At 38.8% G+C, this 62,370-nt stretch overlaps 3 protein-coding genes across 3 annotated transcripts; all 3 read left to right on the top strand.

Annotated features, from left to right (window-relative positions):
* Positions 1-432: 432 nt before the first annotated feature.
* On the top strand, positions 433-7,622 carry LOC126589881 (pleiotropic drug resistance protein 2-like). The gene is made up of 20 exons (XM_050255321.1): positions 433-1,022; positions 1,346-1,466; positions 1,563-1,651; positions 1,795-1,879; positions 1,980-2,270; positions 2,353-2,443; positions 2,533-3,433; positions 3,513-3,673; positions 3,807-3,910; positions 4,023-4,182; positions 4,269-4,349; positions 4,440-4,570; positions 4,713-5,045; positions 5,225-5,515; positions 5,605-5,688; positions 5,868-6,001; positions 6,086-6,313; positions 6,444-6,615; positions 6,713-6,967; positions 7,155-7,622. Exons 1-20 carry the CDS (start codon positions 646-648, stop codon positions 7,419-7,421), a joined length of 4,356 nt encoding a protein of 1,451 aa, XP_050111278.1. The 5' UTR covers positions 433-645; the 3' UTR covers positions 7,422-7,622.
* A 1,383-nt stretch (positions 7,623-9,005) lies between these two features.
* Positions 9,006-16,357, top strand: LOC126591438 (pleiotropic drug resistance protein 2-like). The gene is made up of 19 exons (XM_050257114.1): positions 9,006-9,672; positions 10,002-10,122; positions 10,509-10,597; positions 10,787-10,871; positions 10,953-11,243; positions 11,325-11,415; positions 11,517-12,417; positions 12,496-12,656; positions 12,800-12,903; positions 13,018-13,177; positions 13,272-13,462; positions 13,667-13,999; positions 14,084-14,374; positions 14,471-14,554; positions 14,644-14,777; positions 14,862-15,089; positions 15,188-15,359; positions 15,444-15,698; positions 15,842-16,357. Exons 1-19 carry the CDS (start codon positions 9,320-9,322, stop codon positions 16,109-16,111), a joined length of 4,314 nt encoding a protein of 1,437 aa, XP_050113071.1. The 5' UTR covers positions 9,006-9,319; the 3' UTR covers positions 16,112-16,357.
* A 30,078-nt stretch (positions 16,358-46,435) lies between these two features.
* Positions 46,436-60,142, top strand: LOC126589494 (chromatin-remodeling ATPase INO80-like). Its single transcript, XM_050254800.1, has 23 exons — positions 46,436-46,773; positions 46,973-47,060; positions 47,238-47,622; positions 47,740-48,172; positions 48,308-48,508; positions 48,664-48,774; positions 49,101-49,522; positions 49,639-49,747; positions 49,863-49,943; positions 50,016-50,188; positions 51,959-52,084; positions 52,642-52,803; positions 52,885-52,942; positions 53,468-53,698; positions 53,853-53,999; positions 55,488-56,039; positions 56,192-56,449; positions 56,546-56,653; positions 57,424-57,518; positions 57,615-57,771; positions 59,086-59,283; positions 59,397-59,555; positions 59,667-60,142. Exons 1-23 carry the CDS (start codon positions 46,714-46,716, stop codon positions 59,880-59,882), a joined length of 4,530 nt encoding a protein of 1,509 aa, XP_050110757.1. The 5' UTR covers positions 46,436-46,713; the 3' UTR covers positions 59,883-60,142.
* The last annotated feature ends 2,228 nt before the right edge of the window (positions 60,143-62,370 follow it).

The following is a 62,370-nucleotide window of genomic DNA, read 5'->3' as shown; positions in this document are numbered from 1 at the left end:
TTTGTTATCAAAAAACACTTTTAGCATTTTCATAAACAATACCAAATAGTCTCAACAATAATATGAAAAGCCTACGAAGTTTCGAAGATAGGAAAAGGAGAAAATTGAGAATATTGGAATTTTCTCCAGTTCATAAATTTCACGTGTGTTGAATTATTCGCCCACATAAGAATATGACCATCTAGAATAAGGGGCGGTCAACTTCTGCGACAGTTATTAAAAATCCTAGTGCTCACAAAGAAATTCACACCAACAAAAGTACTAAAAGTAGTAAATTGCGTAGGAAAAAAAAAACGCAGGAAAATTCAAAGTAGTCTCAGTTGATTTCTAACTTTTTTTTATTTTTGCTGACACATTCCCGTTTGATTTTTCAACCAGAATTTACTGTGAAGAATTTTTTTTTCCCTATATATCTCTCCCTCTTTTCTCACATGTGTTCATAATTCTTCGGCCAAAAGGTGTTGAAGAATTTTTGAAGGACGAAAGAAAATCACATTCTAGGGTTAGCATTACATAGTTGATCACTATTGTTTCAACTTTAGCGTGCCCCGAATTCCAGGGACATTAATCAAGTCCAATCGCTTCCCAGCAAATTATCAGAAATATTTGAGTTGTGAGTGATTTGATTGCTTTTGGGCCATAAAAATGGCGTCACCACCATTGGGGGTGGATGATTTAGCTAGGCAGAGTAGCAGCCGGAGTAGCAGCCGGAGGAGCTGGCGGTCTACTAGTGTTAGAGAAATGTGGAATGCTCCAGATGTGTTCCAGCGGAGCAGCAGGCAGCAGACGGTGGATGAGGAGGAGGAGCTCAAGTGGGCTGCCATAGAGCGACTGCCAACGTATGATAGGATGAGGAAGGGAATGTTGAGACAGGCCATGAGCAATGGGAGGTATGTGACTGAAGAAGTTGATGTTGCGAAACTTGGGGTACAAGACAAGAAGCAGTTGATGGAGAGCATACTTAAGGTTGTTGAGGATGATAATGAAAGGTTCTTGAAGAGGCTCAGGGCTCGAAACGACAGGTATGTGTTGTCTCTCCTTCTCTTGTGCATAGATTGTTTGGTTGATGAGAAAGCAGGACGAAAAAGAAAAAATTTCGACTTTGAAAATTTAGGGTTCCTTTGGTTGCATGTAAGTTGTGGGACGCAAGTTCCATTAGGAATTTGAGTCTGATTTTATAATAGGCTAGTCACAACTATTGGCTTCAGGGGAGGTGAAGTTTTAAATCTTTGAAATCATAAAACATAAGACTTACTATACAAAGATGGAGTTTTTTCTTTGTTTGCTTGCAAATCATGTATGATTTGGATTAGATTGTAAGTTTTGTTTTTTGATGCGGAAACAGGGTCGGTATCGACATTCCTAAGGTTGAGGTTAGATTTGAGAATTTATCAATAGAGGGAGATGCATATGTTGGCACCAGAGCTCTTCCAACTTTGCTGAATTCTACCTTGAACCAAATTGAGGTATTGTTTCGACATCTCCTAATACCAAATTTTACTTCTTAATCTAGTATTTCCCTAGTGGATCTTAGATTTCTAAATTTTAATACCTGTGAGCAGGGACTAATTGGATTGATTGGACTCTCAAAATCGAACAAAAGAATCGTCAAGATACTCCAAGATGTGAGCGGTATTGTTAAACCATCAAGGTATGCTCATGTATTTACGTATCTAACGTCTTTAAGGGACAATACAAACTTACTTTTCCGATGAAATGAATATCGAAGCCTACTCATGTAAATTAGTTTTGTTTCTGAACTCCGTCCATGCACTTGTTTTGTATGATTTTCAGGATGACATTGCTTCTTGGACCTCCATCATCAGGGAAAACAACGCTACTGAAAGCACTTGCTGGCAAACTTGATAGGGATCTAAGGGTTTGTCATCCTGTCCCCTTTGATAATTTTATGTCAATATTATTAACCTGCATTCATGTTTACTTCTTTCGTATGTGTTGACAAGTTGGGGTTTTAACAGGTAACTGGGAAAGTAACCTACTGTGGCCATGAATTCCATGAATTTGTGCCTCAGAGAACCTCTGCTTATATCAGTCAGCATGATCTCCATTATGGTGAGATGACAGTTCGCGAAACACTGGATTTCTCTGGACGTTGCCTTGGAGTTGGAACAAGGTATGATATGCTAGTAGAGATGTCTAGAAGGGAGAAAGATGCAGGTATCAAACCTGATCCTGAAATCGATGCATTCATGAAAGCCACATCTATGGCAGGCACCGAAACTAGCTTGATCACAGATTATGTTCTCAAGGTTCGTAAGTCCATTCATAACGCTGTATCCTTGATATCTATTTGCATGGTTCTAAATTAGTAATGTTCTATTCTTCTGACAGATACTTGGATTAGATATATGTGCTGATATAATGGTGGGTGATGATATGAGAAGGGGTATCTCTGGTGGGCAAAAGAAGCGTGTAACAACCGGTACATTTCTATATGTCAAATTACATATTAAAACTACCATTAGGGGTTTGAATAATCAAGTACACTTACAATGATAATTGAATGTGCAGGAGAAATGTTGGCTGGACCAGCGAAAGCATTTTTCATGGATGAAATCTCGACGGGGTTGGACAGTTCCACAACCTTTCAGATTACCAAGTTCATGAGGCAGATGGTTCATATTATGGATGTGACAATGGTCATCTCTCTCTTGCAGCCTGCGCCTGAGACATATGATCTTTTTGATGATATTATTCTTATTTCTGAGGGTCAGATTGTGTACCAAGGCCCGCGTGAGAACGTGCTTGAATTCTTCGAATATATGGGATTCAGATGCCCTGACAGAAAAGGTGTTGCAGACTTCTTGCAAGAAGTGACCTCAAAGAAGGACCAAGAACAATACTGGTATCGGAAGAACCAACCTTATAGATATATCTCGGTGCCAGATTTTGTAGACGCTTTCAACTCTTTTCATATTGGTCAACGGCTTGTGGAAGAACTGAGAGTTCCATATGATAAAAGATCAGCCCATCCTGCTGCCTTGGTGAAGGAAAAGTACGGAATATCTAATATGGAGCTCTTCAAGGCATGCTTACAAAGGGAATGGCTGCTGATGCAGCGTAACTCTTTCGTATACATATTCAAAACTACGCAGATAACCATCATGGCAACAATTGCTTTCACGGTATTTTTAAGAACTGAAATGAAACATGGGAAAGAAGAGGATTCGGCAAGGTTTTGGGGAGCGCTGTTTTTCAGTCTCATCAATGTCATGTTTAATGGAGTGGCAGAACTTTCAATGACAGTTTTCAGGCTTCCAGTGTTCTTTAAACAGAGGGATGCCTTGTTCTACCCGGGGTGGGCTTTTGGGTTGCCCATTTGGCTAACCAGAATTCCCATTTCATTTATGGAATCTTTTATATGGATAGCTTTAACATATTACACCATAGGATTTGCACCTGCTGCCAGTAGGTAAGTTTTATTTTATCACTCGTATTGCTCTCAGAAGTTTAAAAAGTTCGTCTGTCTTACCTACATCCAATATGTGCAGGTTCTTCAAACAGTTCTTGGCTTTCTTTGGTATACATCAGATGGCAGTCTCCATGTTCCGTTTCATCGCTGCACTTGGAAGAACAGAAGTTGTTGCAAACACAATTGGTTCATTTACACTGCTATTGGTTTTTATTCTCGGAGGTTATATCGTGGCTAGAGGTTAGAATCCTTCTTTGTTCACTGTCAAAGTATTTACTTTCAAAGTACGCAAGCTGCAGCTTATATCGATTTGACTGCTAGACGATTTCATATATGTCAATATGTTAAATGCACTCTCATTTCTTGTGTGTAGATGATATTAAGCCGTGGATGATATGGGGGTTCTATTCTTCACCTATGATGTATGGACAAAATGCAATTGCTATCAACGAGTATCTTGATAAAAGATGGAGCGCTGTATGTTCTCTTAAATCTCAGTTTTCTTTACATTAATAATTACGGTTGAGGTTTATACTCAGGTTCAACTGCTTAATGTTAACAAAACTCTTTTTTGTTTTCCATGGCACAGCCTCTCCCTAACGGCCGTATGCCCACTGTCGGACAGACCATTCTGAGGGAAAGAGGCCTGTTTACAGAAGAATATTGGTATTGGATTTGTATTGGAGCACTCCTCGCGTTTTCGGTTCTTTTTAATGTTCTTTTCATTGGAGCACTGACCTTCTTAAATCGTAAGTAATCAGTTTCATTTGTCATTCAGCTATTTTCATTCTAAGGATTCAAGTATTGATTATTTGTTTTCTTGACTCCCCTTTAGCTCTTGGCGGTACCAAAACTCTGATCAATGATGATGGCTCTGAAACCGATAAGAAGCCACGATCGACATCCAATTCAGAAGGTTCAAATTGATATTTCTAGTCAATCCTCAATTCAATGTTTTTACTGATTCTGCAACGTTTTTACTGATTCTGCAACATGACAATTGCAGGTATTGATATGCAAGTGCAAAACGCTCAGGGAAGTAGTTCAAATGGTCAAGTGAAACGAGGAATGGTTCTGCCCTTCCAGCCCCTTTCACTAGCTTTCAACCATGTCAACTACTATGTGGATATGCCTCTGGTAAGTCTTTTTTTTTCTTTTTCTTGCACTGACTTTAAATCCGTCCTATATATATCAACAGAGAAGTTAACAGAATTACAAATACATGTCTATCATGTGTCAAGTATGATTCTGGGTAGTAACAATTTTGTGTCGTTATCAGGAAATGAAAACCCAAGGGATTGAAGAGACTCGACTCCAACTACTTCGAGATGTTAGTGGTGCATTCAGGCCAGGTATCCTGACTGCATTAGTTGGTGTTAGTGGTGCTGGAAAAACTACCTTGATGGATGTCTTAGCTGGAAGAAAGACCGGTGGATACATTGAAGGAAGCATTAGCATCTCTGGATACCCAAAGAACCAAGAGACATTTGCTCGGGTCAGCGGTTATTGTGAACAAAACGACATTCATTCACCATATGTGACTGTTTATGAATCTCTCTTATACTCTGCTTGGCTGCGTCTTGCCCAGGACGTTACGAAGTCTACACGAAAGGCATGTTGTTTATTTAATCATGCCTATATACTTTTAATGATTAATTTTAACATTTAATTTTCTGGTTATATGCAACTTAATATCTGTAGATCTTTGTTTTTACTAACCTATAAACAGTTGTTTCATAAACAAAAAACATGATGAGTTTGATGTTAACTCTGATTGATTCCCTTCTGCAGATGTTTGTTGATGAGGTTATGGATTTGGTCGAGCTTAACCCGTTGAGAAATGCTTTAGTTGGACTTCCGGGAGTTGATGGACTTTCAACTGAGCAGAGAAAGAGGCTTACCATTGCTGTAGAATTGGTTGCCAACCCTTCCATCATCTTCATGGATGAGCCGACATCAGGTCTTGATGCTAGAGCAGCTGCTATTGTTATGCGTACTGTAAGAAATACTGTGGATACCGGGCGAACTGTTGTTTGCACTATTCACCAGCCTAGCATTGACATTTTTGAAGCTTTTGATGAGGTATAATTTGATTCCAGATCTATTAAATCTGCAACATTGTTCACTATTTCTTGTGCCAAATTTCATCTCAACTGTGTTTCACGTTGCAGTTGTTCTTAATGAAAAGAGGAGGACAAGTCATTTATGCTGGACCTCTAGGTCCCCAGTCCCACAAGCTTGTTGAATATTTCGAGGTAAGTTTATATTTTACCTAGCTTATTTAGACCTGACTTATTCTATCACCATTCGTCGGACTTGAAGGTTCAATTCTCTATTTCAATAGAACTGTATGATCTATTAGGCAGTAAGAGTTTCTATATATTGATGAGTTTAGAGTTAAAAAGTTTGGATAATATCGAAAACCTTCTTGCAGGCAATTCCTGGAGTTCCCAAGATTAAAGAAGGCTACAATCCTGCTACTTGGATGTTAGAGGTCAGCTCAGCTGCAGTTGAGGCTCAAAACAACGTTGACTTCGCAGAAATTTTTGCAAATTCTGAACTCTATAGGTAGAAAACATGTATAGTATTAATTTTGTTCCCCTTCTGTTTGTTAAAATTAGTTCCTTACATTTATTTTCTTCACCTGATCAGACAAAATCAGGAACTTATCAAGGAACTGAGCACACCACAACCTGGTTCTAGTGACCTTTACTTTCCCACCCAATACTCACAAAGTTTCATAACTCAATGCCATGCTTGCTTTTGGAAACAACACTGGTCGTACTGGAGGAACTCGCGATACAATGCCATTAGGCTTTTCATGACAGCTGGTATTGGCATACTATTTGGTGTTATCTTCTGGGGCAAAGGAGACTCCATGTAATTTTTATAACTTTATAATCAGCTACATATTCTTCCCTCTAAATTTGTGACTCAATTGCTTGTTTTCTCCATTCAAGATGTGTTTTGTCACTTATACAATATTGTATAACTGTTATCTTGTGAACAGACATAAACAACAAGACTTGATAAATCTTTTGGGAGCTACCTATTCCGCTGTTCTTTTCCTTGGAGCAAGCAATGCTAATGCTGTGCAATCTGTGGTTGCGATTGAGAGAACAGTCTTCTACCGTGAAAGAGCTGCAGGGATGTATTCAGAGTTACCTTATGCATTTGCTCAGGTAAGAAATTGGAAGTTTTATAAGATATGTGTTTCCAAGCTTTTTTAATAAACTAAGATGTAGCTGGAATTAATTCCTGTTTTTGGTGCTGGTGCAGGTTGCTATTGAGACAATTTACGTTGCAATCCAAACCTTTATGTATTCATGCATTCTGTATTCTATGATCGGGTACGTTTGGACGGTGGAGAAGTTTTTGTACTTCTACTACTTCATATTCATGTGCTTTACCTACATGTCCATGTACGGAATGATGATGGTTGCACTAACTCCTGGCCATCAAATCGCTGCAATCGTTTCTTCCTTCTTCACGAGCTTCTGGAACTTGTTCTCCGGTTTTCTCATTTCCAGGCCGGTATGTCATTTGAAACTCTCAGTTACTTTTCTTATTGGGACTTTATGACACGAAAGTGATGAAAGAGTAGGGATTCAATTGTTAAAACCCCAATTAGATTACTCGATGAATTTCACCGAACTTAGCTTGTTCAACAAGAAATTTTCTCTATCATTGCGATCGTAACAACTCATGCTTTATCTTGTAGCTAATTCCGGTGTGGTGGAGGTGGTACTACTGGGGGTCTCCAATTGCTTGGTCAATCTATGGCATCTTCGCGTCTCAAGTTGGCGACAACAAGGATCTGATTGTAACTTCTCAGGGAGAAGTGAGAGTGGATGTGTTCATTAAAGATAACTTTGGTTATGACTACGACTTTTTAATCCCCGTGGTGTTTGCTCATATTGGTTGGGTCCTTCTCTTCTTCTTCGTCTTTGCCTACGGCATCAAGTACCTTAACTTCCAGAGGAGATAAGCAACTTCTATGTGCAGCTAGGCTGAGAAACCTTCAAGTTGTGTATTGATATAGTATTGAGTCAGATGCAAGAAATTCTGTTCACTTCTTTCGTATTGTTTGTATTCTTTGATGTTTGATAAAGTAAAAGGCTTGGCATTCTTCTGTTTAACCAAACATGAGAAATCATTTCTTGATATGAAATCAATTAAAACTTGAAAACATGGTATACTGTACTGCTATATTCTTCCCTAATTGGGATATATATATCTTTTTCTTAAAAAAAAAAAAAGAACTTATTTAAACAAACGGCACTTGAGAAGTAAACGATTGATTTATGTTTGTGCGGAAATCATTTCCCTGTCAATCTTTGTACAAGAAATCAAGAGTCATTAGCTACTAAAGATGTACGTATTCCTCATTCAAATTGTGTCAATCTTTTGTACGAGAAATCAAGAGTACTTGGCCACAAAAAAATAAAGATGTACAGATTCATCACCTGATAAAGCGATTAGACACTCTTTTTGGTTTTTCTTGTCTATCAAGATTGTTAATGCCTTGACCTACCGAGCAGATGGATGAATGTTTTTCTTTATGGAATTATCGTTTGTTGAATAAAGTAAAAAGTCTTGCATTGGTCATCTCACAAAACAAATCATAACTTATATCAAATGACTTCAATTTAATTAGCTCAAGGCCTTTTGCATTAAAAAAAGAAAAAAAAAAAAAAAAGCACACCTATTAATTGCATGAGTGGTTATGCGAGGAAGGTACTGATGCGATTAATGGGGGAACTTTTGCTCTTTCTTTTGCATAATAATAATAATAATAATAATAATAGAAAACACCCGAGTAAGAAGTTGAAGTCCCACCATTAAACTAAGAGTAATTTGTAGCATTGGTCCATTAAGTTGAGCACAATTGGAACAGTGGTTTCTCAACTAAAAATTTATTACCATTGATCCCTCAAATCATCAAAATGTGCAGTTGTGGTCCCTCAACTAAAAATCAATTACCATTGGCCTCTCAACTTTAATCCAACTGGAGAAATGGTCCCTTAACTTTAACCCAATTGGAGCAATGATTCCTCAACTTTAACCTAATTGTAGCAATGGTCCTTCCAACATAATTCAATTTGATGAAGTTGACGAAAAGGACCATAGTTACACATTTTGATGAGTTGGGGGACCAATGGTAATTGATTTTTAGTTGAGAGACCATTGCTCCAATTTAATTAAAGTTGAGACAGTATTGCTACAATTTACTCTTAAACTAATTAGCCAATATCAAAAGTTGCCCAAATCGGTATATGCACATACAAAACCCTTAATTACCCGATGCGACACTCAACAACTCTCTCTCTTTTACTGGTAGAGCTGATTAGAATTCTTTGGAGATAGAAAATGATACATAGAAACCGAAAAGAAACCGAATAAAGTAGAAGAATAGATTGCTTTGCTTTATCTTCACGCATATCATCTATGAAGTCCATATAATATTAACTATTCTTTGGAAAAGCAAAAGCACAATATTCCCATTAGGGAAAAAAGTAGCATATGTTATTCCATGGCAACCAGTATCACTTGAAGTACCAAATAGTTAATTAGCACTGTCTTCCAACTCTCTAATTTTGAATAAAACAAATATGCAAAAATGCTCCCATTCTTAATTTATCATCTGTAATGTAAGATCCTTCTTCCATATCCGTACGCCTTCTAGATCTATTATCTGACTATTTCTTATATATATGTAGTCTCAAACATCCTTATATGAGCAGACCTCATCAGACATCATCTCAGTACCTTGTGCAACAAGTAAACAAATTGTCAAATACATGCATTGTGTGTGCATGGTTGGTATTCTTTTCATTTCATAAGTGCTTAGTTATCTTGAATTTCTGGTGACCGGAAAGTTTACAAATGGCGGGAGCATTGGCCGGAGATGGCCTGGTGCGGTCTGCAAGTAGCATGAGTTGGCGGTCAATAAGCATAAAAGATATGTGGAATGAGCAGCCAGACGTGTTCCAGAGGAGCAGGGCCGGCGAAGAGGAGGAGGAGCTTAGGTGGGCGGCAATAGAGCGGCTACCAACGTATGATAGGCTGCGGAAGGGGATGTTGAGGAAGGTGATGAGCAATGGTAGGGTGGAGCATGGTGAGGTTGAAATTACTAAGCTTAAGACTGAAGATAAGAAGCAGTTGATGGACAGCATATTAAAAATTGTTGAGGAAGATAATGAGAAGCTCCTTAAGAGGCTTAGAGACAGAACTGACAGGTTGGTGTCTCTTCTTGTCTGCGATGTTTTGAACCTTGGGTTTTGGATGGTGAGGCAATGAAAGAAAACATAGGGAAGTTCCAACTTTTTTTTATTCGAGCCATGTTCTAATTTAATCTAAACTAAACTTTGGAGAGGGAAGTTCAAACTTGGGTACGTATAGAGGTGGCGAGTACGCTGCTCTACCAACTCGTTTAGGCCTAGGCTTGTTAGGAAGTCCAACTTCAATCTTTAAATATTTTTTACATATATTTTTAATTTGATCTCAGTAAGTGGTTTGATTAGTGACTTGTTTAATTTTGACTAAATTTTACTTTTGGGAAAAATAGGGTGGGAATTGAGGTTCCTAAGATTGAAGTGAGATTTGAGCACCTATCAGTGGAGGGAGATGCATATGTTGGGACCAGGGCACTTCCAACTCTGATCAATTCCACCTTAAATGCAATTGAGGTATCACATTCTTCAGCAATTTTCCTTATTATAAAGGATCAACTTTCCTCTGCATTGTATAAATCAAATAGAATTTCATCAAGGGTCATCTGCAAGATTGAATTTATATGTAAGAGTAAAATAAGAAAATTGTTATTTGTACCCCAAAATCGTCATTCCCCGGAATCTTCACTCCTTTATCCCTTATTCATTTCACTTGGTGGCGAATGCAAGATGACTTTTTTCAGAGTGCCAGTAATTGTATTCTAGTATAACTGGGTCGAAACTTCCAAATGATGGATATGAATTCAAATTGAAGATTAGTAGTTTCATGTTCATCCTTATCGCTTATGTTTCTAGCTGCATAAAAGCTCGTTTCCTTTTCTCGTTAATTTCGATTTGTATAGGGGGTTCTTGGACTGGTTGGGCTCTCTCCTTCAAAGAAAAGGGTAGTCAAGATACTTCAAGATGTTAGTGGAATAGTGAGACCATCAAGGTATATTCACTAAATTCTACATATCTGTTATGCAAGAAAGGAAAAAGATGCAGTATTTATATTCTATATGCCAAGAAAAACTGTATGCTACAATTGGTATGCTTAGACTAGCATTAGCTATAAGAACTTCTTCTTGTTAATTTTGGTTTCTAAGTTCCTTTTTAATTGAATGTGGATTTTTTTTTTCAGAATGTGTCTACTTCTTGGACCGCCTGCCTCCGGAAAAACAACATTCTTGAAGGCACTTACTGGGCAGCTTGATGATGATCTAAGGGTCTGCCTTCCTCTCCCTCTGGTTGTGTGTGTGTGTGTGTTTCTACAACTTCAGTCCCACTAACTGGTATTTTGGGAACAGGTAACTGGGAAAATCACCTATTGTGGCCATGAGTTGTCTGAATTTGTTCCTCAGAGAACTAGTGCTTATATTAGCCAGCATGATCTTCACTACGGTGAGATGACAGTTCGGGAGACTTTGGATTTCTCTGGACGTTGCCTTGGAGTTGGAACCAGGTACGAAATGTTGGTAGAGGCATCAAGGTGCGAGAAAGCACAAGGTATACAACCAGATCCTGAGATTGACGCATTCATGAAAGCCACAGCAGTGGCTGGCCAGAAAACAAGTTTGATCACAGATTATTTTCTCAAGGTTAATTTTTTACCCTCACATGAAACCAAAAACTTTTCAACTGCTGTTCTAAATTCATAATATCTTCTAATTCTTGAACAGATACTTGGATTGGATATTTGTGCGGATATTATGGTGGGCAATGACATGAAACGGGGCATCTCTGGAGGGCAAAAGAAGCGTGTCACTACCGGTATTTGTTAATTGTATACAAAATTACTGTTGGAACTTAGAAGGAATACTTTTGTTGGTTGTAGTGAGGATTAATCGAATCACCATTTACACCGGATGCAGGGGAAATGTTAGTTGGGCCGGCTAGAGCATTTTTCATGGATGAAATATCAACAGGCTTGGACAGTTCCACCACATTTCAGATAATAAAGTACATGAAGCAGATGATTCATATCATGGACCTCACGATGGTCATTTCTCTTCTGCAGCCCGCGCCAGAGACATTTGACCTTTTCGATGACATTATTCTACTTTCAGAGGGTCAAATTGTTTACCAAGGTTCTCGCGAGAATGTTCTTGAATTTTTCGAACATATGGGCTTCAAATGCCCACAAAGGAAAGGTGTTGCCGACTTTCTGCAAGAAGTAACTTCCAAGAAGGACCAAGAACAATACTGGTTTAGAAAGAATCAACCTTACAGATATATCCCCGTAGCTGAGTTTGCTCAGGCCTTCAAATCCTTCCACATTTTCCAAAGGATTTCTGAAGATCTGAGAGTTCCTTATGACAGATCGAATGTACATCCTGCTGCTTTGGTGAGACAAAAGTACGGAATCTCCAACTGGGAACTCTTGAAGGCCTGCTTCTCGAGGGAATGGCTGCTGATGAAGCGCAATTCATTTGTGTATATTTTCAAAACTGTGCAGTTAACAATCATGGCTACGATCGCATTCACTGTGTTCCTAAGAACGCAAATGAAAGCCGGTCATTTAGAAGATGCACCTAAGTTTTGGGGAGCACTGTTTTTCAGTCTCATCAATGTCATGTTCAACGGGATGGCAGAGCTTGCGATGACAGTTATGAGGCTTCCTGTGTTCTTTAAACAGAGGGATGCCTTGTTCTATCCAGGATGGGCTTTTGGCTTGCCCATTTGGCTCCTCAGAATTCCCATATCACTGATGGAATCAGCCATTTGGATCATTCTTACGTATTACACAATTGGTTTTGCACCTGCTGCGAGTAGGTCAGTACGCTAAACTGCTAATTTATCTAGTTTTGGTTCCATTCGTTTATAAAGTTTTCTTATAGGTTGACCATGCAGGTTTTTCAAACAATTCTTGGCCTTGTTCGGAGTGCATCAGATGGCCCTCTCCCTCTTCCGTTTCCTTGCAGCTGTCGGAAGAACAGAAATAGTTGCAAGCACAATTGGCACCTTCACCTTGCTAATGGTCTTTGTGCTTGGAGGTTTCATAGTTTCCAAAAGTAAGTATTAATCCTTCTCTTTTCGGGTTGTGGTTTTTATAGTTTTGACGTATACTGCTGCATATGTATCATTCTGTACCAGGAATCTTGCAAATTTTGATCATATTTTCACAACTCAACAGTAACGGTTTGTCTTTGTGCAGATGACATCAAACCATGGATGATTTGGGGCTACTATATTTCTCCTATGATGTATGGTCAAAACGCCATCGCTATCAATGAGTTTCTCGACAAAAGATGGAGCACTGTAAGTTATCCTATTGCCTAGAAGAAAATGAGAAATTTCTTACTTTCTTTCTAAATTTCAGTAAGTTCATATACTTTGTGCTATTTTCATATATGTTGTTTTCTCGTATCCCAGCCCATAAATGGTTCTAGCCAACCGACAGTCGGAAAGACCCTCCTTAAGGAAAGAGGACTGTTTGTAGATGAATACTGGTACTGGATTTGCATTGGAGCACTTCTTGGATATTCTCTTCTTTTCAACATTGGTTTCATTGCAGCACTGACATTTTTAAAGCGTAAGTCACAATTTCACAGTAGTAATTTGGTTCCTTGACTTGAATAAAATGAGGAGCCCTGTACTCATTGTTGTTTTCGTGAACTCAATTTCAGCACTCGTTGATTCTAAAGCTGTCATCGCGGATGAAAACTCTGAAAGAAAAACGAAGAAACAGTTGACAGGTACTGATAACTCAGCAGGTACCAGTTCTTCAAACAATGAAGCTAGAAGAGGAATGATGTTGCCCTTCCATCCTCTTTCACTTGCTTTTAACCATGTGAATTACTACGTGGACATGCCTGCCGTAAGTCCATTTTTCCTGTTCACCATGAAATTTTCTTCCAATTTCTATTCAGTCAATTTGATGGTAAATGTGAATTATAACGAAACGTAACAGATCGCTGACTACCTGATATTTCAACTGAAATTTTTAGAAATCACATAAATTTGTATCAGATTAAAAACAAGAATATGTATTAGTTCAAGATTTTTTTTCCCATAACATCAGGAAATGAAGAGTCAAGGGGTTGAAGAGACCAGACTGCAACTGCTACGAGATGTCAGTGGTGCTTTCAGGCCTGGTGTTCTAACCGCATTAGTAGGGGTCAGCGGTGCTGGGAAGACAACCTTGATGGATGTCTTATCCGGAAGGAAGACTGGCGGGTACATTGAGGGAAGTATAAGCATTTCTGGGTACCCAAAAAACCAAGCTACATTTGCTCGAGTTAGCGGTTATTGTGAACAAAATGACATCCATTCCCCCTATGTGACTGTCTACGAATCTCTTTTATATTCTTCGTGGTTGCGTCTTGCTTCAGATGTAAAGAAGGAAACACGAAAGGTACTATAATGACTATCCTGTGGACAATTTTTTAAATCATGTACGAAGCATCATAGATGACAATAAATTTCATTTATCTTGTAGATGTTTGTTGAAGAAGTGATGGAACTCATTGAGCTTAACCCGTTGAGGAATGCTTTAGTCGGACTTCCAGGAGTAGATGGTCTTTCGACTGAACAGAGAAAGAGGCTCACAATAGCTGTAGAATTGGTTGCTAATCCTTCCATTATCTTTATGGATGAACCCACATCAGGACTTGATGCTAGAGCTGCTGCAATTGTGATGCGCGCAGTAAGGAACACGGTAGATACTGGTCGAACTGTAGTGTGCACAATCCACCAACCAAGCATTGATATCTTTGAATCCTTTGATGAGGTATATATCTTTTATCTCTGGACTCAATTGTCACTTGTAATGGTTTCTAACTTTGTCAACTGACTTAACTTTGACGTTGTATCTTTTCGCTTGCAGCTACTTTTGATGAAAAGAGGAGGAAGAGTTATTTATGCAGGACCACTAGGTAGTAATTCTCATAAACTTGTGGAGTATTTTGAGGTGAGTTTTTGTGGTACTCATGACTCAAATTCGAAGAAACTTTCTGAAAATTAGGCTATTAGATAACTGATATCGAAAACTTCTTGTAGGCTATTGAAGGGGTTCAGAAAATAAAAGAGGGTTACAATCCTGCGACATGGATGCTAGAGATCAGCTCCACTGCAGTTGAGGCACAACTTAACCTTGATTTCTCTGAAGTTTATGCCAATTCCGACCTCTATCAGTAAGTAATGTACTGCATCTTCTTCTCTCAACCTCTTTGCCGTTACATGTGTCCTGATTTTGTCCTATTTTCCCAACTTTTCAGGAGGAACCAGGAGCTCATCAAGGAGCTAAGCACTCCGCAACCAGGTTCCAAGGATCTTCACTTCCCGACCAAGTACTCGCAAAGCTTCATAACTCAGTGCAAGGCTTGTTTCTGGAAACAACACTGGTCTTACTGGAGGAATTCGCAGTACAATGCAATCCGGTTTTTCATGACAATTGTTATCGGTATCTTATTCGGTGTAATCTTTTGGGGCAAAGGAAGCCAGATGTATGTTCAAACTTGAAAGTTCCTTTAAACAAGCTACATTGCTTACGTAACGCATGGAATTTGAGATGAAGCTAAATGGCATATTCTATTTTCTGCAGACACAAACAACAAGACCTGATTAATCTATTGGGAGCTACATATTCTGCTGTTCTTTTCCTTGGAGCCTCCAACGCTTCTTCGGTGCAAACTGTTGTGGCAATTGAGAGAACAGTATTTTATCGGGAAAGAGCAGCAGGAATGTATTCCGAGTTGCCATATGCATTTTCTCAGGTAATCGATATGACCATATCTATCTGTCTCGCATTTTCTTCTCTAGAAATGTAAATGGTCATTTTCTTCTCTTTGGTGCTGCAGGTGGCTATAGAAACAATTTATGTTGCAATACAAACCTTCATCTATTCTCTTCTACTCTATTCCATGATCGGTTACCACTGGAAGGTCGAGAAGTTCTTGTACTTCTACTACTTCATATTCATGTGCTTCACGTACTTCTCTATGTACGGGATGATGGTCGTTGCACTGACTCCCGGCAGTCAGATTGCTGCCGTTGTTATGTCATTCTTCATCAGCTTCTGGAATTTATTTTCGGGCTTCCTCATTCCCAGGCCGGTATGTAATCACAATTAATCTTCATTAGTACGCGAAAGTAGATAAGATATGAGAATGCAATCCGAAAAGCAAACGAAAATATAATTAGAAGCTAGTATAACGCAGTGACCAAAGTAACTCATGCTCTACTGTTATTGTCTCAGCTAATCCCGATATGGTGGAGGTGGTACTACTGGTGTTCCCCGGTTGCTTGGACAATCTATGGCGTTTTCACATCTCAAGTCGGGGATAAGAAGACGTTACTCGAAATTCCTGGCTCAGCGCCAAAGCCGGTGGATGCACTCCTTAAGGAGTACTTGGGATATGACTATGATTTCCTTGTAGCAGTAGTCTTTGCACATCTCGGTTGGGTGCTCCTCTTCTTCTTCATCTTTGCCTACGGCATCAGGTTTCTTAACTTTCAAAAGAGATAGAATTTTCCATGTGCTTTCGAAGAAAAGATTATAGATAAGACAGATCGATGTGTGCGTGTTTCATTGGCAATCCTAGGCCAAAGTAGCGATCTTTGGCTAGACAGATCGATGCGTGTGTGTTTTTGACTATATCTTCATTTGTAAACTGTAACTGTAGTTTTTTCTCGCTTCCTTTTACAATCAATTTTTCTCTAGAAGCTTGGATGTAAAAACTGTGTGGAATATGATCATCAACTTCTCAAAACACATGACAGTGTGTAGCACAAATCTTTCCAGCAGGTGTTACATTGAGCGAACGGAGTTGCAAGATTCTAGCCCATCTGACGATAAATTGAAACAGCATCCAGTGACGAGACTTTAGCAGGCAGCCAATGCTGATTACATCCTGAAACCAAAAGCCCTGAAAACTTCAAGAAAAGTCATACGAACTACGTATATTACTGCAAGCAGTATACAAAGTAAGCCAAGCATCAAATTCAAGTTTACTATGCTTGAAAAGACAAATTAATGGTGGCTTTTATTGAAACAAAAGGAATATGATTACTAAATGAGATTAGGCACAAATCATATGATCTTACAGTACATAAAACACACCGTGCTATCAGAATATCTGAGTTCATCTCGATGGTTCGCTCTAAAGTTTGAGAAATTAAATCTCTATGCAGACGAATCAAAATGTACTCATGATATGAAACTTGTTCAGAAATTAGTACAGTGTGACTAAGTGCCAGTAGTGAACTTGTTCAGAAATTCGTTTTTCAAATCATCACCAGATGAATATAACAAGAAACCTGTATTTAACTGAAGTAAAAAATGTAAAGAAATTTTGATAACGAGAAAGGCTAGGGGAAAAAAGATACCCCTCATATCTGGAACATGTTTCCTGGAGAACTGAAAGTTAGAAACCTTGAGCCAATGGGGCCTGAGAGCTTGGTGCATATTTTCTGCGGAAGGTGACATCCACGAAATTTTACGGTTTCTAAGTTGGTGAGGCCTTGCATGTTGCAGAGCCTCGATTCTAGGTAGGTACATCAAATTCTCGCACCAATGAATTTTCAAGAGGGTAAGAGATGAAAGGTTACCCAACCTTTTGGGCAATGTTTATCTTAGCTATAGAAATAAATTCTACAACCAAGATATAGTGGAAAATTAAATTAAATTATAACGATTACACATACATCACATAACAAAATCTTACATAAAATTTATCAAATATGCAGCGCAATAAAATAGTGTACAAATTAATTCACAACAAGAACCACCAATTAAATAATGACTAAATTGTAACCATTCTTGCAAATACATAAAATATATGCAAATGAGATGGATGAATGTACTCACCCCTTTCTAATCCCACTAACACATACCTAAGACATCTAAGCCTGCACATCTCATACCATGCTTATACCACTTGGCTCCAAATACCTTAGAATACGAGTTAACTCCCGTTCATCCCTTAAGCCCAATTTTTAGAATTAAACAATTTTCACTTTGTCATGCACTTCCCCCGATGCCCAATTGTATATTCAAGCCTTCCCCTGACGCCTAACATATACAAGATTTTATTAATTTATAACCAACTGGTTGTATACTCAAGCTCTTCCCCTGACACCTGACGTATACAAGGTTCATTATTTTATATTCAATGCAAGCTTCAGCCCTTAAATATCCTCACAACTTAAGCACTTTACACAAGTGAGAACTTGACACAACACAACTCTTTTTCTTGCTTTGCATGAATGTTTATGTATATGTCATGTTCACATAGATATCAATACTCCCATTTTATCTAACAAGCCTGCAAGTTTCAACATAAATCAAATTACTTAGTAACAAGAGTAATATAAACATAAATAAACAACAAAGTAATAATCTTTAACAACAACATAAATGATAAACAATACGTTACCATTTCCTCCTTTTTATTGTTTTCAATTTCATTTCCTCCCTCTTGTTCTCTTTCTTCCTTCGCCACTTCCCTTTGCTCTTCGGAGATGTTGGCCATGCAAAGAGGTTGGCCGAGAAGGCTAGCCCAACCGAAATTTGGAATTTCTTGACATTTGGATATATTATGATAGAGAGACAGATGACCAACTTTTATTAAGGAAGTACCGTGATATAAGCTACGGATGATGGTGTTTTGATCTGAAATATAGGCGGGACGAATTTCTAGTTTTCGGATATCTTTCTTTTGATAGATGAAAATGATGGTGAGTTCAGTGGAGAGATTTGTTGGGTAAGCTCTCATGCATTTTTTGGGATTTGTCTCTCACTTATTGTACAGGGGAAATAAATGGAGATTTTCAATGGTTTGGTTTCTCATGGCAATGATCTCCAATTGTAAATGCATAAACAACACAAGATTTAAGTAGTTCACCAAATCGACTACATCCATTGGGTTTGATTTCATTGTATTTCACTACATATGATGAACTTACAAATACAATGAAAGATTGCTTAAAGCCTTAACAACATGTAAAAGAAAGAAGGTAATATAAAAGGGAGAATGGCTTTCTATTTGAAATTGTTCTCTTTTTTCTTTTCTTTTCTTCTTCTTCTTCCTCTCCCTTCTCTTCATGTCCTTTCCATTGGTTCTTAGTCCTTCCTTTAAAAAGATTGAATAACCTCTTCCTTCCCATCTAGTTTGAGGAGAAAGTTATTGTAAACTGAAATAGAAAGGAACGAAGTTACCCAAAAAATGTAGAGGCCTTCAGTGGCCTTGAGTGGTGAATAATTATTGGGATGAGTTGCAGACTAAGTCACTCTCTTTAAGACGTTTCGCGGCTCTGCCCAAAGTGTGTAAGCAGTTCACAAATACCACGTCGTCCCCAAGATAAAACAGCCCAGAACATTCTTCTTCTGATGAGGTTCTTCCTTGAACACCAGAAGAACCTTCGAACTTACACATTTTCGATATGTTGCTATTAAACTAATATATGTAAAACTTCTATTTTTTTCCACTAAAACCTTTTTTACAATCCACATAACTTATATATATATATTATATAAAGAAAGAGACGTTGGGATTACAAAACCGTAAGAGATCAAAACTGTAGGAGTTATTTGGGGTTCAAAACCGTTGGAAATCATAAGGAAAAATTAAAACGGATGAGATCCAAAACGGGAAAAAATCAATACGGAATGATTATGGATTAAGACTTGTTCTTCCTCTCTATACAAAGAAGGAATCTCAAAACATATTTATGTGGTGCCAATTACTCCTTATTAACTGATAAGGTTAATAGCAATTAACAATTATATAGTTAATATTTCTAATAAAACAAAACATAAATATGTATGAATATTTAAATAAAAACGTAACTGCTCCAACAATCCCCCACTTATTTTTATTTAAAAATTGTATATCAAGCAACATATCATAAAGTTATGCATACGTAAAGGTGTTTCTCAACTTGAACATGTACATAGTGTTAGTGATCTAGATTATACCAGAGTAACTTATAGTTTTGAATTTTATCTCTGACAACAGCGCACACACAACTTTATTAAGGTGAAGTTCAAAAAGCCAGCACATTACGGCCATGTGCTTGTATCCTAGTATAGTGAACGCTTAAGAAACTTGCCCAAGATTTCACAGGAAGCAGCCTCACTTCCACATTCACATAGGTAAGACTATCAAGGATATTCCTGTAGCTAGATATCTCACTCAACATAGAGTATAGACCTTACTAAGAGAAAAAAAAAATCTCAACCTAAAAACGCTTCAGGATGTCATGCTTCTTAGGGATGGACATGGAATAATATTCCAAATTAAAATTAGCAAGACTTCACTCATATCACTTATGACTTGTTATTACCCTTTGAACTTATTTCTTGGGATCTCTAGTCTATAGGTTGGGTTGCTATCACAAATGACTCAATTTTCTAAGGGCTTTAGTCTCATCCCTTTTGAGGTTTTCCAAACCTTTTTTCAACTCTATTCCCTTCATCAAAGGATTAGCCAAGTTTTCCTCAGACTGTATATGATCCACTCTTATAACTCCATTAGAGAGATAATCTTTTACAGTGCTATGCTTACGACATATTTGTCGCCTTTTCCCGTTATAATAACGGTTTTGCACTTTAGCTATTGCCGTTGTGCTATCACAATGGATCAAAACTACTATAATTGGTTTCTCCCATAAAGGGGTATCTAACAGTAGATTTCTCAACCATCCTGCTTCTTCGCTTGTCGTAGCTAGCGTTATTAATTCTGACTCCATAGTAGACTGAGCCATGATAGTCTGTTTCTTGGACTTCCATGACACAACCCCACCACCAATACTAAAAATATATCCACTAGTGGCTTTAGAGTCATCTGAAAGGGTATTCCAATCGGCGTCCCTGTAACCTTCTAGGACAATGGGAAACTTCTCATAATGTAATATGAAATTCATCGTCCTTTTAAGGTATCTCATAAGCCTCTTTATAGCATGCCAATGCTCTAAACTGGGTCTACTAGTAAACCTGCATAAAACTCCTACGACATAAGATATATCAGGCTTAGTGCAATTTGTAGCATAACGAAGGCTACCAATAATACTCGCATACTCAGATTGTTTAACACTATCACCAGTGTTCTTGAACAATTTTACACTAGGATCATAAGGAGTACATGCTGGTTTACAATCAAAATAATTATACTTCCTTAAAAAAAATTCTATGTAGTGAGATTGATCTAAAGAAAACCCATGTTCGGACCTAATTATTTTCAAACCAAGTATTGCACTTACTTCACCCAAGTCTTTCATATCAAAATTGGCACATAACAAAGTTTTGACATTATTCACAACATGAATATTCGAACCAAAAATGAGCAAAACATCCACATATAGGCATATTATAGTGCATATATTACTTTCAGACTTATAATAGATGCATTTGTCACTTTCATTTATTTTAAAACCATTCGAAGTAACCAAACTATCAAATTTTGCATACCATTGTTTAGGAGCCTGTTTCAATCCATAAAGTGACTTATCTAACTTGCAAACTTTATTTTCTTGTCCTGGAATGATAAAACCCTCTAGTTGATCCATATATATTTCTTCCTCTAATTCACCATTTAAGAAAGTTGTGTTAACATCCATTTGGTGCACAACAAGATCATAAATAGAAGCTAAAGCAAACAATACACAAATAGATGTTATTCTAGTCACGGTGAATAAGTATTAAAGAAATCAATATTTTCTCTTTGTCTATAGCCTTTGGCAAAAAGTCGGGCTTATATTTTTCAACTGAACCGTCAGGTTTTAATTTTCTTTTAAGAATCCATTTGCAACCTATTGTTTTGCAACCAGGTGGAAGATCCACCAAGTGCCAAGTTTGATTTAACTCCACGGAGTCCATTTCATCATTTATAGCTTCTTGCCACAAATCTGCATCTAAAGAAGTTAAAGCTTCCTGAGTTGTATTAGGATCTTCTTGTAAGTTATATACATGAAAATCAGGCCCAAAATCTTTAGCTATCTGAGCTCTTTTACTTTTCCTAGGTTCTAATGCAGATTGACTATGTTCTACAACAGTAGGTTCATAAATTTTAGAAGAATTCGAACCCCCATTGTATCAAAGATTAAAAGAAAATTTATTCTCACAAAAATCAGCATCAAGTGACTCAATTATGACATGGTTTTTCAAATCATAAAATAATAAAAACACATTCATATGCTCTACTAGCCAATTTCGATCTTTTTGGATCAAGTTTACGAACATAAGCTAAACAACCCCATGTTCTAAAATACAACACATTTGGTTTCTTATTTTTCCAAATTTCATAAGGAGAAATGTTCATTTTTGAGTTAGGAATTCTATTTAACACATAACATACAGTCAACACAATTTCACACAACCAATTTCACCCAACCAATAAGAAGCAGTTCCAGAACTAAGTAAAGTAGCAACAGTCAATTCACAAAGAATTCGATTTTTTCTTTCCGCTTTACCATTCATTTCAGGAGAATAAGGAGCAGTAGTTTCATGAATAATTCCATGAGACTAATTAATGAATTCAGTGGATTCATATTCTTCCTCTATCACTACGAAATCTTTTAATCTTACAATTAAATTGATTTTCAACTTTAGTCAAGTCAATAGCTTCACTTTTATTTTTCATAAGATAGAAAAAACAGTAATTTGAACAATTATCAATAAAGGTAATAAAATAACGTTTTCTATTTCTAGTTAACACTCAATCAAATTCACATATATCGGAATGAATTAAGTCAAGTGGTTCAAATTCTCTATTGACAGATTTATGCTAAGTTCTAGTGATTTTAGCTTGACTACAATATTCACAATTTTCAAAATCATTCAATGATAAGTTAGGTAAAAAGCCTAAGTTACTCATGTTCTTAACTAAGCGTTTGTTAACATGACAAAGTTTAGCATGCCAAGTATTAAAAGAAGACAACATGTAAGCAGAAGTAAACATTTTATCAACATTCAATTTAAACATTCCAATAGTAGCATATCCCTTCCCCACAAAAATCCCATTTTTAGTAAGAGTATACATATCTGCTCCAAACGTTTGAGTGAATCCAGCCTTGTTGAGAAGAAAGCTCGAGACAAGATTCTTCCTTATCGCTGAAGCGTCCATCACATGTTTCAGTATTATGGTTTTTCCAGATATGAACTTCAACTCCACTTCTCCAGTACCAACAACATCAGTTGAGTACGAATCACCCAACAACACATTTCTTCCCTCAGCCACAAAATAGGTCTTGAAAAGGGAATGATCATAGCAAACATGGCGAGAAGCGCCAGTGTCCACCCACCACCCTTTGGTTCTATCAACTAGGTTGATTTCTGATATCATTGCAATCAATTGCTCTTTAACAAGATTTGCTTGAGAAACAGAGTTTTCCTTATAATGCATGGTAGATTGAATTCATCTTAAAATTGCTGTAAACTGAAATAGAAAGGAACAAAGTTACCCGATAAATGTAGAGGCCTTGAGTGGTGAATGATTCTTGGGATGAGTCGTGGACTAAGTCGCTCCCTTTAAGACGTTTCGCGACTCTGCCCAAAATGTGCAAGCAGTTCACAAATACTACATCGTCCCCATGATAAAACAGCTCAGAACCTTCGAACTTACACCTTTTCAATATGTTGCTATTAAACCAATATATGTACAACTTCTATTTTTTTTCCACTATAACCTTTTTTACAATCCGCATAACTTATATATATATATATATATATATATATATATATATATATATATATATATATATATATTATAAAGAAAGAGATGTTGGGATTACAAAACCGTAAGAGATCAAAACTGTAGGAGTTATTTGGGGTGCAAAATTGTAGGAGTTTTTTGGTGTTCAAAACCGTTGGAAATCATAAGGAAAAATTAAAATGGACGAGATCCAAAACGGGAAAAAATCAATACAGAATGATTATGGATTAAGACTTGTTCTTCTTCTCTATACAGATAAGGAATCTCAAAACATATTTATGTGATGCCAATTACTCCTTATTAACTGATAAGGTTAATAGCAATTAACAATTATATAGTTAATATTTCTAATAAAACAAAACATAAATATGTTTGAATATTTAAATAAAAACATAAGTACTCCAACAAAAGCTTCCAAGTGTGCCAATAGAAATAAACCAAGTATTGTGCTAATCATCACCATAAAATGTGTTCCAATAATAAGGCAACAAGTGTTGTCCTAATTATTAAGAATGATAAGTGTTCAAGTGGCAAAGCAACAAGTGTCAAGTTAATTATGAACAAATGAATATCATGCAAGATGGATGCAAGCATCAAATGCCACGTAAAGGCTTAGAGTTGCATTGGAGTGAGAAAATTGCCCAAATGATTAAAATTCCTTTAGATTAATGAGTAAGCACTTCTAATACCATAAACATTGCCTCATGCATGCTAATAGACTAACATAGACATGCTATAGACTCCACCTCTTCACCCTAATTATTAACTTCTATTAATTACCAACTTCCACCTCATTTGGATAAAATAACAAGATAAAATTACTCAATTAGACAAAACTACTCAATTAGTCCCACCTCAAAATCTTGGTCTTTTGTGGGAAAATATCAAACTAACTCTACTAACAAAATTCCTATCTCTCATTCTATTAGTAGTTAGGTATATTTGTCCAATAAACTAAAATAGAGGAAATACAATTACAGAGAGATACAAAACTTTTGTAATATAGAAATAATATGATACATATACTCTCTTTTTTTAAATACGGGGTATTACAATCTACCCTCCTTAAAATAAATTTCGTCCTCGAAATTTGTAAAATTTAATCGTTATATTAATAAGGTAAACAATTCTCAAAGACATAGTAAAATATATAACAAATAGTAATAGTTTGAAAACATTAAGAAAGTATTTAGTTAGAGTGGTTGCATGGAGACTACCTTTCCATATAAAGTTGATTGCAATTCTCCAATTTAGGCCTTCCAACTCTAGCAAAACACCTCTATAGTGAACCTAATAGGAAAACAAAATTAGTCTTTTAATTGAAAATCGCTTAATAATGAAATCAGTGTAGGAAAATTGATGGTTATACAAATCGATAATGTAACTCACCAATCACCTTACTAATTGGATTCCTATATTCTCACCGCCTATCATTTAAAATTTTATAACTCATCACATAGCCCAAAACTATGTAGGAATGAGATTTATTATTGACATTACCAACTCGTGTAGGAATGAGAATTTCACTTCACAATGGCCCTTTTTCTTTCCTTTTCCTTTGTGAGTAGGAATGAATTACATCCAAATTTGTTTCACCATCAAAATTTACAAACATTTACTAAAGAAAATATATTCCTGCAAACAAATTGCAAGTGTTAAACAACAAGTAGTTAAATTACCATTTTACAAAACCATTACACAAGTAAGTATATTGAAATAGATGAGCATCGTTGAAAAACTCAGCAATTTTTTTGAAACAAAACACAAATTCCGAAATACATGAACCACCATTTCATTATCTTTGCAGTACAATAATATGAGTCCAAAACCACAATCTAGCTCACAAGAAAATACCCTATCAAGGCATAAGTCAAATCCCAACTTACTCCAACATAATACTTTGAAATCATAACTAGGGAATGTAAAATAAAAGGCTATACGACAAATATGGTAAACACCACAAGTACTATCCTAGGGTATCTAGTCCTAAGCTTTGATACCATTTTACCACGCTCCAACCTACGAATAAATACATTCACGAGTTAGAATGTGAGTCATATCTTAGCTATATAAATAAATTCTACAACCAAGATATGGTGGAAAATTAAATTAAATTATATCGATTACACATACATCACATATAACAACCCATCCCTAATTTTACGATTTTATAAATTTTAAAGGAGTGAATTGATAAAAATGCCCCTTGAGGCGAGATTGTTGAATTTCATTGACTGTCAATTCATAACGCGTACGTCTAGCCATGAGGGCCACACCCACACAAACTTTCCTCTCTTCTCTTGCCCCTTGGCACCTTCTCCTCCACATTTGGACTCTCTCTCACTTTCCCAGCTCTTTCTCACTCTAATCTCTCTCGCCCTCACCCTTTCTCTTCTTTGCAAACGTCGACACCAACCACCCTCGCCCACTTCGACGAGCATTGTGACTCCGTCATCACCACCCAAGTGCATGACCAGAGATGAGGGGCAAAGCCCTGAGCTCACTTATTTCTCTCTCGTCTCTGTCACCTACAAATGAAAATAAACCACCGACAACACCATGTTCTCCCGTGAGACCTCTGTTTTCTGACTAGGGGTAAGCCTCAGGAACCTCCTATTTCTTCCTTTTTCATCATTGAGTATCAAATTTAGGTATGAAATGTGATTTTGGACTGGTTTAATGGTAGGAAAAACCTCGGGATGTTTTACCCAGTTTTTCGGTGAAGGATCTGATGACCTTCGAGCCATTTTCTGGCCAACTCCGGCCACGGCAAGACCTTATGTTGGTACATTTCTCTTCCTCTTCTCTTAAACTTCATTTTGGTAAATAGAGTTTGAAAAATAGTTGAGTTTTGAAGTTAATCGGAGCTGTGGAGGTTTCTCGGCCAAGTCGCTAGTTTTTTACGATTGTAGCGGCAACTGAAAAAAAAATCCAAACCCTGATCTGTGGGCTAGATCTGACCAGGATCCGCAAGACCGACCCAGGTTCATTTATGAAATTAGAGGGAATATTCCCTTGAAATATTTCGTTAACTTCTATTTAACTTTAACAGAATATTTCGTTAATGTTAACTGTTGACCGTTAGTTGACTTTTTCAAAATTTTCTCGGAAACCCTCTTAGGCTAATTTCGACACCCTAAGTCCATTTTTGACATCCATTTAGTGAAAATCCAAAGTTTTAACGTAGTTGACCGCCGGAGAGGCTCGGTTGACTTTTAGGGTTGACTGTTGACTTTTCGTTGACTTTTTACAAAAATTTCCCAGGACCTTTCTTAGCATATTTCGACGCCTTGATTCCAAATCTGCACTCTATTTTCTCAAATTTAATCATTTTAGTTGAGTTTTACTATGGGTCTCAATATTATGGTTAGGTACATACGATTACTATCAGAGACTCCAGCTTCCCTCGTTCGAACGGCTACGACTTCACAAGTATCTGTGAGTGGGTCTTTGCTTTTAAATATTATATATTTATTTAGTTTCCATTTATACATTTGAAAAAGAATTTCTTACGTAGGCCTAGATCAGACTAATGTTTATAAGAATTAGCGAAATGACAGAATTTACGAAATTATCCTAAATCCTACGGGATGCACAGGTATGCGTACTTTTATAGAATTTTAATTATAGCCATGGTTAATATTTTATTGATTAGTATTATGTCAATGTGAATTATCGATTTACTGTTTCATGATTGTATTTATGTTATTTGCTCATCGTGTACTACACTAGTGTCAGTACTCGCCCAGGCCAGGGCCAGGCATCACATGTATATTCACATCGCACCGTATGCTCACTTTGGATCCATTGTAGGTGTCATTCCTGTCCTAGATTGCTATAGGCAATTAGGACTTGTATGTGACGCATTTAGTGCCAGTCATCATGTGATTGTAGTACTAGAGCATAAATCGTTATTACACCCAGTCTTGTTCATGTCAGAATATCTCAACATGAACTCGTATGTCAGCATATGTTGATGAGCACTGGATATGATATGTTTGTTTATGCGAGATTATGTGATATCTGTCGTTATGTGTTTATTTACGTAATATTGCGACGTATGGCATTCTTGCGATATTGCAGGCTATAGTAAGTATTTTCATACTATACGTAGTATATATATTTAGAAATTATACTTATTTTACAGCGAGGGGTTATTACGTTTTCAAAAAGGTTTTACAAAGTTTTATTTTTAGGCCCACTTATCCTTATTTTTCGCCCCTCCAGGTTTTAATGGTAGTGTTCGTGTCGACGAGGATTTCTGGCAAATGCGGATATCGGAGGCCACTTCAGATGGTATAGTGCATATTCTAATTTTACTGTACTTTACTTATACTCTGACATCACGTGTGAAATGGGTTCATTCCCGCTTACAAGGCACTTTTATATTTAGGCATTTTTAAGTTTAAATTTATTCACATTTTCCACTTCACTACACTTTATGGCTTCGTCACCTTCCTGGTGTCAACCAACACATCTCGATTTGGAGTCCAATGGACATTTTGGGTTAGGGTGTGTCATCACATAACAAAATCTTACATAAAATTTATTGAATACGCATTAGAATAAAATAGTGTACAAATTAATTCACAACAAGAACTAGCAATGAAATAATGATTAAATTGTAACAATTCTTGCAAATACATAAAATATATGCAAATGGGATGGATGAATGTACTCACTCCCTTCTAATCCCGCTAACACATACCTAAGACATCCAAGCTTGCACGTCCTATACCATGCTTATACCATTTGGCTCTAAATACCTTAGAATATGAGTTAACTCCCATTCATCCCTTAAGCCCAATTTTTAGAATTAAATTCTAAGTTTTCACTTTATCATATATGCAGTTCCCCCGATGCCCAATTGTATATTCAAGCCCTTCTTCCGACTCTTGACATATACAAGATTTTATTAATTTATACCCAACTGGTTGTATACTCAAACCCTACGCCCAACGCCTGACATATACAAGGTTCATTATTTTATATTCAAGGCAAACTTCAGCCCTTGAATATCCTCACAACTTAAACACTTTGCACAAGTGAGCACTTGACACAACACAACTTTTTTTCTTGCTTTGCGTGTATATGTCATGTTCACATAGATATCAATACTCACATTTTATCTAACAAGCCTGCAAGCTTCAACATAAATTAAATTACTTAGTAACAAGAGTAATATAATCATAAATAAACAACAAAATAATAATCTTTAACAACATAAATGATAAACAATACGTTACCATTTCCTCCTTTTTGTTGTTTTCAATTTCATTTCCTCCTTCTTCTTCTCTTCTTCCTTCACCACTTCCCTTTGCTCTTCGGAGATGTTGGCCATGCAAAGAGGTTGGCGGAGAAGGCTAGCTCAACCGAACATCAGTTGTTCGAATTGGCGTACAAATCAGTACATATATTGGATTGTTATGGGTTTTGGATATGTCATAGAAAAGATGATAAGAAACAACTGATATGAAGGAAGTGTCTCTATTTGAGCTAAGGAAGTTGGAGTTTTGAAGCTCCAAACATGACTGTAGGGTTTTTTGCGAATTTTCAAGGTTGTGATAGTATTTTAAGGATCTGGAATGAATGGACTTTTGGATCTTTCTGGAATTTGGATATGTTATGGTAGAGGGGCATAGGAACAACTCTTGTGAAGGAAGTATTTCGATCTGAGCCACGGAAAATTGGGTTTTGGTACTCATTACATGACTGTCTATTTTTGCAGGATTGGAGACTGGGTTGGTATTTCAAACATATGGAATGATCTCACTGTTGGAATTTCCTGAAATTTAGAGAGACAGACGAACAACTTTTATGAAGGAAGTACTTTGATATAAGCTACGGATGATGGTGTTTTGGTCTGAAACATAGGTAGGGCGAATTTCTAGTTTTCGGATATCTTTCTTTTGATAAATGGAGTTTTCGGATATCTATCTTTCTTTCAGTGGAGAGATTTGTTGGGTAAGCTCTCATGCATTATGGGATTTGTCTCTCACTTGTTGTACAACATTCTCAAGGGAAATAAATGGATATTTTCGATGGTTTGGTGGAATTGCTTCTCATGGCAATGATCTCCAATTGTAAGTCCATAAACAACACAAGATTTAAGTGGTTCGCAAAATCGACTACATCTACTGGGGTTTGATTTCATTGTATTTCACTATATATGAGGAACTTACAAATACAATGAAAGATGGCTTAAAGCCTTAACAACATGTAAAAGAAAGAAGGTACCATAAAAGGGAGAATGGCTTTCTATTTGAAGTTCTCTTCTTTTTTTTCTTTTCTTCTTTTCTTCTTGTTCTTCCTCTCTCTTCTCTTCATGTCCCTTATGTTGGTTCTTGCTCCTTCATTTATAAAGATTGAATAACCTCTTTGTAGACATTGAAATTTCGGTGGCATAAATGTTAGCCATTGCATTAAGATTACATTTGTAAACATTGAAATTTTGGTGAAATAAATGTTGACCATTGTATTAAAATTACAACCTTCATTCACTTCACCTACATCATAAACTAAGTTCACCTACAACATCCACCAAGTTTCACCTACAAACATCCACCAAGTTTCACCTACAACATCCACCAAAATTCACCTACAACATCCACCAAAACAAATGGATGGTGGTGATTCGTTCCCAAAGCCTATAAATAGGCTCCTCCATCAAAGAATCAAGGAACCAATTCACAAATACATTTCTCTACTCCCAAATTGGAAGAGAATCCCCCAAATCTTTGAAGCTTTGAAACTCTAAAGCTCTCAAGGTTCCCGAATAATCAAGAAAGCTCTCTTCGTTCTTCGTTCTTCATTCATCGTTCTTCCAAGATCAAGCCCCGACAGCCCTTGGATCAACCATCCACCAATTCAAGATCAAGCCCCAAAGGCCCTTGAAGAACTTCCACCAATTCAAGATCAAGCCCTGACGGCCCTTGAAGAAAGCACCATCGTTCATCATCCGTTCATCCAAGATCAAACCCCGACGGTCCTTGGATCAACAAACATCAACAAATCCACACATCCAACCGTTCTTCAAGATCAAGCCCAAAAGCCCTTGAAGATCCGTTCATCACCGTTATTCAAGATCAAACCTTAACGACCCTTGAAGAAACACCCATCCTCAAGATCAAGCCCCAACGGCTCCTTGAAGATCTGCTCAAATCCACCTTCAAAGATCAAGCCCACGGCCCTTTGAAGAAACTTCCAACATTTCATCCAAGATCAAACCTCGACGGCCCTTGGATCAACAACATCCGTAAATCAACACCTTACGGAGATCGAATCAGAGGATCAAATTTGAGAGAGATTGTAACCCAAAATCATCAAACATAAATATTATTTTGTGCACGTTGTTCTTGTCTCTTTCGTTTCAGGAATTTTCCGTGTTCACAAATTGGCACGCCCAGTGGGACCATCTCTACCTCTCATCTCTTTCTCTGTTCAAGAAATTCGAGCACACTTCCAAAATCAATGGCATCAAGGAAGGCTCAAGCTGTTCCCACAACCAACACGAAGAACAAGAGCATCCTTGCCGCAGGCGGCGCCATTTCAGGCATCGTAACTCGAAGCAAGGCAAGAGCTCTTGTTGCCTCATCTTCCACCCCTACATCAACCCTGCCAGAGGAACAAGAGTACCCGAGGTACGAACCTGTGATCACCCTGGCCTCGCTAAGGGCACCAAGGGAGGAAAGCCCGAAGAAGTACTCCGAGTCTTTGTTTTCCGATGCTGACTCAAGCGACAGCACATCCATGCAAGTTATGGCTACCGGAGCAACTTCAATCGATGAGCAGCTGGCTCAGATGAATGAAGCAATTGCAAGGTTAACCCGAACTATGGAAGAAAAAGACTTACAAATTGCAGCACTCGTCAACCGACTGGAGGCGCAGGATGGCGAGAAACCCAACCCGAAGATTGATCATCTGAAGAAGGAAGACGACGAAGAAGACGAGCCCCCGGTGAAGAAAATTGATGTGAAGTCGGAGCCAGACCAAGCAGCGGCACTCATGGGATCTCTTTCTATCCAGTAGCTGCAAGAGATGATCACCAACACCATCAAGGCACAGTATGAAGGAAGCTCTCATGCCTCCACGTTGTACTCGAAGCCTTACTCTAGGAAGATCGACGCCTTAAGGATGCCGAAGGGCTATCAACCGCCGAAGTTTATGCAATTTGACGGAAAAGGAAACCCAAAGCAACATGTCGCACATTTCGTCGAAACCTGCAACAATGCAGGGACGGAGGGAGATTACCTCGCCAAGCAGTTTGTGCGCTCGTTAAAAGGAAACGCATTTGAGTGGTACACAGACCTAGAGCCCGAGTCCATCAACAGCTGGGAACAGTTGGAAAGGGAATTCCTCAACCGCTTCTACAGTACCCGCCGCACTGTGAGGATGCTGGAGCTGACGAGAACGAAACAATGGAGGGAAGAACCAGTCATGGACTACATCAACCGATGGCGTAATCTAAGCCTCGACTGTAAGGACAGGCTCTTCGAGATTTCTTCAATCGAGATGTGCATCCAGGGCATGCAATGGGGTTTACAATACATCATTCAAGGTATCAAGCCACGGACTTTTGAAGAATTAGCCACCCGTGCCCACGACATGGAACTGAGCATCGCCCACCATGGAAAGAATGAGCCAATCACCGATTTCAAAAGGGATAAGGTGTTTACTTCAAGAGCAGACAATCATGGGAAAAAGCCCGCCAAGGAAGCTTTTACCACCAAAACCATCTATATCAAGACCTCGTCCGCACCCGTCAAAATCTCTTTCAATAACAAAGCAAATGAGATAAAAAGAAGTGAGCATTCCCACACCCAAGATAGGTACAAAAACACTTTGAGGGAACTGGAGTAGAAGGTATACCCTTTTCCGGACTCCGACATGGATGCAATGCTGGACGACTTGCTGGAGAAGAAGGTGATTGAGTTGCCTGAATGCAAACGCCCTGAAGAGATGAATCGTACCAACGATCCCAAGTACTGCAAGTACCATCGTATCGTGGGTCATCATGTGGGCAAATGTTTCATCCTAAAAGAACTCATCATGAAGTTGGCACAGCAAGGGCGGATTGAGCTCGACCTAGAAGACACAACCACAACGCATACCACTACGATCGTGTTCGGGTCCTTTGATCCCGTGCCTCTTCAAGAAATACCCGACCATTCCTATCAATGCACAATCTACACGGCACCTTCTGCACAACCATCATTGGGGGCAAACGACCAGGATGCACCTCTCGATGATGAAGAAGGGTGGACATTGGTGACCTATAAGAAGACGAGGAAGCCAAGACCACAAGCTATAAAGCCAAAGGGGGAGCAAGTGAGAAAGCATCGTCGCCGCAACAATAGGAAGCCTAAAAGAAGTATAAGAGCTGCTAAGTCAACATATGCTGGGGAACCTATGGAGCAAGAGCCACGTATTCCTGTCTCCTTGCACGAATACTTCCCGGATGACTTCTTCCAACAGTGCACTATCACTGCATATCACATGGTCGAAGTAGAAATGAAAGAACCCTCAAAAGGCAAAGCTGTCACCACTGAGGGGGAAAAGACTCCTACAACTGAAGAAGGTCTGCCAACACACTTTAGCATCGAGGGAGCGCTCCGGTTGCCAAAAAAGATGCGAAAAGCACTGGCAGCGGTCTTGGCAAGTTCTGATGACCATGAAGTGCAAGAAAGCAAGAACGAAAGCTTGAAGCTTCAACCACATGAATGTGCCATATGCTGTACCGCCGAGGACGCAATCCATTTCACCGACGAAGACTTGCTGCTAGGATCCAAGCCTCACAACCGACCTCTCTTCATCTCTGGTTACGTAAGGGAGCACAAAGTCAGCCGCATGCTTGTGGATGGCGGATCAGCCATAAATATCATGCCAAAGTCAACAATGACCACAATCGGCATCAAGGTGGATGAACTATCCCTAAGCCGTCTACTAATCCAAGGTTTTAACCAAGAAGGACAAAGAGCGATGGGCATGATCCGAGTAGAGATGACCATTGGTGAACTCAAGTCAAGCACAATATTCCACGTGATTGATGCAAGAACTTCCTACAGTTTGCTCTTAGGAAGACCTTGGATCCATGCGAATGGAGTAGTACCGTCCACCCTTCACCAATGCTTAAAATTTTACCGAGAAAGAGTAAATGTGATCTATGGCGACACCAAGCCATTCACCGAAGCCGAATCACATTTCGCAGACGCCAAGTTCTACATGGATGAAGACATGGTGCCTGAAACTCTTCCAAAAGAGATCAAATCCATGGGCAAAGCAACACCTAAAAAATAGGAGTGGCAAGCCGTGCCCAAGAAGCAAGAAGAAGAAGCTATGCCATCTTCAAGCAAAAACGACGATGAGCTTGCTAAACCTGCAACAACCAGAGGGAATAGGACGCCTTCAAATGGACCAAACATACCCGTTTTTCGATACATCCCAACGTCGAGAAGAAAGAATGGTCAATCCCCATTTGAAACTGCAGCAAGCAAAGCCAATACACAGCGGCACATGGATAATGTAAAGTTGCTCAAAACAAATGCAGTTTTGCCTCTGACACAGCTACGCGACATTAAGGTTGCAAGGCCATCATAAGGCTTCATAAAAGGCCTGCCAAAGGGGGTAGAACCAAGCTTTCTCCCAACCAAGAGGACCGAAGAATGTTTTGATCCAAACGCCTACAAACTCATGTCGAAAGCTGGGTACAACTTCACCTCCTCTGCAAATTTGGGAAAGAATGATTTGAACACCATCAAAGACAACGAATTTGATCTTACTAAAACTCAGAAGAAGTTGGAAGAGCATGGTTACGGGGTCAACAACAACAAAGCTGGACTTGGCTTCACACCAAATGCACCGGTGAAGATCTCCAGCAAGGCAAAAAATGCTAGCGCTCAACACATCAGCGTGAGCATTATACAAGATAAAGAGGAGCCTCGAACTGCCCCTCAGACGTCAGTATTCGATAGAATGAATCGTTCAAGGACCAGAGTTTCGGCACCTAAACTCATTGGTGGTCAAAACAGAACTTCCGTCTTCAAAAGGCTTAACACGTCAGTATCTCGAAGCTCTGTTTTCAAAAGGTTATCGAAACCTAAGAAGCAAAGCGATACGACTAGCTTTCCTCCACGACAGTCAGTTATGGAAAGACTTGGATAAGCCAAAGAGCCTTCCAAAAGGAGAAAGACAACACCAGAAGTAGAAAAGATCGATCGTCTGGCAGAAAAGGATGACGTTCGAAGTTCCATTCCTTCAAGAATGAAGCGCCAAGCAATTTTGGAGGTTAACACAGTTGGATCACTGAAAGTGAAAAGGCGCACCATCATCCACACTGGACAATCTTCATGCCAACAAGCTCGAGAGGTCAACACCGAAGAAGAGGCCCAATACGTCTTCCACATCACAATCCAAGAAGGTGAAGAAGATGAAATCCTCGAGGAAAATGTCATTGCAGCACCGTTACAACTCGAAGATGGGGGGGGCAAGCCACAGTTGACGATCTCAAAGAACTCAACTTAGGCACAAGTGAGGAACCAAAGCCTATCTTCGTAAGTGCATTACTAAGTGCAGACGAGATAGAGAAGTATTACCAGCTACTATTAGAGTACAAGGACGTCTTTGCTTGGACCTACAAGGAAATGCCCGGCCTCGACCCGATCATTGATGTGCATCATCTTGCAGTCAAGCTTGGAACGCGACCAATAAAGCAAACTCAAAGACGCTATCGATCCGAGCTCATCCTACAAATCGAGGCTGAGATTGACAAGTTGATCGAAGCAGGCTTCATTCGAGAGGTGCAATACCCTAAGTGGATCTCTAACATCGTCATAGTTCTTAAAAAATCTGGACAAATACGTGTTTGCGTAGACTTCCGAGACCTCAATGATGCTTGCCCAAATGATGACTTCCCATTGCCAATCATTGAAATCATGGTGGACGCGACCACTGGCCATGAGGCACTATCATTCATGGACGGCTCTTCTGGATACAATCAAATTCGTATGGCTCTTGAAGATGAGGAACTAACAGCCTTCCGCACTCCAAAAGGTATCTACTGCTACAAGGTGATGCCCTTTGGCCTGAAGAATGCTGGAGCTACATATCAACGCGCAATGCAGAAGATCTTCAATGACATGCTACACAAGAATGTAGAATGCTATGTAGACGATGTGGTGGTCAAGACAAAGAAAAGACCAGATCACTTGAAGGATTTGCGAGTAGTGTTCGAAAGGTTGCGAAAATACAACCTCAAGATAAACCCGTTAAAATGTGCATTTGGCGTCACATTTGGAAAGTTCCACGGCTTCATTGTCAAGCATCGTGGCATTGAAGTGGACCAATCAAAGATCAAGGCCATTCAAAGCATGCCTGAGCCAAGAAACCTGCACGAGTTGAAAAGTCTACAAGGACGGCTAGCCTTCATCAGACGCTTCATCTCCAACCTTGCAGGGCGTTGTCAACCGCTCAGTCGACTCATGAAGAAAGATGTTCCATTCGTATGGGACAAAGCATGCAACAATGCTTTTGAAAGCATAAAAAAGTATTTATCAAGTCCACCTGTCCTGGGGGCACCTGTACCAGGGAAACCGCTCATATTGTACATCGCTGCTCAGGAAAGTTCAGTTGGAGCACTATTGGCACAGGAAAACGAATCCCAGAAAGAATGAGCGCTCTACTACCTCAGTCGAACGCTCACCGGCGTTGAGTTGAACTACTCCCCAATAGAAAAAAATGTGCCTTGCCTTGATGTTTGCCATCCAAAAGCTCAGACATTACATGCATGCTTACACCATCCACTTGGTTGCTAAAGCTGACCCGGTCAAATATGTCATGTCCAAGCCAGTTTTGACAGGACGACTAGCTAAATGGGCATTGCTTCTCAATCAATACGAGATCATCTACGTCCCAGCTAAAGCCATCAAGGGACAAGCGCTAGCAGACTTCCTTGCCGACCATTCAATCCCAGCCGATTAGAAAATCTCAGACGACTTGCCTAACGAAGAGGTGTTCTACATCGACATATTTCCGACATGGACGATGTTCTTCGACGGATCTGCACGAGCAGACGGAGCGGGGGCATGAGTAGTATTCATGTGGCCACAAAGGCAAATACTACCTTATTCATTCCAACTAAGCGAATTATGCTCCAACAACATCGCTGAGTACCAAGCACTGATCATCAGGCTCCAAATGGCAATCAACATGGAAATCATAGCCCTTGAGATATATGGCGACTCCAAGCTCATAATCAATCAACTCTTGACTGAATATGAGGTTAGGAAAGATGATCTCGTCCCATACTTCCGGCTGGCAACGCAATTGCTACAAAGATTTGAGGCCGTAACACTAGAACACGTGCCAAGAAAAGAGAATCAAATGGCAGACGCTCTCGCCAACCTAGCCTCGAGTATAACGTTAGGAGAAGACGAAGTCACAAATGTGCCAGTCTGCCAAAGATGGGTAATCCCGCCTGTCACTGAAATGGTACTAAGTGATACAAATGTTATTTCCATACTTCCGGTCAACGTTGAAGAATGGAGACAGCCGCTGATCAATTACTTGGAGCATGGAATACTCCCAGATAATCCAAAACACCGTTCTGAAGTACGTCGACGAGCGCATCGCTTCCTCTATTACAAAGGGACACTTTACCGGCGATCTTTTGAAAGAGTACTTCTGAGATGCTTAGGCGAGGAAGAAGCCAATCAAGCCATGGAAGAAGCACACTCAGGAATATGTGGAGCGCATCAATCCGGACCGAAGCTTCATTTCCAGCTCAAAAGAATGGGTTACTACTGGCCAAGTATGGTAAAGGACTGCCTAGAACACGCCAAAAAGTGCCAAGCCTGCCAATTTCACGCCAACTTCATACATCAACCGCCTGAACCATTACACCCTACAGCTACTTCGTGGCCATTCGATGCATGGGGATTAGACGTAGTAGGACCAATTGCGCCAAAGTCATCTGCAGGAGAAGCTTACATCCTGGCTGCAACAGATTACTTCTCCAAGTGGGCTGAAGCCATACCCCTGAAGGAAGTCAAGAAGGAAACTGTCGTCCGTTTCATCAAGGAACATATCATCCATCGATATGGCGTGCCTCGCTACATTGTCACTGACAACGGAAAACAGTTCTCCAACCGACTTGTGGACGAGCTCTGCGAGAAATACAAGTTCAAGCAGCACAAATCCTCCATGTATCATGCTCCGGCCAACGGTCTTGCAGAAGCATTTAACAAGACATTGTGCAACCTCCTGAAGAAGGTAATCGGCAGAACAAAGAAAGACTGGCATGAAAGAATAGGCGAAGCACTTTGGGCATACAGGACGACATATAGAATGCCTACCCAAGCTACACCTTATTCTCTCGTGTATGGCGTGGAAGCTATTCTACCGCTCGAAAGTCAAATCCCCTCGCTAAGGATGGCTCTACAAGAAGGCTTGACTGACGAAGAGAATGCAAAGTTGCGCCTTCAAGAGCTAGAAGCCCTGGATGAGAAAAGACTCGAAGCCCAGCAACACTTGGAGTGTTATCAAGCACGACTCTCCAAGGCCTTCAACAAGAAAGTTTTCCCTCGTTCTTTTCAAATGGGAGATCTCGTCCTTTCATTACGTAGGCCTATCATCACAACTCACAAGACAAAGAGCAAGTTCACGTCAAAATGGGATGGACCATACGTAATACAAGAAGTCTACACCAATGGCGCCTACTTAATCATGGCGGAAGACGGCTTGAAGATCGGCCCTATCAATGGCAGATTCTTGAAGCGCTACTACCCCTGAAAGGCGACAACTCATGCTCTTTGTTCGCACGAGCCTAAACTGCATGAACCAAAGCTCCTGGCCCGCAAGAGCATAAACTGTGTACGGCAAAATCATCATCAAAATTACTGTTAAATTCATCACTCATTTGAACTACGTTATGGCTTGATCTCCTCTTTGGAAGGGTACGTAGGCGGCTCGAACATTCAATTTCGAGTTCAGTCATATCAAAATAAAAAATATATATATAAAAGTTTTATTAAAGAAAGTCAATTTTATTACAAAAGAATAAATAAATACATATGTTATTATGTATTTACAAAAAAAAAAAAATCAAATCAAATTTACAAGAGGGGATCTTCAAGGACGATCAGGTGCCGCCTCACCACTCGGCAGAGCTCCAGAAATGTGAGGCGCCGGAGGTTGACTGTTTGAAGCCACACCACTCGGCGGAACTCCAGGAAGAAGAGGAGCCAAAGGTTGATCATTTGGAGCTTCATTACGCGGTACATCCCTAGAAGACGAAGGCAAATGCTGCTGGAACAAACCCACAAACCTCTGATGATCAAGTAAAATCTGACCATCAGATTCCTGCATCTGGTTAATCTTCATCTTCATGTTTGTCGCATAGCTATGTGCGAGCTTATGCAACTGTTTATTCTCCTGCTTGAGCCCTCTAATCTCCTGTTTGAGACTCATCACTTCAGCCGCCAATGATTCAACTTGACGGGTTCGAGCAAATAGGCGTTGGGTCATATTAGACACAGAACTTGCACACTACACACTGAGAGCCAGAGAATCCTTAACAGCCAACTCATCAGACCGTTTGGAAAGTAGTTTGTTATCTCTGGGAGTGACAAGGTTTCAGGCCACCACCGCAGCGGTCATATCATTCTTCACCACCAAATCCCCAACGGTAAGAGGATCAGTAGGGAATATGAAGGATGGGCGCCATATGTTATCTGGAGAAGACGGGACTACCTCTTCACCAAGGTTCAAATCAAAACGACGGTCGGAGGGTCCAGACATTTTCAAAGGTGTTGAAGAAAGAAGAGGTCGGACAAATCAAGATCTTAGAAGTGCAAGAAGGGAGTTTCTACAAGCGAAAATTCAAGTGTGCTTTGAAACGAACTACGTGCCTCTATAAAGATCAACACTCGACGGGATTTCAAAGATCGAATAGGCGAGCTCAGAATTCGAAGAGGCCAATTCAAAAATCAAATAGGCAAGCTCAGAAATCGGAGAAGCATCTTGCTTTTCCAGACGCGTTAGCACCCGTCATGCGCAAACTCAGCTTTGCAGAAATCACGGGCAATTTGTTAAAGCGCCAATCCTAGATATCGAAGAGGCGCCAGTCTTTTTCAGCCTCGTCAGCACCCGTCACGCGCAAACTCAACTTTGCAGAAATCACGGGCAATTTGTCGAAGCGCCGATCCCAGATATCGAAGAGGCGCCAGTCTTTTTCAGCCTCGTCAACACATGTCACATGCACACTTAGCTTGACGAAAATTACGGACAATTTGTCGAAGATTTCTGATAAAGAAGAAAGCACGTGAAGCCATACTGATCAATCACGCATTGGTTGCCGACACGAGTAAAAGAATAGTACCTCTACAGGTACTAAAGAATTTCCTATAACTGTCCACCTTCACCCTCCATAGCAAGGCAGACATACATAACCTTTCTTCATCTCCGAGAACCTTTCTTCATCTCCGAGAATGCCTTCCCAACGAAGCCTCTTGAGTCACTCAGTGTTTCTTATTCCTTGGGGTACCTCTGCAAACAAATGACACCAAAGCAAAAGTATCTCATATCACCAGGGTAGAAAGCAAGAGTATCTCATATCATGCGTTCTCCCTGTCCTTTCCTTTGTCCTTGTTCTTACCTACAAAGACAAGGATAAAGAAAACAATATGCCGGAACCTCCACTCAAACTCGGATGCCACATTTGCCTGGAGAACAGATAAGGTAAGTGAAAATGATATCTTGCAGCATGTGGAGACAACGTGCAGAAGAAACAAGCAGAGAAGAATGCAGTCTTCACAGTCAGCTCAGCAGAAGGAGTCCGAGCTGAGGAACTCAAGAAGCTGCCACATCTTCCTGAAGAAACAAGTAGAGAAGAATGCAGCTTGCACAGTCAGCTCAGCAGAAGGAGTCTGAGCTGAAGAACTCGAGAAGATGCTACATTCTACCAGAAGAATAGATAAGACAAGGGAAAATGATACATTGAAGCATGTGGAGACAAGCACAACAAAGCACGTGTCGATTCATCCGCTACTTCTTCAAAATCAAAAGTATCTCATATCATCAGGTTTGCAATCACTCTAGGTGGAGGACTCGTTTTGACCCTCAAATTCTTGGGTCGACTTGCTAGGCGTTGTGGGCTGCATGTGCCGTTTCACCACCCTTGAATCAAGTCTTTAAAGATCAAGTCACCAACTGGAAGAAGAACCCATCAATCTTGAAGATCATACTGTTGACCAAACTGCTTAGGTGTGAATTAGAAAGATTGAACAAAGCAACAAGTCGTCACCTTCACCTCGTGCCTGCTTGCCATGTGTTCGAGTCAACCTTCAAGAATCAAGCATCAACGGCCCTTGAAGAAGTTTCCGGCCAAATTCAAGATCAAGCTTCGACGGCCCTTAAGGAAATCACAAGTCCGATTCAAGATCAAGCGTCCACCATATTTGAATCAAATCCAGTTCAAGAATAAGCTGTGGAAAATCAACAATTGGAGGAATCCAAAAAATCCTCCAACCCAGTTCAAGATCAAAGTTGTGGAAAGTCAACAAACCGGAAAAACAAATACGTGCCGATTCATCCACTACCAAAGCCAAAGATCATCTACCACATAAAGCTCCTTGTGGTCCAATTTCAACCTTTAAGATCAAGCCTCGATGGCCCTTGAAGAAATTTCAAACAAAGTCCAAGAACAAGCCTCAACGGCCCTTGAAGAAATCTCCAGCCCAATTCAAAATCAAGCCTCGATGGCCCTTGGATTGACAACTACATTAAGGGACTTCAAAACGCATCTCCTACATGTAACAAGCATATGTATACAACGCGCCTTGAAGTGGGGGCATTTGTAGACATTGAAATTTCGGTGGCATAAATGTTAGCCATTGCATTAAGATTACATTTATAAACATTGAAATTTTGGTGAAATAAATGTTGACCATTGTATTAAAATTACAACCTTCATTCACTTCACCTACATCATACACTAAGTTCACCTACAACATCCACCAAGTTTCACCTACAAACATCCACCAAGTTTCACCTACAACAACCAAAATTCACCTACAACATCCACCAAAACAAATGGATGGTGGTGATTCGTTCCCAAAGCCTATAAATAGGCTCCTCCATCAAAGAATCAAGGAACCAATTCACAAATACATTTCTCTACTCCCAAATTGGAAGAGAATCCCCCAAATCTTTGAAGCTTCGAAACTCTAAAGCTCTCAAGGTTCCCGAAGAATCAAGAAAGCTCTCTTCGTTCTTCGTTCTTCGTTCACCGTTCTTCCAAGATCAAGCCCCGACGGCCCTTGGATCAACCATCCACCAATTCAAGATCAAGCCCCAAAGGCCCTTGAAGAACTTCCACCAATTCAAGATCAAGCCCCGACGGCCCTTGAAGAAAGCACCATCGTTCATCATCCGTTCATCCAAGATCAAACCCCGACGGCCCTTGGATCAACAAACATCAACAAATCCACACATCCAACCGTTCTTCAAGATCAAGCCCAAAAGCCCTTGAAGATCCGTTCATCACCGTTATTCAAGATCAAACCTTAACGGCCATTGAAGAAACACTCATCCTCAAGATCAAGCCCCAACGGCTCCTTGAAGATCCGCTCAAATCCACCTTCAAAGATCAAGCCCACGGCCCCTTGAAGAAACTTCCAACAGTTCATCCAAGATCAAACCTCGACAGCCCTTGGATCAACAACATCCGTAAATCAACATCTTACGGAGATCGAATCAGAGGATCAAATTTGAGAGAGATTGTAACCCAAAATCATCAAACACAAATATTATTTTGTGCACGTTGTTCTTGTCTCTTTCGTTTCAGGAATTTTCCGTGTTCACACTCTTCCTTTCCATCTAGCTTGAGGAGAGAACTTCCAAGTGTGCCAATAGAAATAAACCAAGTATTGTGCTAATCATCACCATAAAATGTGTTCCAGTAACAAGGCAACAAGTGTTGTCCTAATCATTAAGAATGATAAGTATTCATGGGGCAAAGCAACAAGTGTCAAGTTAATTATGAACAAATGAATATCATGCAAGATGGATGCAAGCATCAAAGGCCACGTAAAAGTTCATCTCAAGGTAAGTTTGATAGAGTTGCATTGGAGTGAGAATATTGCCCAAATGATTAAGATTCCTTTTAACTGATGAGTAAGCACTCCTCATACCACAAACATTGCCTTATGCATGCTAATAGACCAACATACACATGCTATAGACTCCACCTCTTCACCCTAATTATTAGCTTCTATTAATAACCAACTTCCACCTCATCCTTTGGAAAAAATAACAAGACAAAACTACTCAATTAGTCCCACCTCAAACTCTTGGACCTTTGTGAGAAAATATCAAACTAACTCTACTAAAAAAATTTCCACCTCTCATTCTATTAGTAATTAAGTATAGTTGTCCAATAAACCAAAATAGAGGAAATACAATTACAGAGGGATACAAAACTTTTGTAATATATAAATAATATGTATACATACCCTTTTTTTATATTTAAATACAAGGTATTATAGAGTGCGTAGACAAAACAAAATCAAATTCGGAGTTACAAGAGTTGAATTATAATTTTTGTTAAGAGAAATCTAATGACTGGAAGGTGGAGAAATTATAATAGTTTTTCTCAAAATTAATATCCAATTGGAAGGCGTAAATCGACCCATAACTACTAGAGCATGATGACCATATTAATATTGAAGCCCTAAGAAAAGATGTTGATCCAACTCCAATACCATGCTGCATATGAGCGTTCTCTGTAGAAATATGTTGGAAAAATTACGGCCTAACTAGTATATTAATCACATAGAAAATTAAAATATAATTTACACAAGTAAAAACACAATTTAATGCATAATGATATACACTATGCTAATGCACATGAAATTTGATTAGAGAATCCTGAAAACTAATTGTCGAGTGAAGAACTTGGTTCTCTCCATAAGACAATTTACTGCCCTACTACGGTACTTATAATTGATTGACTCTTATCTCATATGATACAACGATCACCTCCTTAGGATAGTAGCACACCGGCTCCAGTCAACTACGATTGTGTTAAACTCTCTCAAAAGACTCACTAAATCTCTAAGTATGTTATGGGTCACTTGAACTTGTATGATTCTGCCACAATAGGATGAGGCCTTTAGATGTAGAAGTGACTCCTTAAAATAGTCGTGTCTTTTCTTGAACGGTCAATATTTACATCCCTTCAATCAAAAGGCAAAGGTTGCATCATTTATCTTTATTTGAACATCCACAACCTTATTAATGAAAAGCCACAACTCATCAAACATAATGTCCAATCGCATAAAATAATTTAATCAGTTTGAAAATCTTCCAACAAAGTAAACCATGTTTGATTATTTTGATACTATTGTGAAGCATGATCCCAATAGCCACCATTAATTTGTTGCATATTGGATGCATCGTAATTGACAACATAAGTATTTAAGGGTATTGGGTGGGGAATGCAAGTTTGCTCGATTGAGATAAATCATGATAGTTTAAGACTTAAACCATGTCTGGACTACCGAATAAAACACGACAGTTTCATTTTTGGATTTTTATCACAATGGTATACAAAATTGACCCATCAAATCAAAATGGTCTCCGAATTTGAAATTGATCAATTTTTTCCTTGAAAATGGGTCCCACAAATCAATTTGGTCACTATGTCTTCTCTCCGTCAAATACTTTGTTAATATATTGACATGGTACACAAATGAGACCTATATATTGTTGGAAAATATTAGTACTTAGGTTTATTTAGTATTTGAGTTTTGCTTGTTAGTTTAGGATTTGGGCTTAGCTCATCCGAGTTAAGGTTTCTTAGGTTTAATTCTTTATAAATATTGCTTGTAATTTAGTTTGAGAAACAAGTTAGTCACAATGTAGTCTCTTAGGGTTTTGTAGCCGTTTCGGCATTCTCGTTTGTTTAATAATATTCTTATTATTTTGTTAGTCTCGTTCGTTGCACATTCTGATATTCAACTTGGTATCAAAGCGGGTTCAATACTTAGGGTTCAATCCGTTCTCATTGGTATCAAAACCAATCCCTGGTCGGATGTGTGCCGACGAGGATGTCGGACCCCTAAAGGGGGTGGATTGTAACATCCCACATCGCCTAGAGGAGTGGATCATGTAAGCTTTATATGTATATTCTCATCTCTTCCTAGCATGAGGCTTTTTGGGAGCTTACTAGCTTCGGGTTCCATCGGAACTTCGAAGTTAAGCGAGTTCGCCTGAGAGCAATCCCAAGATGGGTGACCCACTAGGAAGTTGCTCGTGTGAGTTCCTAGAGTTTCCAGAAACAAAACTGTGAGGGCGTGGTCGAGGCAAAACCGTGAGGGCGTGGTTGAGGTCCAAAGCGGACAATATCACAAAACTGTGAGGGCGTGGTCGAGGCAAAACCGTGAGGGCGTGGTCGAGGTCCAAAGCGGACAATATCTGCTACGGTGGAATCGAGCCCGGGATGTAGTGGGGGCCCAGGCTGAGATATGACAATTTATATCTAATGAAGCAGCTATATTAGTAACAAAATTTTTAAGCTTGATGACATGTTGGATTTTAGAATGATGATGTACAAGAAAATAAAAAATGTAAATAATTACAAAAATTATTTTTTGTAATTGGCTAACAAAGTTGAAAAAGTAAAAAGTGATTAGTTTAGGCTAAAACTGCTCGAAAAAAACTGTTGAACATCAGATTCACTTGATTCATATTCCTTTGAGATTTTGTTAAAACCAAATCGAACAACATCGTTATATTATAACTGATTTGATCGTTATATCATAAATTTAAAATGATAACTATAATTGTATACGAGGTTCAATTTTGATTATTATTTCAAATTTCTTAAAAAGGGTTTATATCATAAATGATTCTTGAAATTGACCAATACATCAAGATGATCCCTAAAATTAAAAAGTGATTATTGTAGTCCTTAAAGTATGTGTCGCAAATCAATGTGATCATTCATTCACGATTTTGTCAAAAATTTATTATGTGCTGCTGTGGCACATAAATGGGTCTTACAAGTCATTTTTTTTAATCACAAATGGTCTTTAAAATTGACTCACACCATCAAGATGGTTTATAAAATTGAAAATTGATTAATGTAGTCCTAAAATAGATGTCTCAAATTAATGTAGTCATTTGGTGGTAACTCTGTAAAAAAATTTGTTATGTGCGGATGTGGCACGTAAATGGACCAACAAACTCGGTTCCGCAATCATGAATTAGAAATAGGTCTAATAATTTAATAATTAATTAAAAAAATTGTCAACTCAGAAACTTGGTCCTGCAATCATCTCTTATCTCAACCCATACTCCCTCCATCTATGGTAGCATTCACCGTCTCTTTCCTAAAAAATAAAAATAAATAAATAAATAAATTTCTCAAGACATCCATATTTACATCCTTTGACATCCTTTATTGAATTGACCAGGATGGAGACCACCTTTGGTGACGGTTTGGATTGGTGACGACTTTTGTGATTCTACCGTCATCATTTGGGCGATCGACATCCTCATAACCTTAATCTTAGAAAGCTTATTGAGTGCTCACCCAGGGATCTTGACGACATGGAGAACGACAAGCTTTGCCTTGAGATAATCTCACTGTGCAAAATGGTTTTTATGACAATTTTTTTAATTAATTATTAAACCTAAATCATCATATAGTAGATTTTTTGCCAAATTGTAACAGAATGACCACATTAATTTGTAACACATATTTTCAAGGATTACGTTGATCAATTTTCAATTTAAAGGTCCATCTTGATTGTGCGGATTAATTTCAGGTATCATTTGTGATAAAAACTCTTACATCTTGTGGGCTCTATTTATGTGCCACATTTGTACATAAGAATTGTGACAGAAAAACCATATTGATTTGTAACACCTATTTTCAGGAACTACATTGATGAATTTTCAATTTTAGAAACCATCTTAATGGTGTGCGTTAATTTCAGAGATTACTTGTGATATAAATTTTTCTTAAAAATCACTAGAGCTAGAGTTAATTCGATGATGAAAGCAAATACTATTAAAGTTCAAGTACCAAAGTGCAATTCAGGTATACTCGAGGGACCATCGTAACAATTTAGTGTTTTTCTCTTTCCCCTTTCCCGTAGGCGGTGACAGAGAAAACTGGGGCTGTGATGGCCAGAAGCACCCAATCAAAATCTACTCGTCTTATATACTATAGCAAGGAAGGGCATATTTCCTCGAACAATCTGGCTATTTGAACCGTGGCGGAGGGGCTGCGACTGAGGATCCGCCGTACAGATTGGGGCTGTGAAAGCAGAGGTTTGGCTGCAATTGACGACCTAATCGGCGACGGCCGCCGGTTCGGCGTTCTAGAAAGACCTAGGTGGCCTGTTCGACCCAAAAGCACATGGACCACCGGAAGCAACCCAAGGATTCTCTCTCCTACTCCAACCTTTTCAATCTTGAGGTTTGTCCCTTGAATTTTTCTAGCATGGGTTCTCTTTGTTTGCTCGAATTACAGCGTTTCTTGTCCCTTTTGCTTTTTCTTTGAATTGGTAAATTTTGTGCTTTAATGTTTATAATTCACTTGTTTTTGAATTGGGAATGTTGAATTTTGTTTTTTTTTTTATGGACTAAAGTTTGTTGATTTTTGTCGCACATTGTAGTCTTTGATGAACTTTCAAGTTCCCCGACCGGATGACGATTTCGATTATTATGGAAATAGTAGTCAGGATGAGAGCAGAGGTAGCCAAGGTGGGCAATTTGTCTTAGTTTTTGGAGTTAAGCTTTTTATGACCAAATTTATTTGTTTTTCTGCTTGAAAATTTGCATGTGTGATATACATTTGTATATGGTTGCTGTCGGTTGGATGGTGATTTGCGGACTTATAGATGTGCATGTTTGTGATTTTTTTGCCGGTTGCATGTGTAGATGGAGCTGTAGGTAATGGGATGGTGTCTGACAGAGAACTGAGTTCAGTGAAAAAAAGAAGGCGATCCCAAAATAGTGACTACGAGGACGATGACAGTTATTACGGGACACGCATTACAGAGGAAAGGTATCGATCAATGCTTGGAGAACACATTCAGAAGTACAAAAGGAGGTTCAAGGATTCCTCGTCGAGTCCTGCACCAATTCAGACGGGGATTCCAGTTCCAAAGAGTAATAAGGGTTTAAAATCTAGGAAACTGGGCAATGAGCACCGGGGAGGGATATATGAAATGGAAACCTCATCAGAGTGGCTCAATGATTCTAATCCTCAAAAACCCGGGAACCACCATGATGGAGATTTGGTACCACAACGTGGCACCGATAGGTTTGCTTTCTCCTCTAGTTTCCTTTTCAGCATGAGTTATTCCAATCGCTAAGCATGTGCTTGATGATTATATTAAATTATTTGGTTATTATATTTTCATCTCTGTATTTCATGCAGAATAATCTATGAACCTCCTTATCTGGATATAGGAGATGGTATCACTTACAGGATTCCACCAATTTACGATAAGCTGGTGTCGTCTTTGCACTTACCGAGCTTTTCAGATTTTCGGGTGGAGGAAGTTTACTTAAGAGGCACATTGGACTTGGGATCCTTGGCAGAAATGATGACTAGTGACAAAAGGTTGGGTACTAAAAACCAGGCAGGGATGGGCGATCCCCATCCCCAGTATGAATCCCTTCAAGCTAGACTAAAGGCATCGTCCACTTCAAATTCAGCCCAAAAGTTCAGCCTCAAGGTCTCTGATATTGGGTTAAACTCTTCCATCCCAGAGGGTGCAGCTGGAAATATAAAGAGATCTATTTTGTCTGAAGGTGGAGTTTTACAGGTCTACTATGTGAAAGTTTTGGAGAAAGGAGACACATATGAGGTTTGTGTTCCTTCACTTATGATTATCTCGGGACAATAATGTTTCTTTGCTGGTGGGTATAGGCTGGGTTGTGGGCGTGTCTTCCTTTTCATGTGACATCTTGGGCTGGTTTCTCATTAATGTTTTGTCCTGCAGATCATTGAAAGAAGTCTACCGAAGAAGCAAAAGGTTATTAAAGACCCTTCTGTGATTGAGAAGGAGGAAATGGACAAGATTGGGAAAGTTTGGGTAAACATAGTAAGAAGAGACATGCCAAGGCATCATAGGATTTTTTCAAATTTTCACCAGAGGCAACTAGGTTATGCCAAGAGGGTCTCAGAGAACTGTCAAAGAGAGGTACTTATATGTGTACGCCCTATGTAGTCTTCTACTTGTTTCCCCTGCACAGAATGTGAGATGTGGATTTCAATACCCAAACTTGGGGATTGGTTTTCATCAGATGGCATTTATAGTTCTTATACTGAAGCTGTCTACTTTTTTATTTTTTGTAGGTGAAATTGAAGGTCAGTAGATCTCTTAAACTGATGAGGGGTGCCGCAATTCGTACAAGGAAACTAGCCAGAGATATGCTACTATTTTGGAAGAGAATAGATAAAGAGATGGTATCCTTCCTTTCTCCTTTCTGAAGGGAATTGAGTACAAGAAGTATATGCATGTCTTTTTATCCCATTGCTTTTAAATTTAGTCATCTTTAATGATGTGTAGTTGCCTGAAATTCATTTTCTTGAAAATTCATGTCTAAAGTTCTGTAGATCTTCTGTCAGATCATTCCCTTAGAGATTTAACTGTCTATAATTTTGATTATTATCAGTATGGAAGGCTATCTTGCATTATTTGGTTGTAATGTGTACTTACTATCTGTTTTTTTTCTTTCTTTTGACAAAACTTGGTCATTTTTTATTTTAATTTTAAATATGGACACTTGCAGGCGGAAGTGAGGAAGAAAGAGGAGAAAGAAGCAGCTGAAGCTTTGAGGCGCGAACAGGAGCTTCGAGAAGCAAAGAGGCAGCAGCAAAGGCTCAATTTTCTTATACAACAGACGGAACTTTACAGTCACTTTATGCAGAAAAAGTCAAGTTCACAGCCATCAGAAGATCTGCCTGTTGGTGATGGAAAAAAAATGGAGGAAAAAGCATCTTTAAGCTCCTCAGATGATGAAGCTAATGAGGAAGAAGACCCTGAGGAAGCTGAACTGAAGAAGGAGGCTTTTAAAGCAGCTCAAGATGCAGTTTCAAAGCAGAAAAAGATAACTAGTGAATTTGATAATGAGTATTTGAAGCTATGTGAAGATGCTGAACCTGAGGCAGCACATGATGTTGCTGGAGCTAGTAGCATAGATCTACATAACCCGTCAGTTACTCTTTCCTTTATTGTTTTAGTATTGCCTTTCATTCGGACTCTATCAGGAAATTGGAGGCAAGGCTTTTTCAGTCAAATTGATAATGTTTCTATTATTATATGTGCAGTTCCACAATGCCTGTTACATCAACTGTTCAGACACCGGAGTTGTTCAAAGGATCCCTTAAAGAATATCAGCTGAAAGGCCTCCAGTGGTTGGTTAATTGCTATGAGCAGGTTCGTCTGTACCCAAATGGATACACATAATATGTACAAGTACAGTTTAAATTCCTTGATTCGTTTTATTGTTTATAGGGTTCATTTCTTTCTTTTCTTTTCTTCTGTTTATCAGGGTTTAAATGGCATCCTTGCTGATGAGATGGGCCTAGGAAAGACCATCCAGGCCATGGCATTTTTGGCTCATTTGGCTGAGGTAATAGTTCGACTTGGTGTTTTATGCATAATGATTGTCTTTGGTGTAACTTGGGTTTCTTGTCCTATCCAGGAGAAAAATATTTGGGGGCCTTTTCTTGTTGTTGCTCCTGCCTCTGTCTTGAACAACTGGGCAGATGAAATTAGTCGTTTCTGCCCTGACTTAAAAACTCTTCCATACTGGGGAGGACTTAACGAGCGTCAGGTACTTAGGAAAAAGATCACTGCTAAAAAACTTTACCGCAGGTAAATTTCTTTGCCCTTGCTATCATTTTACACTTTCAAGAGAAGAATAATATGAATGGCTGGTCTTAGAAGTAGATTAGTGCTTGAGACGGTGTCTGAGCAGGCTTGCAACAGTCTGAGGCCTTAGATGGAAAATTTAGTGTTTATAAGGAATATATTAACTAAGTTTTATATATCAAAAGTTTCTTAGCTAAATCATATTTCTTTACTTTTAGAAAAAGCAATTGTGAACAAAGAAAACAATACTGATAAAACAAAGAACTATATAGGTTTTAGAGAGCACTGTGTAATAAAAAAAACAGTAGGACCTGTAAAACTGGTTGTAACTCCAGCAAGATTTGTATAATTTCTTCTTATAGCTCTTTAAAAGAAAACATTGTTTCAGTTAATCATTTTTAAACAGTGAATCCGAGTCTTTGACCAGACTAATCACTAGGCCCCCCGCTTGACCCCACAACATTTGGGGGGCGAGAAACTCTAGCATTTGCTAGGTGGGTACCATAGGAGACAGTCGAACTGCAGACCACTAGGGAGCAACCAAGGACCTGACTGCTAGACCAACTCCTCTTAGGTCATATTGGTGTGGACTGAAGATTTAGGTCATTGTGTTTCATTGATGCGTATGCTTATTTGGGAAATTACACCTTTAAAGCCATTGAATAAGAAATGAATAGGGTTGTTTTGCTAGGCCATTGTATTTCATTGATACATAAAATGGTCAATAATTGAAAAAACCTCCTCACATCAATCAGCAGCATTGGAAGTCATCCCTAGATTAGTGACAAATAAGATTTGGAGGCGGTAGAGAGAACGGTAATTAGAGAGTGCCACTGGATTTTTATTTCTCAAAAGTACGCCTTAACTTAAGGGGGCCTTAGGTGACTGCTTAAGTTGCTTTACCCATGAGCTGGCCCTGGATGGTGTCCTATTCCATTAATTCTGTGTCTTGGTAATTTTGTTTTTCTTAGATATTTTAGCTATATTAAAAAGTATTACTGTACAATTTACTATGGCTAACCATGTAAGGAAGTTTACATCAATACGTGTTGGTTTTTTATTGTTGTGTTAGTATCCCTTGTGCAGAAAACATTAAGGACACAATAGGGGATTGACTGATTGTTTGGAATTTGGAGCACAAAACTATATACATTATAGAGAAGTAAAAGGGATCTGTTCCAAAAAGTCCTTCTGCATTTCTCCCTAGTGTTATTTCTTCCCTAAGTTTCTCATGGGGAGAGTGCAGATTGACTATTTTGGGGTGCCAATAACAGCACCCAAGTAAATGTATGAATATTGATTTGATTGTTTTTGCATGCACCACACATAATATCTAGAAGTGACCTTTAGGGCACAGAAGCTTAGTATGCTGGCCTCTGCCAAATCAATTGCATGTTGTCATGTGTGTTGCTGAACTCTTCATTTTGTCATGAGTTGGTCTCTTGACACTCTTGTTCCTTTTCTTTCCCTTTTCTTCACCAAGTAAAACTTGATTATATGGGTGAAGCCCAAATACACAGGAACTGTACACAAGTTAATTGAAAATCAAAAGAAACTGCAAATTGAAACAAAGAAAAAACAGAATTGCGTATTTCCTTGCTTACCACTCAGCAGTTGAACTCAATTCTAGTAAAGAATACTGCACCCTTTGAAAAGCACTCTTTTGTTTATGATTTATATATGGTAAAGCATGCTAATCATCCACCCAAGCAATCCCCTGCTTTGTTTCCTGTTATTTTATCAAATGATTAAGTCCTTTTAATTTCTTTGCAGGGATGCTGGATTTCATATTCTCATTACCAGCTACCAGCTGCTAGTGGCTGATGAAAAGTATTTTAAACGTGTGAAATGGCAGTATATGGTATTAGATGAAGCCCAAGCAATCAAAAGTTCTAACAGGTTTGGACTGAAATCTTCTTTGATGTTTATTAAGGGGTTTGAACATAATCATACTCCGTGGTCCTCCATTATTGTGGTATATTGAGTTTATGATGGAGTGATATCAGGTGCCACAAGATGAAACAAATTTAAGAAACCATTTTATTATTGGAGTGCCAAATATCCTTAGATTTTCATGTCTACCGGGTGTTTTTGTTTTTGTATTATTTAAGAAACCATGTTCATCGTAGGGTGCCAAATATTCTAAGTAAATGAAGGTTTATTATTTGAGCATCCAAAGAAGTGTCCAGGAGTGTACATGACGTGTTTTTAGTTGTCCCAGCATGGAAATCTCTTATAGAAGTAGTTTCCTACAGCTCATTGATTTTACATTCTTGTAGATTTGATAATATTTGTGGTTTGGTTCCCCTTGATCCTAGGACCTACCATTTATATTAAGTACGACTCAACTACAACTGCTGACATTTGAAAAATCCCTCGGATTTCATTTATTTCATTCTTGTCTCTTAAATATTGTGCGTGCTCATCCATATCTCATTTGATATTTGATCTTACAGCATAAGATGGAAGACACTTCTAGGCTTTAATTGTCGAAATCGTTTGCTACTTACCGGTACACCTATCCAAAATAATATGGCAGAGTTGTGGGCTCTACTACATTTCATTATGCCAACGTTGTTTGACAGCCATGAACAATTCAATGAGTGGTTTTCAAAAGGGTATGCATTTTGGACCTGAAATTCGTGCCTACAAACTCAAAAGTATTTTTGTTAATTAATTATTTTCTCAAATATTTCCAGAATTGAGAACCATGCGGAACATGGGGGTACTTTGAATGAGCACCAGCTTAACAGATTGGTTAGTACCCTGACTTGATACATGTAATCATTAATAAATTTTTGGATTGATTGCAGTTCTTCCTTGCCCTTCGGTCTGATCTAATGTTCCTAATTTGATAATTTTTGAAAAATGCTGGTCTGTCAAATATCTCCTGTTTGCAAGATCTGCAATTTGTGAATAGGAAAAATGTATATAGTCCACTTTAAAATTCTGACTAAAACCAGTGTGTGTTGAAGAAACTTCTATGGAACATTCTGACTAGAAAAGAGTTGATTATGTTTTTTGTTTGACAATATTGACCAAACTATAACTTTCTGTATTGTAGAAATCACGAGGCTTATATGATATCATTTCCTATTTCACCATTCCATCTTACTTATCTGTCGACTGTACATAATGGGTGTATGTACTGGTTTAATCTTTTGTAGTGATCCCAGCGTTGTTGCTTCACACCTCTCTGTCATCCAAATATCTGACCTGTGCTATGAGATCTGAAATTTGCTCGAATGCTTCTAACTACTTCTGTTGTTATTCTCCTTACAGCATTCCATTTTAAAGCCATTCATGCTGCGCCGAGTTAAAACAGATGTGGTTTCTGAGCTGACCAGGAAAACTGAGGTTACCGTGCACTGCAAGTTGAGCTCTCGGCAACAAGATTTTTATCAAGCTATCAAGAACAAAATATCTCTTGCTGAGTTGTTTGACAGCAATCGCGGTCATCTTAATGAGAAGAAAATTTTGAATTTGATGAATATTGTCATTCAGCTGAGAAAGGTATGCTATCTAACTAGATATCCATTGTGGTTTTCTTTTGTCATAAATTTATGTAGTCTATAGGATGTGGTATAATTATTAAACATGTTTTAATTATGTTGTTCTATTTTCTATAATATTGTCCGTATCAAGTGTTCTATTTGTGCAATGATAGGTCTGCAACCATCCTGAGTTATTTGAGAGGAATGAAGGAAGTACATATCTGTACTTTAGTGAGATACCAAATTCTCTTCTAGCTCCTCCATTTGGGGAGTTGGAGGACGTGCACTACTCAGGAGGTCAAAATCCTATAACATATTCGGTACTTTCCTAGATCCTTTTTCCTATTACGCAATTATGTAGTTTTCTTTAGTGCATAGGTGAAATAATCACTTGGCTTGCACACCACACATGACATACTGGTCAATGAACAAAATGGGAGAGAGAAAGAAAGAGAGGGTGGTACATAGGTGTTGTGGGGAGTGGAGTGAAAGTTGAAATAGAGGGAGGCTCATGGGTAATTCCATTATTTGATGAGTAATTTGCAGGCATAACACCATTTCATGTCATTTTTCTGGCGCAAAAAATAATTTTAACGTGATCTGCACTTGTACTTTCCATATATTGTTGATTGTTTGAGCTATTTAACTTGATTTAGGAATCCGGGGGGTACTCTATTAGTGGTGGAGTGAAAGTTGAAATAGAGGGAGGCTCATGGGTAATTCCATTATTTGATGAGTAATTTGCAGGCATAACACCATTTCATGTCATTTTTCTGGCGCAAAAAATAATTTTAACGTGATCTGCACTAGTACTTTCCATATATTGTTGATTGTTTGCGCTATTTAACTTGATTTAGGAATCCGGGGGGTATTCTATTAGATTTTAAAGTTTGAAGGAGTCATTAGAGCTGGTCAGAAAGTGCAAGGGGAAATGAAATGGCATTTGATTTCAATGATTTGTATGTACTGTGTACCGAGAGATTGAGTCAGAAGTTTCATATTTTACACCTCCCAATTAACTGGCTCTCCATATCTTGTAATCTTAAGTGATGATTTATCGAAGTGAAGTAAAAAACCAAAGGCAACATCCCTAAACTAATGTTTGATCACACAAACTAATATTGCATGACATAACTTATTCTTGTCAGTCATGTCATGTTTACTTTATCGGGCTTCTCTTCCATTGTGAAGTCAAATCTAGTTCTTTAACTCTTTTCATGTGAGCCAAGAATTTATTTATATTTTGATTCGAACACTCCTTCACATGTGGGTTCTCTCTCCACCACTAAAGCCATACATGTGAAATGCAACCTATGTTAGGTTCAATTGCAGGATTCAAGCTCACCATTATTTTCAAAAGTTTATGTTGTTAGGTAGTGAGCTAAAGATATGTAGCCTAACAATCATGATGGACCACGAAACTTGTACTTTCAAGTCGCTCAAAGCTATGTCAAAAATGTTCCTTTGTGTTCTTATAACCTTTAGAAATTAAGTTCCTTCACGTTCTTTAACCTCTTAGAAATGTTCCTTTAAATAAATGCAGATTGGACCTATATGTAGAAGTGGATATTTTTAATGATATCTGAAGAGGAAATTCAATACCTGCTTCTATCGAGTAATATGATGTTATTTATTGTACGAACTGCTAGCACAATAACTGTTTGTGACATAGGAGTATTTCCAATATACTTATTCACCTGCAGAAATAAATTGAACCAGCTGCGTCCATGCGCTGGCATTTGTGCTTTTACTTTTCGTAACTTACGTACTGACTAAACTTTTAAACGGATTTTCTTTGTTTCATCCAGATCCCTAAACTTTTCTATCAAGAAATTCTCCAGAGCTCTGAAACTTTGTGCTCAGCAGTTCAACATGGTGTGTACAAAGAATCTTTTGAGAAATATTTTAACATATTTTCACCGGGAAATGTTTATCAATCGACACTCTTGCAAGAGAATAGCTCATCTGTTGGAAGTGGAGCTTTTGGCTTTACTCGTATGATGGATCTGTCCCCTGCTGAGGTGGCATTTCTAGGAACTGGCTCTTTTATGGAGCGACTGATGTTTTCCATTGTGAGATGGGACCGACAATTTTTGGATGGGATTGTGGACTCACTAATGGAAACCATGAATAATGATTCTGAATGCAGTTATCTTGAGAGTGGAAAAGTGAGAGCTGTTACACGAATGTTGTTGATGCCTTCAAGATCTGTAACTAACTTTCTTCAAAAGAAATTGGCTACAGGCCCTGGTGATGATCCATTCGAGGCTTTAGTTGTCTCTCATAGTGACAGGCTACTCTCTAACACTAGGCTTCTTCATTCAGCATACACATTCATCCCACGAACTAGAGCTCCCCCGGTATGTTTATATTTATTCATGTTACTTTCATTTTTTTCTTTAGAATTATTGTGGTTATTCAGATTGACCTAAAGGAACAGCAAAAAAATTGTTGTTATCTTTGTTAACACTAGATTGATGTTTACTTGATCAAGATTGTATAATGTTGATAGGTCAATGCCCATTGCTCAGACAGAAACTTTGCTTACAAAATAATTGAAGAACTACAATACCCTTGGGTGAAGAGGTTGTTTACTGGGTTTGCACGCACATCTGACTTTAATGGACCCAGAAAACCTGAGACTCCACATCATTTAATACAATCGATTGATTCTGAACTGACTGTTTCACGTCCGGCTCTTCAGTTAACATACAAGATTTTTGGTTCTTGTCCTCCTATGCAAAGCTTTGACCCAGCAAAATTGCTCACCGTAGGACTGCTTATCCTTTTTTGGTTTCTTTCATATTCTTTAGTGACCACTTTTTTTTGTGTTTTTGAAAAATGAGCTTTTCTACTTTATATATAGGATTCTGGGAAACTTCAGACGCTTGATATACTGTTGAAACGCTTGAGGGCGGACAACCATCGTGTTCTCTTGTTTGCTCAAATGACAAAGATGCTGAATATTCTTGAGGTAATTCATGTCTTATTGGACCTTGGTTGCTCTAGGTTTGTGGATTCACAATGGGTTTTATAATTTGGTTCCCATTTCAACCATACGTAACTATTATACAATGATTTTCACTATAATTTTAAGACAGGTGTGATCATGTTAGTCAGAATCAATGTTTCATAGATAACCCTGCCTGGGCAAAAGCTAGGTGGGAGGCCTCTTGGGACCAAAATTATTAACTTATAATTATATATATATAATACAATACTTTGTAGAACAAATATATCCATTGCCATTCAAAAGTGCACAAGTCACAAACAAGTTTAACTCAAACATTTGGTTTTAATTTAAAAACCCTGCCCAAAACGTCATTTTGGGTTTGGGTAGTTTCTTATTTATATAAAAAGAACGCCCAATGGAACGCTTCAGCTGCACCTCAGCTGCCTAGGCGCGTCTCGACCACGTCTAGGAGAGTTTAAGCCTACTCCTGCTTGCCAGAGGCGTTTTCATCATCGCCCGCCTCCAAAGCTGCCTAGGCTCTCCTTAAGACACGTTTTTTAAAACACAGTATACGTGATGTGTTCTTTATGTGCCTTAGGGAATGTTTATTTAGGGTAGTTGCCCTTTAGTTTTGTACCTGTTGATAAGTAAGATGGTCTGACAAACTTGAATTAGATGTTCCCATTATGCTTAAGTTAATTGAGTTATTTGCTAGACAGCCTGTCCTTTTGGAAACTTTTACTGCACCATAGTACAATTTGTATTTCTCATGCTGATAACTCGAAGTGCAGGACTACATGAACTACAGGAAATATAAATACTTACGACTTGATGGATCTTCCACCATTATGGATCGGCGAGACATGGTCAGAGACTTTCAGCAACGGTAGGGATTTCATGATCAGATGAAGGCTTTGATGAGCAGTGTCTGTTCTCATCTCACACTTGTTCATTAACATATTAGATGATTGTCTTCTTGCAGGAGTGATATTTTTGTGTTCTTGTTGAGTACAAGAGCTGGTGGACTTGGCATTAACTTGACAGCGGCTGATACTGTCATATTTTATGAAAGTGATTGGAATCCAACCCTGGATCTACAGGCAATGGATAGAGCTCATCGGCTGGGTCAGACAAAAGATGTGAGTTTATGTGCTGAATCCAACCATAGACTTTTGGTTTTCCAAGTTTTGTTTTCTTTGATAAAGACAATTTATTAATATCCCTCTGTGTTTTGACAAAAACGCCAGTTTCTCCCTGCAGTTGTAACTGGGTTACTTTTCTCCTGCGCTTTCATCCTGCATCCTACGTTCACATATTTCCATTATTAAAACCATTAGTTTGCTTATGTGACACATATTTAGGGCCTACAGATCCAGTGGTATATCACCATTTGGATACGTTTTTTTTTTTTTTTTTAAATTACAATTAAAATCTAGAAAAATGACTCAGAAAAAAGGAATCTTTTGATAAAGGAAAAAAATGGTTTGAAAGCTTTAATTAAATAAGCCTCTACACCATCCTACCAACCGCCACCACCAAATCCACTCCCTTATCGCAGCCACCAGCAACCCCCTTCCCCTATTGATTCTACCACCCACCCCCATCCCTTAAAATTTCAGTGCCATGGTCCACCCTCTCCCTAGAGCCCGGTTCATCATCCAAACCATTGCACCCCAGACGAACCTCACCATGCAATCAGGCCAATCCCAAACTCCCCCTTCCTGGTGACCCTTTGGCGACCCAAACTGAAACAAATCCCCACTGCCCACAAACCTCCTTCCCAAAAGGATCCAAATACTCCATATATGAAATTTCATTTTTGGTTGTCCTATTTCCAAATTTTATGGCTTTTAATTTGTTATTAGACATATTAAGCTTCTTAATATCTTTGGGTACATGTGAAACTTCAATATCATCTCCATTAGGTTTGAAATATTAGACAACTGGGTAATTTGGAAGTAGGCATTAGGGGAATGGGGAAGGGGTAGTGGCGGGAGAGAGGCGTTGCATCTGCGGGGAAATGGGGTAAGGATGCTGTGTAGGGGAGGAGAGTGGGTGGGTTTGCCAATGCGGACATGAGATGGGGATGGTTAGGGTGGTGGGTATGCTATTTCTTTTTCTACATTAAAAAATTTATAAAATTACTAAAAATGTAAGCAAACTATTGGTTTATATGACGGAGAGGGTAACGTGAGACACAAGATGAAAGCACATGGGGTAAACTGAACTAGTTTAAGTTCAGGGCGGAAAGTGGGATACCAATAAAAGCCAAATTATAAACTTTATTGAATGATTACGTAAGAGGGAACAAGACATGAGATGCCATATAAGCAAGGCGTCACCAAAGCACCATACAAATGGTTCTACATATTTTATGGTCAAGCGATTTGGAAGATGTAAATGCATTTAAGTTCTGTAAATATAATTGTAGATTTCATGTATTCATCGTGCAGGTCACCGTGTACCGACTTATTTGTAAAGAAACAGTTGAAGAGAAGATCCTGCAAAGAGCAAGTCAGAAAAATACTGTCCAGCAGCTTGTAATGATGGGTGGTCATGTTCAGGGTGATATTTTGGCTCCTGAGGATGTTGTATCTTTACTTCTGGATGATGCTCAGTTGGAGCAGAAATTAAGAGAAATTCCGTTACAGGTGCTTTTTAAGTTCGCCTTTCAATTCTTTTGAACTTTAGCTCATTTCGTGACAGAATCTGTGTTGCATTCTAAAATTTGGTAATCCTAATTCGTATCATATGGTTTTTTCAGGTTAAGGATAGACAAAAGAAGAAACAAACAAAGGGTATACGAGTGGATGCGGAAGGTGATGCCTCTTTAGAAGATTTAACAAACCCTGCATCTGCGCCTCAGGGAACCGGATATGAGGACTCTCCAGATATGGAAAAAGCAAAATCTAATAATAAAAAGGTAATGATTTTTATCTGGAATCCGTTGTATGTACAGGGATAACAACTGGCAAAGTATAATTGTTATTTATATATGTTCCTTTGAGTTCTGCTTATTATCACGTGTGCACAGAGGAAAGTGGCAACGGGCAAGCAAACTACAAGGCCGAAGAATTCACAAAGCATGGACGAACTTGATACATATGAATTGGATGATACCTTACCAAATACTGATCCACAAGCTACGAAAACCAAGAGGCCGAAGAGGTCAAAGAAGAGTGTGAACGAAAATCTTGAGCCGGCATTTACTGCGGTTTCGGAACAGACCCAGTATCCACCACGGAGTTAGTTTGGATCTGGTAGTTGCAGAGCAGAACCCAGGCAAAAGATATCGCAATTACAAGGGCAGTCCATTTGGCCGCGTTGTGGCTGGAAACGACGGGACCATAGTTACAGAAAACAAAGCCAGAGCTGTATGATGTTTGTACAATATATTCATAATATGTTCAGGGTTGAGTGGCCTTCAAATTGTAAGATGGGGAAGGGTTGTATCTTCTTTTGCACACCTTAAGCAGCAGTAATTTATGCACACCTTCACTTTTGCCTCGACTCCAGCCGAGTTGATTCTCTTCCAGCACCGTGGCTCCCAGCCACGTTGTCCCACGCCTCGAGTCTAACCGAGCCATTCCACTTAGTCAAGCACGGCTCCAGCAGAAAAAGAAAAAAAAGAAGGAATATTTTTTTTTCTTACCTTTGGCGCGGCAAGGAGAAAAAGACAACAACGATATACTCTTCGCAGGCAAGCAAAGAAGACGACCAGGGGATGGGGTTTCTCTTTCTTGTTGGGAGAATAATTGCTGTTTGGGTTTATTTAATCCTCTAAATAGTCTTAAATAAATTCTAGAGGCAGTTGATCTCCCTTTTTAGAAAACTTTAACTTCAAGTCTAAGCCCATAATTTAAAGCAAATTAGGAAATATTTCTCTGCTCGCCTACTCAACTTCGGATTTATACACTTGATGCCCTTTCTTGCATGCATCACATCAGGTGTAAGGACATTTGTGGAGCTAAAAAATAATATGAAAAGACTTGGAGCTAACACGTGGCTTTTTACTAATGAAAGACGAGAATGCCCTTATTAAATTGGCGAGGCCCGCATTTAATCAACACGTAGTTCAACATCTCTTAAGGCTTGAATGGCTAGTTACAATCTCATCAAACTTTTGTGCCCATGGTAAGGAGAAAAGTCAAAGGTATTAAAGATAAGATTAATTACTAAACCCTATTTTTATACTCTCTTACTTGAAGGTCAACTCTATTAAGTAAGGAATTACAATCAAATTCAATCTTGAATTCCACAAGATATTATTTATTAAATTATATCATGTTGTTGTCAATAGTGGAAATTTTTCTTGTGTTGGGTACACCTGCAGTCCATTTGGACATTGCTGGGTTCAATTGATCACCATCACTCCTGGCCCAGCAACAAAAAGAACTATTGTATTCTAAATCGGAGGCAGCAAGAAAATCTATAGCAATACAAGCAGACATTTTGCCAAAGTTCAAAATTTAATCCCACTACCACCACCAAACTTGAGGCTGGTCAAATTGTTCATCTGTCCCAATTAGAAAGAAAAAAAAAACATATTGTACTGTTTCGGCCACAAATAAAAACAAGGCATGCTATGGCAAAATCACACGATTTCAGTTCATCAACTTCTAAGTCCAATTAGGATCATATCCCAAGGTTGACGATCAACCCACTTCACTCTACACCCATCTAAGGGCTCGGAGTCAACTTTCCCCAAAATGCGGCTGTCATGCAGATGATCCGACTTAGAAATATCTCACTTTCTTGAATGCAGATAAGCGCATCATCTAACATGTTGATGTTACCATAGCAATCATGCGAAACAAAACAGGACACAGCAGAAGGCCACCAATAAAAAATTGCATTCGTTGTCAGCGCCAAATGATCAATTTACCATGCTCCAGCTCAATGATAAGATCGATGTTGCTCATTCTCCACTGTCTATAAATAGAGCTAGAGACCTTCAAGCTCAAGACTTTCGTTAAAATTAATCTCTCCAATTATACAAACTTCAAGTGATCCTTCAATTAACCCAACTAATTTTTAGTTAGCAAAACTCAAATTGCTTTTCAGTAAAGACCTGTAGCTCTTCAGCTACAATCCTAAAGCCTTCATTTGAAGCAAACATTTTTGTACAATTCCTAAGATCTAAAATTTTTACAGTTCTGTCACCCATGAGCGGTAGGTCTCGGGTTCGAGACTTGGGAGCAGCCTCTCCATAAATGGGGGTAAGGCTAGCCGACATTCACCTCTCCCAGACCCTGCGTAAAGCGGGAGCCTTGTGCACTGGGTACGACCTTTTTGTCACTCTGTGGTATGAATTGGTTCACGTGCAATTCCAACCACCTTGATCACCTCTATGAGGCAATGTTTCCTGTTTAGTCTAGTTCGATACCAGTGATCTTGATAGACTCCTCTAGCATTATCTTTACATTTTCAAGTTTATTTACTTTTCAAGTCATGTGAACTGGCTTTTGTTGAAAAAGTTAGGGTCTAATCGCTATATTAAATCACATGAAAAATCAAGAAATAATTCATGTAATCATATATCTCAATAATGCATGCACATGAGTAACCAATGTTAAATGAACATATATAATGGATTGGAAAAACCTAGAAAATAAGGTCGAGGCAAGTGTTGGACACTTTGTCCTTAAGACAAGTTTACGCTCTACTGCGGTGCTCATGGTTGATCGGTGCATGTCTCCCATGATACAACGACCACGTCTTTGTAATAGTAGCACTCC

The sequence above is a fragment of the Malus sylvestris genome, chromosome 11 (genome assembly GCF_916048215.2).
Source record: "Malus sylvestris chromosome 11, drMalSylv7.2, whole genome shotgun sequence".
Taxonomy (NCBI): Eukaryota; Viridiplantae; Streptophyta; class Magnoliopsida; order Rosales; family Rosaceae; genus Malus; species Malus sylvestris.
Note: the sequence above shows the minus strand (reverse complement) of the source record. Positions and strands in the feature narration are given on the sequence as shown.

Bases quoted from the DNA above. Each gene is read 5' to 3' on its own strand.
- LOC126589881 (XM_050255321.1), top strand. From the start codon at position 646: ATGGCGTCACCACCATTGGGGGTGGATGATTTAGCTAGGCAGAGTAGC. The intron at 2,271-2,352 runs GTTCGTAAGTCC...TTCTTCTGACAG, and splicing joins TCACAGATTATGTTCTCAAG to ATACTTGGATTAGATATATG. The intron at 4,183-4,268 runs GTAAGTAATCAG...ACTCCCCTTTAG, and splicing joins AGCACTGACCTTCTTAAATC to CTCTTGGCGGTACCAAAACT.
- LOC126591438 (XM_050257114.1), top strand. From the start codon at position 9,320: ATGGCGGGAGCATTGGCCGGAGATGGCCTGGTGCGGTCTGCAAGTAGC. The intron at 12,418-12,495 runs GTCAGTACGCTA...TTGACCATGCAG, and splicing joins TTTGCACCTGCTGCGAGTAG to GTTTTTCAAACAATTCTTGG. The intron at 15,360-15,443 runs GTAATCGATATG...TTGGTGCTGCAG, and splicing joins TGCCATATGCATTTTCTCAG to GTGGCTATAGAAACAATTTA.
- LOC126589494 (XM_050254800.1), top strand. From the start codon at position 46,714: ATGGACCACCGGAAGCAACCCAAGGATTCTCTCTCCTACTCCAACCTT. The intron at 48,173-48,307 runs GTTTGTGTTCCT...TTTGTCCTGCAG, and splicing joins AGAAAGGAGACACATATGAG to ATCATTGAAAGAAGTCTACC. The intron at 53,699-53,852 runs GTATGCTATCTA...GTGCAATGATAG, and splicing joins TTGTCATTCAGCTGAGAAAG to GTCTGCAACCATCCTGAGTT.